The sequence below is a fragment of the Arachis ipaensis genome, chromosome B7 (genome assembly GCF_059453495.1).
Source record: "Arachis ipaensis isolate K30076 ecotype BB chromosome B7, ASM5945349v1, whole genome shotgun sequence".
NCBI lineage: Eukaryota > Viridiplantae > Streptophyta > Magnoliopsida > Fabales > Fabaceae > Arachis > Arachis ipaensis.
Genome location: NC_142442.1, coordinates 6,197,290 through 6,268,360, shown reverse-complemented (window position 1 = coordinate 6,268,360; position 71,071 = coordinate 6,197,290). Strand labels below are relative to the sequence as shown.

At 32.9% G+C, this 71,071-nt stretch overlaps 7 protein-coding genes across 19 annotated transcripts in view; 6 read left to right on the top strand and 1 right to left on the bottom strand.

Moving 5' to 3' along the window:
• LOC107608090 (uncharacterized) overlaps positions 1-1,089 on the top strand; it is a 4,274-nt gene extending 3,185 nt beyond the window's left edge. The window contains exons 2-3 of one of the 2 annotated variants that reach the window (XM_088492506.1): positions 1-359; positions 805-1,089. The exon at positions 1-359 is cut by the window's left edge and continues 129 nt beyond it. In XM_088492506.1, the coding sequence (XP_088348632.1) occupies positions 1-314 (314 nt within the window). In that variant the 3' untranslated portion in view covers positions 315-359; positions 805-1,089. Of the gene's footprint in view, positions 521-804 lie in introns of those variants that run through there. The other variant, XM_016309982.3, reaches the window with a different exon arrangement.
• An 11,526-nt stretch (positions 1,090-12,615) lies between these two features.
• On the top strand, positions 12,616-27,761 carry LOC107608087 (structural maintenance of chromosomes protein 3-like). Of its 6 annotated transcripts, none has more exons than XM_088492503.1 (29): positions 12,616-12,960; positions 13,156-13,231; positions 15,330-15,368; positions 15,511-15,578; positions 15,684-15,755; positions 16,513-16,592; positions 16,737-16,815; positions 16,956-17,073; positions 17,175-17,341; positions 17,505-17,750; positions 17,836-17,957; positions 18,369-18,513; positions 18,718-18,890; positions 19,305-19,404; positions 20,318-20,454; positions 20,700-20,901; positions 21,077-21,164; positions 21,257-21,407; positions 22,124-22,274; positions 22,392-22,583; positions 22,657-22,840; positions 22,924-22,994; positions 23,447-23,598; positions 23,817-23,985; positions 24,420-24,566; positions 24,795-24,890; positions 25,063-25,237; positions 26,056-26,168; positions 27,613-27,761. In XM_088492503.1, the coding sequence occupies exons 1-29, from the start codon at positions 12,892-12,894 to the stop codon at positions 27,634-27,636; spliced, it is 3,606 nt and encodes a 1,201-aa protein (XP_088348629.1). In that variant the 5' UTR covers positions 12,616-12,891; the 3' UTR covers positions 27,637-27,761. The 6 variants fall into 6 exon arrangements, 4 of the variants coding, with proteins under 4 accessions (XP_088348629.1, XP_088348630.1, XP_088348627.1 ...); XM_088492504.1 differs by lacking the exons at positions 26,056-26,168; positions 27,613-27,761 and adding exons at positions 25,413-25,434; positions 25,595-25,756; XR_015891978.1 differs by lacking the exons at positions 26,056-26,168; positions 27,613-27,761 and adding an exon at positions 25,595-25,709 and having other exon boundaries at positions 25,063-25,434.
• Positions 27,762-29,426: 1,665 nt separating this feature from the next.
• LOC107608088 (uncharacterized) lies at positions 29,427-34,315 on the top strand. The gene is made up of 2 exons (XM_016309980.3): positions 29,427-32,040; positions 33,149-34,315. The coding sequence occupies exons 1-2, from the start codon at positions 29,520-29,522 to the stop codon at positions 34,057-34,059; spliced, it is 3,432 nt and encodes a 1,143-aa protein (XP_016165466.1). The 5' UTR covers positions 29,427-29,519; the 3' UTR covers positions 34,060-34,315.
• A 411-nt stretch (positions 34,316-34,726) lies between these two features.
• Positions 34,727-38,546, top strand: LOC107608089 (uncharacterized). Its single transcript, XM_016309981.3, has 2 exons — positions 34,727-37,332; positions 37,498-38,546. The coding sequence occupies exons 1-2, from the start codon at positions 34,836-34,838 to the stop codon at positions 38,325-38,327; spliced, it is 3,327 nt and encodes a 1,108-aa protein (XP_016165467.1). The 5' UTR covers positions 34,727-34,835; the 3' UTR covers positions 38,328-38,546.
• A 72-nt stretch (positions 38,547-38,618) lies between these two features.
• On the top strand, positions 38,619-39,586 carry LOC148550236 (structural maintenance of chromosomes protein 3-like). Its single transcript, XM_088492500.1, has 3 exons — positions 38,619-38,951; positions 39,127-39,214; positions 39,307-39,586. Exons 1-3 carry the CDS (start codon positions 38,736-38,738, stop codon positions 39,465-39,467), a joined length of 465 nt encoding a protein of 154 aa, XP_088348626.1. The 5' UTR covers positions 38,619-38,735; the 3' UTR covers positions 39,468-39,586.
• Positions 39,587-40,681: 1,095 nt separating this feature from the next.
• On the top strand, positions 40,682-45,076 carry LOC107606739 (structural maintenance of chromosomes protein 3-like). 7 transcript variants are annotated; one of them, XM_021107148.2, is made up of 6 exons: positions 40,953-41,452; positions 41,537-41,607; positions 42,057-42,210; positions 42,439-42,648; positions 42,947-43,481; positions 44,558-45,076. In XM_021107148.2, the coding sequence occupies exons 1-3, from the start codon at positions 40,996-40,998 to the stop codon at positions 42,171-42,173; spliced, it is 645 nt and encodes a 214-aa protein (XP_020962807.2). In that variant the 5' UTR covers positions 40,953-40,995; the 3' UTR covers positions 42,174-42,210; positions 42,439-42,648; positions 42,947-43,481; positions 44,558-45,076. The 7 variants fall into 7 exon arrangements, 6 of the variants coding, with proteins under 6 accessions (XP_088348591.1, XP_020962807.2, XP_088348590.1 ...); XM_088492464.1 differs by adding an exon at positions 43,746-43,930 and having other exon boundaries at positions 42,439-43,481; positions 44,584-45,076; XM_088492465.1 differs by having other exon boundaries at positions 40,682-41,452; positions 42,439-43,481.
• A 5,956-nt stretch (positions 45,077-51,032) lies between these two features.
• Positions 51,033-52,893, bottom strand: LOC107609640 (heavy metal-associated isoprenylated plant protein 3). Its single transcript, XM_016311644.3, has 4 exons — positions 52,600-52,893; positions 52,160-52,495; positions 51,896-51,986; positions 51,033-51,796 (listed from the first exon to the last, which is right to left on the bottom strand). The coding sequence occupies exons 1-4, from the start codon at positions 52,609-52,611 to the stop codon at positions 51,357-51,359; spliced, it is 879 nt and encodes a 292-aa protein (XP_016167130.1). The 5' UTR covers positions 52,612-52,893; the 3' UTR covers positions 51,033-51,356.
• Positions 52,894-71,071: the final 18,178 nt, after the last annotated feature.

The window sequence follows — 71,071 nt, the reverse complement described above, 5'->3', positions numbered from 1 at the left end:
GGGTTAGCTCTATCTGGTTGGAAACAGGCAAAATTGAGGAGATTCTTGATCCAGACATTGCAAATGCATTTCCCAATTCCGGAGTATTAGCAAGGCAAGTCACTGAGGTGCTTTTATTGGCATTAAGATGCACCAAGAGGAAGCCGCGTGAGAGACCAACCATGAAAGACATTACTAGCTTCTATCAGAAAAACATATTCAAGTTGGGTTGCAATGATGTGGATATGGTTAATGAAGATGTTATTGATGTGGCACCACAACCATACAGTGTTCTAACTTTCAGTACTAATCCAGTTTCTGACACTCAAGAGTGACTCCTATCTGCATGGTGAAACTAGTGAGGATCAGAGGATGCAATGCTAAGACATAAAATTTATTTAGTTGTAGTGTGTATTGAGAAGGGCATGTTTGTTTAGTATTTGACTTGCTCAAAACCACTGGCAGACGAGTAAAATTAAATGGATGAATATATCTATGTGAAGTAGGTGCTAACCAAAGCTAATCAAATCTTTTGGGCAAATTATACTCGTCTCTTGAGTCTGCAAAATTCAGCTCCACTGATAAATTTAAAGTATAAATACGTACCTTCCATGATGTTTTGGTAATGATAAATTTGATATTTTTATTCACTGTACTATTAAACACTTTTTAAGCAAATAATATTTATGCTACATGAACAAACAAAGGGAATTATAATAAATTTCATCAAAATCATACGGTTTAAAGGTGATCAATATAGTTAAGGCGATTTTGCGGGAAAATAGATGGTTCTGAAGAGATACACAGAAAAAGTGAAGGAAGTGCTAAAATATTTTTGAACTCTCTTTCTCTTGTTCATAAACAAAGTTGATCGTATGAATCAGATTAGACATTATGGGGGTGGGGCTGTGATGAGTAATAGAGAAAGTCATGCACCACTCTGATGATTCAGTGTTGATAAATTAAGAGAAAGATATTATGGGGTGTTATCTATTTATTTCTTTATTTGGTAAATTGGGCCATTATGTTAAATCCCCAAGAATAATTATTTTAAAAATACCCACATTTGTTGTTAGTTTTATAAAATATGTCTGAGTGCTAATTGTTTTAGGAATGTTATATTCCCATGTTTTTTAAAAAGAATGATTCTAGCTAACTAACTTTTTTCAACCAACATCAACCAATTTTTTTAAAAATATTCCCATAGCATGACAATAAAACATTGAACAAAGCTTCTAAAACATCAATATTTCAATGATAAATAGTAACAATATAAAAAAATAACATACAACTAATGTATGTATGTACTTTGCCCTGCATTGCTAACAACGATCAAAATTTACTTCTCTCCACTCATCTTAAATTTGTTTATTTTAACATTTTATATGTTAAATAATTTAAGATATTTTATTTTTTTATAATTTATTTTTAATTATTATTAAATTTAAAATCTTAAAATAAAAATATAAAATTAATTTCTTAAATTTAATAGAAAAGCGGCCGCTAGTATATATTAACAATGGTAAGATTTTTTTATTTATTGTTAAAATAATATACATTGATATCGAAAAATTAATATTAAAATATAAAAAATTATTAACAAAAATTTTGGTAAAATCATAATTTAATAATTAAAAAATTATTGAAGGGTATTTTAGGAAAAAATAATTTAATTATTATATTTTTTTTGAAATATTTTGATAAAAATACAATTTAATTAATAAAAAATAATTTATTAAATAGTATTTTGGTAAGCAATATTTAGTGATAAAAAAATAAAATTTTTGCTAAAAAGAATTTTTGTAATAAATAATTTTTTTTTGAAAACTAGATAAAGTTAACATTAATTAACACAAAAAATTTAAAATAGATTAAGGAGGAGGTTTTTTAAAAGTTATAAGAGAAGGGAATGTATATTTTATAGGCAAAGGATTCGATCCCAAGACGTTTGGACCATTAAATGGTCCCATAACAAAACATATTTTTTAAATTTTTTAATAACTCCTAAATAATTCTTATCTAATTTTAATTACAAATTAATTCTGTAGATATTATTTAATTATAAAATCTATTTTTTATTTTATAAATCATTATTTTATCGTTCATCTATCATAATCAAAAATAAAAATAATAACGAATTAGATCTTCCATTAATGGTAATAATATTTTTGGCATGAAGCACTGACACTTTGCTGAGTTGCCGTGTCCGCATGTCGGACACATTTTGGACACGACACTCACCGGCACTCGTCCGACATGCGTGTCTGCTGTGTCCAACCGTGTTTTAATAAAAAAAAATAAAAAATTCTTCTCCGAACACGCTTATACAAACCTAAATACCATCATGTATGAGCGTATCCAATTTTATTCTTAACATATATTTTTGAAATAAATTTAGATATAGTATATATTATTATTTATTAAAATAAAAAATATTTTAAATACTTTATATAATTAAAATAAGATATTAAAAATAATTAAAAAAATTAATTTATATTTGAATATCAGTAAAATATCAAAATACCATTACGATTTATCTAAAAAAATATTTTATATTTTATATCTTATAAGATTTTAAAATTTGTATATTAACGTATTTCGTGTCGTATCGTGTTTCATGTCTGTGTCATGATAGCAGACGATTCAAATATAATTGACAACATTCATAGCTGCATCCTTATTTAAACTTATAGTGCTATACACATTAATTAAATTACGAATAATAAAAAGTATAGTCAGCAAAAATAAATAAAAAGTAATAATTCTTGATCATATTAGATCCACTAATGGATTAATAAGCACATTTCATATCTGTTAATTAGTCCATTTTTTATTATTTAATATTTATATTTATAATAATTATAAGAGTTTTTTTTTTTTGGTGACTGAAAATATCAAAAAACAAAGAAACAAAACACAATCAAGCCAACTAGCTAGAATCCGTTGCCTCTTGCACTAGGTATTGCTCCAAATCTGCACCAGGTTTGATCCAAGAAACATGAGCTGAATCACTTCTAGCTCCGGATTTAGCCAACCAATCAGCGACACTATTAGCTTCTCTTCGAATCAGATGGAACTGGACCTCCCAATCTTTGGACAAAAGATCTTGGAGTTTTAACACAATATCCTTCACCTCATGTGTTGTGTGGCTGGTGATGTTACTCAACACAAGATAAGCATCGAGCGAGTCCGTTTCACAAATAACCCTCTGGCAACCAGCTTCCCAGGCTAACAACAGCCCCTGCCAAGAGGCCAGCAGCTCACAACGATAAACAGACCAAAAAGGAAGAGTACCTGAACGGCCCAACACCCATCTCCCTCTATCATCCCTCAGAACACAACCAAAACCAGCTCGCTGGGCTCCTTGAAGAACACTCGCATCACAGTTGACCTTGTAGGTGCCGTTGGGTGGAGGCTCCCACTTAAATTTCCTTTCAATATCAGAATAGATAATCCGGTTGTAATGAAGGTTTCTAAGATCAAAGCTCATATTTCTAGCTAGGATCGCCACTTTCTTATCGGACCAAACTTCATCCTGGTTGAAAACTTCATGACATCGATGCCTCCATATCCACCAAATTCCGGATGCGAAAAGGCAGCCCATACTAGATATGCCCTGTTTAAGCCAAGGAGTTAAATCGGACAATCCTCTAGTTTCGCTGAACGAAGGATCAATGATATTCCAAACAGCTTTGGCCCTATCGCAATCTCTAAAACAATGCAGAATTGTTTCCGAATGGGCACCACACCTCTTACAAATATCACTAGGTGTTAACTTGCGCTTGAACCGGATCGCATCAGTAGGGACAGCATTGTGAAGAGAAAGCCAAAGCAAGAATTTGATCTTCTCCGGGATGAAAGGCTTCCATATCCAATTCCAATCTTCGCTTTCATCCCATTGGAATTTTCTTTTCGCCAACCAAATATATCCACTTCTAGAAGAATACTCTTTTGTTGCGGCAGCAGCCCAAATCTACCCTGGGCCATAGTGGTTGTTACCAGGAACAGGCAACTCAATTAGGGACGAACGGATATGATGAGGAAGAGGAGAATAGAGGTTGCTAAGATCCCATCGACCATTGCAAATAACGTTATCTAGAGAAAGGTGGAGGTCAGTTATATGAACATATGGAATTAAGTCTGCAAGCTTACCCAAAGGAGACCATTCATCAAACCACAAAGATTGATCCTAAGTACCACAGCACCATGCAAAGCCCTCTTTCAAGCTATTGAACGCTTTAATCACACTTTTCCAAACGTAAGAGGCCCCAATAACCTCCACAAAACCTTTCTCAGCAGCCAGATACTTCTTGGTTAGGAGTTGTACCCATAGTTTCTCTTTGCAGTGAAGAAGTTGCCAAACAAGCTTTCCCAGAAGGGCAATGTTTGCACACCTAGAGTCCCTCACCCCTAAGCCTCCATGTTTTCTCGGAGCGACAACCTTAGTCCAATTCACAAGGGGTAGTCCCCTCCCATTAGTCTGACCCTTCCAAAGGAATTGTCTCATCATCGAGTCAATTTTTTCACAAGCATACGAGGGAAAAAAGGCTACTTGCATATTATACACTGGGATGGAAGTCAATACCGACTTAACCAAACATAACCTTCCTGCCTTATTAAGAAGCCTACCTTTCCAGCTAGCTAGCCTCCTTTGGACCTTGTCAATAACCTCTTGCACCATCTTTTTCGCCGCTCTATCATGGCCTATGTTTACCCCCAAATATCTGCCTATGTTCTGAGTTAAGTGAATCTGAGAAACCCTTGACAAGACCTCCTTCCTCCGATGAGTGATATTCTTAGAGCATTGAGCCTTAGATTTAGCCAGATTAACTTTCAATCCAGATGCCTTTGTAAAGAGTTCAAGAACCTGCATAACCATTTCAACCTGCGACCTTGTTGCTTTGCAGAAAAGGAGAAGGTCGTCAGCAAACATAAGGTGTGAAATTCTAGCTCCCCCTTTGGAGATGGCAACAGGCACCCAAGATCCATTAGACACATAATGAGAGATAAGGCACGCCAATCGTTCCATACACAAAACGAAGAGATACGGAGATAGAGGGTCACCTTGTCTTAGCCCTCTTTTAGGATTAAAATTCTGTAATCTCTCGCCATTCCATAGGATTGAAAGAGAAGAAGAGCAAACACACCTCATGATTAGGCTAGTTATAGTCTGAGGGAAGCCAAAACTAGTAAGAGTATGTTGAAGGAATCTCCAATCTACCCTATCATATGCCTTCTCTAAATCAATTTTGAAAGCCATAGTACCTTTCCTGGACTTGGTCTTGCGCATAAAATTTAGGATCTCTTGCGCAATAATGATATTCTCGCTCGTTCCTCTCCCGGGGATAAATCCACCTTGAAGGGGACCAATGACCTCTTTTAGGAAAGGGCGGAAGCGATTAACAAGGACCTTAGTTAAAATTTTGTATATGACATTGCATAGGCTTATAGGCCTAAATTCTTTCATGACCGTCGGCTTGTCCACTTTCGGGATAAGAACAATAAGAGTCTCAAAAAAGGAAGCATCTAAAACTTCACCTGCGAAAGCTTTACACACAATCTTCCAAACATCCCTTCCCACTACATCCCAATACTCCTTAAAGAAAATAGCTTGGAAGCCATCTGGTCCAGGTGCCTTGAAGGAGTTCATCTCCATAACAGTCCTCCTCACCTCCTCAATAGAAACTGGTTCAGAGAGAAACTTGCAGGCCTCTTGACTAAGTTGCGGCAGGGGAACCCCGTTAAGAACACCAAAATCCACTTCCTCTCTAGAACAAAAGAGTCTTTGGAAAAAATTATTAGCTTCCTCTTTCAGGGAGTCCTCGTCATTCGACCAAGTTCCATCTTCTAACATAAGGCTATGGATTTTATTTCTTTTCCTTCTAACAATGGTTTGGAGATGAAAGAAACTGGTATTTCTGTCTCCGAACTTGACCCATTTTTCCCTAGATTTTTGATACCAGTAAATCTCCTCTCTTAAGAGGACAGAATTTAGCTCTTGTTGAAGTCGTTTTTCTTCTTCCCTCAAACTAGGGTCATTACTAGACTCCAAAGAAATCTGGACTCTATTAATATTTTTCTCAAGCTCTCTTTTTGTAATAAAGATGTTGCCAAAAACTTCTGAATTAAATTTTTGAGCATCTCTTTTCACAGCAGTCAGGCTTTTAGATACATTCGGAGACCCAGAGTCCCAGGCCTTGTGAACCACTTCACGGAAGAGGGGATGGGTGGTCCACGCCGCTTGGAATCTGAAAGGACAGTTTCTCTTCCTCTTGTTCATACCAGCAGGATTACACATGACCAAGATAGGTGAATGATCAGAGTGATACCTTCCCAGAATTTCGCAAAAAGCCTCAGGATATAGCAGACGCCAATCTTCATTAAGAAAGGCCCTATCCAATTTTTTTGCTACATCCAAGCCCCCCTTAACTCTCCTGTGCCAAGTAAACTTCCTTCCCTTCGTACCCATATCCATAAGTCCACAGCTATCCATGGCAGTTGCAAAAGCAAGAGATCTGTTAGCGTTGAAGGCACCCCCTTTCACATCTGTTGAGACGAGAACTTCATTGAAGTCTCCAAGCGCAATCCAAGGGCAAGAAATAGAAACAGAGAACTTTTCAAGATATTCCCAAAGGGTTCTTCTATATTGCACCTGAGGATGGGCATAAATAGCACTGCACACCCACACATTAGACCCTTTTACCACTTTGAAGGAGACACAATGCTCAGTGATATTAAGAATTCTACTTTCCTTCCAAGACTCCTGTACCAGTACCCAGATACCCCCACTCTGGCCCCTAACCTCAGAGATGCCAACACTACTATACCCGAGCTTCTCCCAAAAAGATTTAATCTTATCAAAGACTATATGAGTCTCAATAACAATAAAGAAGGTAGGATGATGAATTTTCACAATCTCCTTAAAGTGCACGCGGGCTAATTTACTAGATGCCCCTCTCACATTCCATGCTAAGATGCTTATGTTTTCACTATCCATAGCAATAAACAATAAAAATAGGAAAATTACGCTACCTGCTCTATTGCTCAAGCACTCTTTCCTCGGCAATCTCCTTTCCCTTTCCAACATTAGGCCCAAAGAGCTTCTGGTTCCTTTCATCCTGCTCCTTAGCTCCCGCATCTTGTGGTGAGTTCTGAAGGGAGTGTGGCCTTAGACGCTTTCTGTTATAATGCAAAAAGGGAGTATCTGATTTGCTTCCACTTGTTCCTGCCATTGTTTCCTCGTGTGGAGGAGAAAGATTTTTGGTGTTATTGCTCTTTGGCTGATTATTATTATTATTAGACTTGCTTGAAGAGGAATACCCATATTTCACTGGCCTTTTTGAGAGATTAGCTACCACCACATGTTTTTTTGTATTGGGCCTATTGTTTTTGGGCCCTTGAGATTTAGGATTCTTGTCCACATTTCTTAGAACATTTCCTTTTTTCTTAACCACCTTAATCCACGCCCCAATTGCCTCCTCCTGATTAGTTGCATGATCATCTCCTAACTCCTCATGCACCTTACCAGGCGCTGACTTTGGATATCCCTGATTTTCCTCAACAATTGAAGACTTTCCAAAAATGAAAGCATCTTGCCGCTGCTCCGTCTCTGCCGAGTCAACGTGATGGTTATCATTTTCCGGCAAAGAGAAATCTTCCTCCACCGCTTTAACGTCATTGACCTTCTTGCAATCAACTGCAACATGCCCATAACACCTGCACTTCTCACAAATCAATTCAAGATGTTCATAATCCATTTTGTAAATAACGTCATCCACTTCAATCTCATCAATCACCGGCACTCCTAAATCGATGAGGATACATGCACGGACAAATTTTCCCCTTTCTGCCTCTTTTGTCGCAACATCCACCTTAATCGGTTTGCCTACCGCCGACGCAATACGTTGCATGGCTTTTTCCTGATAATAAAGGATCTTCAGCCCATTGAAACGAACCCACACAAGAGTGGTACCAAAGGATTCTTCTGCCGGATGGAATTCAAAAGACCAGGGTTTAACTGCCAAATAAAAGCCATCGATCATCCATGGGCCTCCAAGGAGAACCTTCTCTCGATCTTCCAAAAGATCGCATTTCACCAAGAAGTAGTCATTACCAACATCCAGAATTTCATATCCTCCTTAAGCCTCCAGACGAAGCGTAGTCTATGACATAAAGCAGTGTAACTAACATGCTTGCCAAGAACCTTCACAACAATGGAGTCTTTGTAGGGTTCAGCAAGAACCTTCCTTCCTTCACTAGAAAAGGTCACTTTAGGTCTTCTCCCATTGCCTTCCTCAATCACAGCAAGACGATCCCCTTCCAGAGATTCATCAATCACCAAGGGTTTAGGTGTCGAAACCCCAACAACCTTGTCTCTAAAGGATACCTTGCTTCCGAAGGTCCCTTGCTTGGCTGGTCTCCCCCCACCCTTGCTTCCTCCTTCACCCGCCTCCTTCCCTGCACCTCCTACTTCTTGTGATTGACCTTCCAACGGTGCCTTAGCATCCTTGTGCATCCCACGTTGATCCCCTTGCACCGCCGTCCTCTCTCCCCTGCTCGCACCTTCTCTCATAGTGTAGATTAATGATTTGTTTCATAATTATAAGAGTTTAATTTTAATATATTAATATTTTAAAGAATTTTAATATTTAATTATTAGAGCAAATTAATAGAAAATTAAAATTATGTTAATATTCTAAAGTAAATTTGGTTACATGCGTATTTTGTTTGTCTTTCTATATAAATGGAATCAATAGGATTTGATTTAGTATGTATATATTATACCTAATAGTAAGTTTATTTGATTTACTATTAATAGTTGACATTTTTATATTGTATAACTATTTGTTATTTCTGGAAAAAATCTCAGGTTTTAACTTCTATACCACTTTGAAGAATTTATATTACGAATCTCGCTAGAAAGTCAATGGAGTATCTATACAATATGTACAATGGGCTATTTATTTTGTCTAATATGAGTTAAAAAATAAACATTCATGATAAAATACTACTAATTTCTCAAATACAATACACTCATACTATCCAAAAATCAGAATAATCATTTGAGTACCAAGATAATAAACATCTGTCTTTTTTTTTTCTTTCAATTTTCTGAAAAAATTTTGAAACCCTAAAAAGGTTCACGAGGTAAATATTACTCGGATTTCTATGGTTTGGTGCTTGAATATGAGAGCATCCGTGTAGTTTTTTTATTTTATTTTAGTGTTTTCGTTCCTGATTATTTTTTTCGAAAATTGGTTTAGTAAAGTAATTAAGCTTTAGCTTCACTTGGGTGTGTGAATGCTCAATATGAAGCAAGTGGATTTTGAATTCTCTTGTGATGGTAACTTTTTTCTCATTTTGTGTGTGCACTTCTGCTGTGACCAAAGAATGCATATAAATGTTTTTTTTTTCTAATTTGATGGATGCTTATGGATTGTTTGCTTAATTATCGTAGGTACGGTTACGTCAGTTTCAACATGTACATTAAGCAGGTAATGTCCCTTGGGATGTGAATTATTTATTATTTATTACTTATGGTGTAATCAAAATTGGTAGAATTGGTTAAATTATGTCTTCTTGTTACAAAGCCTGCAGTGCTCCTCTTCTGGACATACTACATAATTTCTTTGCTTGAAATTGGTTCCTTGCCAAATGGATGTTTGATGCATTTTTGGATTGTTTTCTAGGTTGTGATTGAAGGTTTTAAGAGTTACAAAGAGCAAATTGCAACAGAGCCTTTCAGTCCTAAAGTTAATTGTGTTGGTAATAATTTCTAAAATACCTCTTTAGATGCTTTCTACTATTTATTCTGAAAAATCCTTTAAAATGCACGATTACTCTTTACTCTTACTTTACTCTTTTCTAAGCTCTTAATCTTTCAGTCACAGTTGGTGATAAATGAGATTATCCAATTCTTTTGTACTTCCTTATAGAAACACTTTTATTTTATATTAATAAAATAATATTTATCTTAAAAAAAAAATATACCCACATTTGTTACTTGTTAGTTTTATAAAATATGTCTGAGTGCTAATTGTTTTAGGAATGTTATATTCCCATGTTTTTTAAAAAGAATGATTCTAGCTAACTAACTTTTTTCAACCAACATCAACCAATTTTTTTAAAAATATTCCCATAGCATGACAATAAAACATTGAACAAAGCTTCTAAAACATCAATATTTCAATGATAAATAGTAACAGTATAAAAAAAAATAACATACAACTAATGTATGTATGTACTTTGCCCTGCCATGCTAACAACGATCAAAATTTACTTCTCTCCACTCATCTTAAATTTGTTTATTTTAACATTTTATATGTTAAATAATTTAAGATATTTTATTTTTTTATAATTTATTTTTAATTATTATTAAATTTATAATTTTAAAATAAAAATATAAAATTAATTTCTTAAATTTAATAGAAAAGCGGTCGCTAGTACATATTAACAATGGTAAGATTTTTTTATTTAATGTTAAAATAATATACATTGATATCGAAAAATTAACATTAAAATATAAAAAATTATTAACAAAAATTTTGGTAAAATTATAATTTAATAATTAAAAAATTATTGAAGGATATCTTAGAAAAAATAATTTAATTATTATATATTTTTTAAAAATATTTTGGTAAAAATACAATTTAATCAATAAAAAATAATTTATTAGATGGTATTTTAATAAAAATACAATTTAATCAATAAAAAATAATTTATTAGATGGTATTTTGGTAAGCAATATTTAGTGATAAAAAAATAAAATTTTTGTAAAAAATAATTTTTTTTTAAAAAATAAATAAAGTTAACATTAGTTAACACAAAAAATTTAAAATAGATTAAAGAGGAGGTTTTTTAAAAGTTATAAGAGAAGAGAATGTATATTTTATAGGCAAAGGAATCGATGGTCCCAAGATGTTTGGACCATTAAATGATCCCATAACAAAACATGTTTTTTAAGTTTTTTAATAACTGCTAAATCGTCCTTATCTAATTTTAATTATAAATTAATTATTTAGATATTATTTAATTATAAAATCTATTTTTTATTTTATAAATCAATATTTTATCATTCATCTATCATAATAAAAAACAAAAATAATAACGAATTAGATATTCAATTAATCGCAATAATTTTTTGGCATGAAGCACGGACACTTCGCTGAGTTGCCGTGTCCGAGTGTCGGGCATATTTCGGACAAGATACTCACCGACACTCGTTTGACACGCGTGTCTGCTGTGTCCAACCGTATTTTAATAAAAAGTAAAAAAAATTCTTCTCCAAACATGCTTAGATATACCTAAATACCATCACGTATGAACGCGTCCAGTTTTATTCTTAACATATATTCTTGAAATAAATTTAGATATAGTATATATTATTATTTATTAAAATAAAAAATATTTTAAATATTTGATATAATTAAAATAAGACATTAAAAATAATTAAAAAATTAATTTATATTTGAATATCAGTAAAATATCAAAATATCATTACGATTTATCTAAAAAAATACTTTATATTTTATATATATGCGTGTTCTTGTGTCTTATAAAATTTTAAAAATTGTGTGTCAATGTATCTCGTGTCATATCGTGTCTCATGTCCGTGTACATGATAGCTGACAATTCAAATATAATTGATAACATTCATAGCTGCATCCTTATATAAACTTATAGTGCTATACACATTAATTCAATTATGAATAATAAAAAGTATAGTCAGCAAAAATAAATAAAAAGTAATAATTCTTGATCATATTAGATCCACTAATGGATTAATGAGCACATTTCATATCTGTTAATTAGTCCATTTTTTATTATTTAATATTTATAATAATTATAAGAGTTTAATTTTAATATAAATATTTTAAAGAATTTTAATATTTAATTATTAGAGTAAATTAATATAAAATTAAAATTATGTTAATATCCTAAACTAAATTTGATTACATACATATTTTGTTTGATTCTCTATGTAAATCGAATCAATTAGATTTGATTTAGTATGTATATGTTATATCTAATAGTAAGTTTATTCGATTTATTATTAATAATTGGCATTTTTATATTGTATAACTATCTGTTATTTTTAGAAAAATCTCAAATTTTAACTCCTATACCATATTGAGGGCTTTATATTAAATTTTTCAATATCAAAAGTCTCATAATGATTCTTTAGATATTAACGAGTCAAATGATATTTTTTAACGAATTTTTAGAAATCATTTATTATTCTGTTTTGAATTTATAAGTTTGTAAAAATATAGATTTTTTGGAATTTAAACTAAAATACAAAATTTGAATTTCTATTATTATTTATTTTGATTTGTTTGATATTTTAGTTGAATTCAAATAAGAGATATTTTTTTATTGACATTTATATTTTAAAGTCAATGAATAATAAATAAACGAATCGAAAGCTGATTCAATTTAGTATGTGTGTTGTACAGTAGTAAATCCAATCAAGTTGCATTTTCTGAAATGGAATATCCCTAAACTCTCCATTGTACACATTGTACAGATACTCCATTGACTCTCTATACTTCCTCTTTTCGCTCTGTCTTTTTTTTTTCTTTCAATTTTCTGAAAATTTTTGAAACCCTAAAAAGGTTCACGAGGTAAATTTTACTCGGATTTCTATGGTTTGGTGCTTGAATATGAGAGCATCCGTGTAGTTTTTTTTTAATTTTTTTTAGTGTTTTCGTTCCTGATTTTTTTTTTCGAAAATTGGTTTAGTAAAGTAATTAAGCTTTAGCTTCACTTGGGTGTGTGAATGCTCAATATGAAGCAAGTGGATTTTGAATTCTCTTGTGATGGTAACTTTTTTCTCATTTTGTGTGTGCACTTCTGCTGTGACCAAAGAATGCATATAAATGTTTTTTTTTTTTTTTTTTTCTAATTTGATGGATGCTTATGGATTGTTTGCGTAATTATCGTAGGTACGGTTACGTCAGTTTCAACATGTACATTAAGCAGGTAATGTCCCTTGGGATGTGAATTATTTATTATTTATTACTTATGGTGTAATCAAAATTGGTAGAATTGGTTAAATTATGTCTTCTTGTTACAAAGCCTGCAGTGCTCCTCTTCTGGACATAATACATAATTTCTTTGCTTGAAATTGGTTCCTTGCCAAATGGATGTTTGATGCATTTTTGGATTGTTTTCTAGGTTGTGATTGAAGGTTTTAAGAGTTACAAAGAGCAAATTGCAACAGAGCCTTTCAGTCCTAAAGTTAATTGTGTTGGTAATAATTTCTAAAATACCTTTTTAGATGCTTTCTACCATTTATTCTGGAAAATCCTTTAAAATGCACGATTACTTGGTTTGCACTTTGTTGTTTGGTAACCTTGTAAACCATGGCTTGGGTAAAGGCTTCTCTGTTGTAGCTTTTGTCCAAGCTATTCTTTGGGGTTTATAAATTTGAAACCAACAGGCAATTGGCTATGTCAGTCATGATATGTTGGAGTCGCAACTCAACAAATTACATTTTGAGGCAATATGTTGTAGTCATGATATGTTTTGGTGAATTTTCTTTCTTAGAAAATATTCTCATAGCTTGATAGACATTAGTTTCAGTAAAATCCTATTAGTGATATCATAATGGTTTTTTTAAAAGGGAAAACATTAAAACTACAAAAATCAAGGGCGAAGAATTACAAACGAAAGCTAGATGGGTAAAAAACCAAAACAAACTTGCGAATCCCTAAACATGTCCTTTAGAGAAACTTCCATAAGATTTGCTCTAGATATATCATATATGCAAGTGGCTGAATCTTACCCCAAATCAAGTGACGTGTCACATGATTCTCTTCAAGAAAGTACATTTAAATTTTAACTTTAGCCAACTTCTTTGTATTGTGGCATAGCAGATTGTGATAAAAGTTTAGCCTCTTCATCTCCCAAAACCATGGAAGCTAACCTTAATAGCTGCTCCAATGAGTGCCATAAGCAAGATGGGAAGTACTTTTGGTTTTTCTAATTGTGAACTTCTTTCCTTCTTCCATCTATTTTTGGATAGAAAAAAACTTAAATTGAAAGAGATCTATTGGGTTTGCTTGAGAATACTCCGATGTCTTCCATAGTTTTCGATGGAGGATGGAGGAGGATCATGGAAGGGTGGTAAAAGGCCGGCATAAAGTTTTAGTGGATAGTTGTGGCGGAAATGGTGGATACGTTAAAAAATATAAATTTTATATATATATATATATATATATAACTAATATTTTATAAATAATATGAAACTGTTTATTCAATATATAACAATAGATATGAAAAACTAAAATTAATAACAAAATGACATAAATAATGGGAAATGCTAGGGGACAATGACTTTGTTAAACAATATGAATAACCACCAATCAAATAAAAACACACTACACCTTTAAATTAATCTTCTAAATTTTAATATTAAAATAACCATCCACACTATTAAAATGAATATCCGATATATCTATTATTTATATTGTTTAATATTTTTATTGTTTACCTATACTTTTCTTTATTATAAACTAAGCAGCAGATGCCAATTGAGCTTTTAGAATAGAAAATAAAAAAATTGAGGGGTGAGAAATTAAGAGAAAAAATGGGGTTTAGAATGAAAAAAACAAAGAATTTAGGGTTCAAAATATTAAAAAATAGTTCAAATTGTAAAGAAAAAAAGGAAGCAGATTCGAGAATGAAGGAGGGCCAGCCAACCGGTGGTGGCACACGGGAAGAATGCTGTCGGCAGGTCCTTCAGCAGCAAAGACGGAGTGAGGGAGGGAGGGAGAGTAGAGAGGGAAGAGATTTTCTAGTTGAGTGGGTTTGTGACTTCGTGTAGAGTGGAAAAGGAAAGGGGGAGAACGTTAGCTTGGTAAATTAAACTTTTAGGGTATTTGAAAACACATAAACAACCCTCCAAATGCAAAAGATCACACCCGGATCCACCATGACGTTGCGGCCATTGTGGCTCCCGTGATATCCATGGTGTTGCGTCACTCGTATGACGGCAGGCCCAAAATTTGCCATGGGCATATTTTAAAAATCCTTGTATCATCCGCAGCTATAATGCCAAATAACTGAAAATGATCACACTTTCCATGGAGGATTGCCCTACTTCTTCAATTGAGATTTAGAATAAGATTAAAGACTTGTCAAATTATAGGTAAAATTGTTCAATCCTTTAGAATTCTTTTAGTTTTAAGATTTAGAATTAAGAATATAAAACAAAGAAACTGTTGATTGCTCTATTAGTCAGAACTTGTGTGTGTATTTGTGTGTATAGAATATAGATAGAGATAGAGAGAAATTAGTTGGTAACATTATTAATATCTTATTTATTTGTTTAATTATTTATTTTGTAGTTGGTGCTAATGGATCCGGGAAGTCAAACTTTTTCCATGGTATGGAAACAGCCATTCTTTTGCCTCTATTACATTAATTTGGTGACAGTGATCTATTCTTTGGAATGCAACTGAAATTTGTCTTCGACATTTGATTTGTGAATCTTTTATTTTTAATAAAAAGTTGTGTTTCCATATGTAGCCATTCGTTTTGTGTTGAGTGATCTCTATCAGAACCTACGCAATGAGGATCGACATTCATTACTCCATGTATGGCATTGTGCATATTTCTTCATTCCTACCGCTGGTTCTGATGTTTTATTATTCAATTTTAGAACCTGGGCAGCATGCTTTGTTGATTTATTCTCTGTACAGGAAGGGGCTGGGCACCAGGTTGTATCTGCGTTTGTGGAGATTGTGTTTGACAATTCAGACAACCGTATTCCGGTAATTTTTTTTTTTGATTATTCATCTTTTTGTATGCTATTTTCATCTTTTGTTGTCTAAAAAGTATATACAGTTCGTGTGAATGCCATGGTGATGGATTATGGAAAAGTAGCTTTCTTTGGGTACTTCTGTTTCTTATTAGAAAGATAATTATATAGAGCCTTTTTAATATTCTTGTTAGAAATATTCATATGGAATTCTGCTAACAAGTTGCCTTTTTAATATTTTTAACATGTCATTTCTTAATTGCTTTAAGTGCAACAATGTGTTGGATATTTGTGTGTTCTCATCTAATGAATGCATATTTTGGGTAATGCTGCTCAACCCATTTTTGGCAAATGAGTTATTGAGTAATAACATAAAGGTTTTGTTTTCACTAAATAAATTTGTGATTACAAGATGAGTGCTGTTTCTTTCTGTGCATTGCCTCTTTTAGTTATTTAATTTACATACTTAAAAATGATGTTAAATACTTTCTGCTTGCTCTAAGTCATTTGATTCACAGAGTACTCTGGGTATTCTCTCTTTCAATTTTTGAAAAACTACCTAAGTTTTGATGTGATTCTTATAATTGTATTTTTTTAAAGTCATATGGAAATCCTTTTTTTAAAAATGCTTCAGCCTCGATAGGGTGATGTAATTTCTCCATTGCTTCAGAATTGCTCAAGACTCTAGTGATTTTTGTTTTTATAGAATATGGATACGATTGGCAATAATTTTGTTTGAAATCTTGGCATCTATCTTTGATGCTGAATAGGTTGACAAGGAGGAAGTGCGTTTGCGCCGGACTATTGGTTTGAAGAAGGATGAGTATTTTTTAGATGGAAAACACATAACGTGAGTAGAATTTATTAACATATTAGTGCGTGTGTTTTGACGTTCACTTTTGACTTCAGTGGAAAATGAAATATTCTGGTTTATACTGCGTAGCCAAATGACTATTTCCCTCTGCTCCTAAAGAAAATGATAAATGATCTGCAGAAAAACTGAAGTGATGAATTTACTGGAAAGTGCTGGGTTCTCTCGCTCAAATCCTTACTATGTTGTGCAGCAAGGAAAGGTATTGGTGCATGGTGGGGGTGCCTAAATGTGTGTTTCATTTTGATAAGATTCTTCGTCAATGTTACATATAAATATAAATATATGGTAAACCGTGAGCCGGATAGAGTTCTTGATTGTTTGTTTCTTATTGTTGCATAGATATCGTCACTAACATTGATGAAAGACTCAGAACGACTGGATTTATTGAAAGAAATTGGTGGTACTAGAGTTTATGAGGAGAGACGTCGTGAAAGTCTGAAAATTATGCAGGAAACTGGCATGTTTTTCTGTTTAATTAGTTAATTTTAAGGCTTTTGGTTTATGTTATTCATTATTCTTGTCAGAGTTCTTATCAACCAGAACTTTTCTGTTTGATAGGTAACAAAAGAAAACAAATAATTCAAGTTGTACAGTATCTAGATGAGAGGTTGAAGGAATTGGATGAGGAGAAAGAGGAACTACGGAAATATCAGCAGCTTGACAAGCAGAGAAAATCTTTGGAATATAGCAAAGAAGTTCAAGATGCTCAACAAAAACTTATGGAGGTTGTCTATGTTAAATTTTACTGCATCTTTAAGTTTATTCTTGATTACTTATTGTGTTCTATTGATTAAATTTGCTTTTGAAGAAACCCTATTTGATTTCTCCTCTAGAATTTTGAAATATTGGATTTTGATGCATGTAGTTGAATGCTTCACTTTGTTTTAGATAGAAGAAGCCCGAGCCAAGGTTTCTGAAACATCTGCAAAAAAGTATAATGATGTGCTTGATGCCCATGAGAAAATCAAAGATTTAGAGAATACATTGAAAGATGTTGCAAAAGAACTTCAAAACTCTAACAAAGAGAAAGAAAGTATAGAAAAGAGACGTACAAAGGCTTTAAAGAAGCACACAGAGCTTGAGCTTGATGTCAAGGACCTACAAGAGAAGATTACTGAAAATATTCGAGCAAAGGTATCACTATGATGGTTGATTACTTGTTTGACTTGTTTTTGATGGATGGTTTGTCTAAGATCTGTTCTCATCTACCTGCTTTCAGGAAGACGCTGCAAGACAACTGAAGATACTTGAGAGAAACATTCAAGATTCGAATGATGAGCTGGAGAGAATCAGACCTATGTATGAGGAACAAGTTATGGAAGAAAAAGAAATCACCAAGCAGTAAGTTATGGTTGTGGGTGTCTAAAGTTGCAGTTGAATAATATAATTGGATGCAACGCTCTCTGAATGTACATATTAGTGTTTTTGACATGATATGTTTTTAATATCATTCTGTTGCCTATTTATAATTTCATTCTATATCTTTAAAGAACTAATTTTAGAGAAGATAATGAAATATTGTTTGTCCTCGTCATTCTTGCAGAACTTCTCTCTAGATCTAAAATGTAGATTTTTGTATTTGTTGCTTGTTTGTGCAAGCATGTATTTGACACTGATGTTTCTTTAGATAATTTCTATAGCCAGTCCCTCCTAGTAAAGCAAGGGTAAGTTGTTTTGTGTTTGTAGAAAAATGCAACAACCTCAACTGTGTTTTTTCCCAAATAAATAAAAAAATATTTTGTTATAAATCAGAATAATGGAGCGTGAGAAACAGCTCAGTATACTCTACCAAAAGCAAGGGCGTGCAACCCAGTTTTCGAGTAAAGCTGCTCGTGACAAGTGGCTTCGCAAGGAGATAGAAGATCTTGAACGAGTGCTTTCCTCAAACTCAGGGCAGGCAAGTGCTAATTTTTCTTTATGTGCTATAATGAGCCTTGACTTCCATTTTTCTTTTATTTTAAATACATTAAGGCCCCTACTTTTTATCAGGCTGCTAGATTTGTATTTATGAATTTCATTGAGCTATGCTGTCTATTTATCATCATATGTTGTTTCTCTTTCTTTGTTTATTTATTTATTTTTGGTGGTTGTTTCGGGACAGGAAAAAATGCTCTTGGAGGAAATTGGTCGTCTTAAAGGTGAAATGGATGGCTGTGATGAGACCATTGAGAAATGTAGATCTCAGATTACTACTTTGCAATCTCACATTGACCAGTCACGGCAAGGGTTTAATAATTATAAAGTTCAAAGAGATAAGTTGCAGGATAAGAGGAAGTATGTATATCTTTTGTTGCATTGTTTATATATTTTCTGGGATAAAAGGATTAGGTTTACGAATTCTGTTGGACTTTATAGTTTTATTGAATTTTTTGTTAGGTCTTTATAGATTAAAAGTTTGCAATTTACAAATGGTTATCTTTAAAAAAAAAACACAATACTCATGGAATATTCGCTTACAAAATATTCCACAATTCATCCTACATCAAATAAAAGAAATATTCCAAGAATAATTCATATTATTTTTTCTAAAACAAAAATGGCTTGCAAAGATCTAACTGAAAATTTGAGTAAACTATAAGGACTAAGTAGTGAAACCTACATACTATTTTAGATAGAATAAATGTTATTATTGGTTACTTTACAGAGTGACAAAGATATTACTTGTGATTTTAAATTTTTGTCTTGTAGGTCCTTGTGGGACAAAGAAAATACACTTACTGCTGAAATTGATAAGCTGAGAGCTGAAGTTGAGAAGGCTGAAAAGAGCTTTGATCACGCAATTCCCGGTGTGAGTGTTTTTTCTTTCTTGCTTATTTATCATCTCACTTCTGACTTCTGAGTACTTTTAGATTCTCAAGAAATGTTACGGTAAATCTGGGATTTTCCATCTTTCACTATGTGTGTGGTATGTATGTGCTAATTTAGTGTATAACTTTAGAATCACTTACACAGGTGTTGCTGCGTTGGTGCTAATTTGGGGTATAAATATAGAATCACTTACATATACTGCCTGACTTAGGCTAACTGTTACCACATATACAGATCTTTGTCCTTAAAATCTTATAAACTGCTTTCTGTTCAGGGGATCTTGCTATATATATTATATATACATTGCAGCTCAATATTACTTAGAGAATTTATATGTAACTTCAAGAAAGTATCAAGTCGTTTATATACCTTTATTTGATTAATGAGTTTACTGCTGTTTCATAATAATGGTCTATGTCATGAAGATTTGACAGTTTTTATATGGTCACAACCCTCCTCTTTTATCCGGGCTTAGGACCAGCTGTGTAACATGGGCAGAGTTTGCTCTTTTATAATAATATAAAAGTAAAGGACTTGAAAGAATAAGTACTTCCTGGTTTCTGTCCTTTAGGTTATGCAGTACTAAAACAAACCATCAATAATGGACTTTAAAAATGGAAAGGGGGTTATTAAGAATTATATATATATATATATTACTCCTTTCCATGTATGTCTATGGAGTTTTAATGTGTTGATAATAAAATCCTTTGCAATTATATATGATGTTCTGTGCTGATGTTTCAATCTAATTGGACATTTAACAATGGATAGTACTTAGCATCTGGGAATGCAGTGGAAGATGCTGTTATCTGTCCAGTTCAGGGATGTTCTGTCATGATTTTATGATGTTGCCATTTTTTCTATCACCATACTTGACACTCCTTTATGTTCAGGATGTCAGAAGGGGGATGAACTCAGTTAGGAAAATCTGCAGGGAGTATAACATTTCTGGCATTTATGGTCCAATCATTGAGTTGCTGAATTGTGAAGAGAAATTCTTCACAGCAGTTGAAGTTACTGCAGGAAACAGGTAATTTCTCCCTTATATTTCGTTTGATATATAGGCTATGCAAACTGTAGCATTCTAGTGTGTATTTTTCTCTATGTTCCATTGGTGTGATTGAAATGGATTTTGTGTTGGAACATGCAAAGCTTTCACTTGTTCAATCCTTTTGAAGTGCTGGTCATTCTTCTTAGGCCGTGATCTCCTTACAGGTTTCAATTCACTTGTACATGCAATTTAACATTTTCCTTTTAATATATTTGTTTAAACAGCTTATTCCATGTGGTTGTTGAAAATGATGACACGTCAACCCAGATAATTAGACATCTTAACGCACATAAAGGTGGACGAGTTACGTTTATCCCACTTAACAGAGTGAGGGCACCACGCATTACTTATCCCCAGAGTTCTGGTGTCATCCCTCTCTTAAAGAAATTGAATTTTAAACATGACTATAACCCTGCATTCAGTCAGGTTAGCTTCTACAACAGATGTTAACTTTTATTTATACAAGTTAATACATGTTCAGGAGTAATTTGCTAAAGGGTTATAAACTTCTAATTATAAATTTTTTGTCTGTGTCTGGTGATACTATCTTCTTGACTATATAGATGGATTGATTTCCCTCATCATTTCTGATATTTCTTAGGTATTTGGCCGAACGGTTGTGTGCAAGAATTTGGATGTGGCTTCAAGGGTTGCCAGGACTGATGGTCTTGACTGCATAACACTGGATGGTTGGTGTGGAAATGCTTTACATGGCTTGTCTACATGATATGGCCTGGCTGTGTGTTTTGCCTTTGACTATAAGCTGTGTGCTTCATTACAGGTGATCAAGTTAGCAAGAAAGGTAGTATGACGGGAGGATTTTATGATCACAGACGATCAAAATTGGAGTTTATGAATATCATTAAGCAAAATGAAGATGAAATTCACTCAAAAGAGGAGGAATTGATGAAAGTTAGATCTGACCTGCAAGATATCCTTTAATATTTATATATGTTTTAATAAATGAAATCCTTTATTTATTTATTTATTTTTTTGTGCTGATTCACTCATAGTTTTTACTTGGGTTTATTTTTGCACCAGTAAGGAGATCTCTTTTCATCCTATCTTTTTGTGTCATTCTTTTCTTATGATATTCTTTCTCCCAAAAGAGAAAAGTAGCTCCAAAGGCTAGGAGGAAGGAAGGCATTAACTTATTAATTTGGTTAACCTCAAACAGTAAATTCATCATTCTTTGTCATTTAGAATTCTGGTTTCTCTTGAATATTCATGTTGCTTTCTTAGAGTAATGATTTTGTGGATGAAGGTGGATTGGTGTATAAAATTGTAAAGACCTTTGTCAAGCAAGTTTTAGAAAATTAGATTGTATCTGGATTTTTTTCCCCTCTCCCCGTGAGTAGTTGGACAACTCGTGTGTGAGTGCACTTGGTTGGTTCCATAGCCCTTAAGTGGATTTTAATGATTTTTGAACTCTTATTACCTAAAGTCATCGATTTTATTTTTGTTTTATTATTATTGATTTTGTTGTTTGTTGACAATGATTGATTTTGCTTAGATAATCATTTTGCTCTATATTTTGTTGAAACTTTTATAGTGACACCTATGTTTTTTCGATGCACATGCTTTTCTTTGCTATGGTATATTTGTTTCCAACCTCCAATAGTTTTGTTTCCACTGAACTAACCTCACAGATAGACCAAAAGATCACAGAACTTGTTTCCGAGCAGCAGAAGATTGAGGCTGAGTGTGCTCATGGAAAATCAGAAATGGAACAATTTAAGCAGGACATTGCAAATGCTAACAAGCAGAAGCAATTGATTTCTAAGGCACTTTCAAAAAAGGTGTTATTATATTTCTATATTATACAAGAAGATCCCCTTGGAGTTTCTTTTCTGTTGGAGTTGTCCGTGGAATTTTTAGTGTTAATAATTTTTAAGTTTTTCCTTAATGGCTTGTAGGAAAAGTCACTTCTTGATGTCCAGAATCAGATTGAACAGCTTAAGGCTAGTATGGCAATGAAAACAGCCGAGATGGGCACGGAACTAATTGACCATTTAACACCAGAGGAAAAGAAGCTTTTGTCTGATTTGAATCCCGAAATCAAGGAACTTAAAGAGCAGCTTGTTGCATGCAAGACTGATCGTATCGAGGTTTGTGAATTGATAGTCTTTGAATTGGTACAGTTTATAGGGCTAGATACTTATTCTAACTTGAGATTTGCAGACGGAAGCACGGAAAGCGGAGCTGGAAACTAATCTAACAACAAACCTGAGGAGAAGAAAGCAAGAGTTGGAAGCTGTAATATCATCTGCTGATGATGACACTCTGGGTGTAGATGCTGGATTGAAGGCGCAGGAACTTAGCGATGCTAAATTGTTAGTTGATGATGCAACGGAGCAGCTTAGTAGTGAGACTTCCATTTAAACTTTTTTTTCTTGATGTTTTGAAGAAACATTATAATTCCAGGGTTGACAACACTATCTTTCTCAGGAGTCTCTAATAGTATAAGTGCACGATCAAAGGAAATTAAACAGATCAAAGAAGAAATCAATAAGTTGAAGGTATGTAGTCTTCTTAGGCTGCGTTTCTTTACAGGCACGGAACACTGAAACAGGGACACAAAGATACAAAATCATGTTTGGAAAATAAGATATGTCCAGAGACACTGAATTAGTGTCTTTTGTGTCCTTCCTGATACTAACAAGAGACACAATTTATTTTCTATTTTTTCTTTCATTATTTTTATCAAATTTTCATAATTATATTTTTTATTGTTATACTTTTCTTCCTAAACTTTTTGTATGGAAAAAATAAGAGTAAATTGGGCTTTTGTAATTTGTTCTAGTTTATCACCAAACAAAATATAAGAACATTAATTTTTGTGTCTCTGTCTTTAGTGTCTTGTTTTCCGTGTTTTGTTTTATCCTGTTCTCAGAACCAAACACAATTTTTTAGATTGATTGCTGGCTATAGTAGTTTTTGCTTCATCAATAATGATGACTATGGTCTGCAGTCTTTGGAGGATGAGTATGAAAGAAAACTTCAGGAAGAAACAAAAGAATTAGAGCAGTTGCTGAGTAAAAAAAATATATATTCTGCTAAAGAAGAGGAATATGCAAAGAAAATAAGGGAACTGGGCCCATTGACATCAGATGCATTTGAGACGTAAGGCTTTTCTTGATGATCATTTCTTTTTTATTTCAATTTTGGGACATAAATAAAGTTTTTACTTTATTTTTTTAATTTTCTTTTAAGTGATCAAGAAATCTGCCATATTTTAAATAATGCAGAAGATATGTGCTGTTACAGTTATAGGTTATTTCCTTGCAGTTTGTTGTTATCTCTATAGTTTGGTTTTAGCTAACTTTATTGCACCTTCTTAGGTACAAAAGGAGGAATATCAAAGAATTGCATAAAGCGTTGCACAGGTGCAATGATCAACTGCAGCAGTTCAGTCATGTAAACAAGAAAGCGCTTGACCAGTATATAAATTTGACAGAACAACGAGAGGAACTTCAGAAAAGGCAAGCTGAACTTGATGCAGGAGATGAGGTAATTGTCTGGCCTTTTTGTTGAAATGGTTCTTTATAATTCACATTAAGGTGGGTGATTACCTGACAGCTAAATGCTTGATATACATTGCTAGTTCCTGTTCTGCACTATAGCATCTGAAAGATTTGGTACAACTGATCTTTCATGGCATCTGATTGTTGATATTTTCATTTCTCCCTGAAAATGGTGGTGATATTTTGATTTGTCCCCGAAAAAGGTGTTGTTAACCACTTGCATATATATGAAATAACTTTTTCCCCTTTTTATATTTTTGACTGCTTTTATTTTCTTATGTGAGTTGTATTCCGGTACTAAGGTTCATTTTGAATGTGAAACATCCAAACCCAGCTTTTGCATTTTTTTTTTTTGACACTGGTCTATACAGCATCACTAAATTATTTGAGTTCTCTGTCACTGGCATTGAGTAATTGCAGAAAATTAGAGAGCTAATATCTGTACTTGATCAACGGAAGGATGAATCAATAGAGCGCACTTTCAAAGGTGTTGCTTGGCATTTTCAAAAAGTGTTTTCTGAACTCGTACCGGGGGGTCATGGTCTTCTGTTTATGATGAAGAAGAAGGTTTGTGATTGTTAAATCTTTATCTGGTTTGTGAAAGGATCTTGCTTTCTAGCATGTTATATAGGATCATGCTTTTATCTCAAAGTGATTTCTTACTTTCTCTTGTGCGGTGCTTGATTATCAATTTTTTTATGTGAAATTTGTGAGAAGTGAGCTATCTCAATTGAAGTTATTTTTTTCTTTTTTGGTTATTGTAATTGATATTTTGTATCCATTCCTTTCCCTTAGGAGGGTGGTCACGATGATGATGAGGATGATGAGGTTGGTCCTCGTGAAGCAAACCCAGAGGGTAGAGTAGAAAAGTACATTGGAGTGGAAGTGAAGGCAAGTGCATTTCTGCTGTGCCCTTTTTACTTATGATTTAAATGTTTTTGCCAGTTCATTTATTGGTCTAGCATTGGTCCAAACCAAAGCTGCTGTTTTGCTTTCATACTACACACAATTTAGGTATATAATTATAATTATTCAACATTCCTGGCACGTTTATTCCTTGCAGGTTTCTTTTACTGGACAAGGAAAGACACAGTCCATGAAGCAGTTGTCTGGGGGTCAAAAGACTGTAGTTGCTCTTACACTTATCTTTGCCATACAACGATGTGATCCTGCTCCGTTTTATCTATTTGATGAGATTGATGCGGCTCTGGATCCACGATACAGAACTGCTGTTGGAAGTATCCATTTTATTACTCTTGCTATCTTATTTTCATGGCAATTAACTGGTTGTGATTCCTCAGTCACTTGTATTGCATCTGTGGTTCAATAAAATTTTATAGTGCTTATATAATAGTCATCTTGTGACCATCTCCTCTAAATACTAAAGCTGTTACTTGCATGGTTCTTTGACAGCTAAAAAGGCTTATCCTACTAGGTGAGATTCATCAATCAAATGACACAATACGTTTTTCTTGATATCCAAAATAGTTCAAACAATTTTTATTATTCCAACATATTTATCATGTTCCCTTCTTTCATTTAAGGTTCATCTCAAAAGGCCAGGGAAATACCTTCATGTTTGTTTTCTCTCTCAGGTATTGCTGTTAAACGTACCTAAGCACCAAGATACAGGTTAAGTTCTTGCATTAAGTGCTTCTAGTAGAAGGAAATGCAGGTACATAACTACATACACATTAAAATTTACAGTTTTACATGAGAAATACAATTTCAAGTGAATTTCAAAGGGCAGTGCTTCATCTTTCATTTGGAGAAATCTATTTTAGCCTTGGTCTTGTTGCATTGGTGAGGCTTTATTACTTCGTAAATTACATTTTTGTTTCAAAATATAATTTTTTTTTATTGAATATATATAATATAAAGTTCAAATTTATCCATGCTTGCAATAAATGTGCTTTGGAGGAGGCAGTTGGGAAATGTTTAGATTCAGATATGGGCTTTTGGTGATATTTAAATTTAACAATTATTGTGCTTGCCTTATTGACTGATATCAAGATTCCATTTTATATTGTTGTCTTGGGATCCTTAACTTCCGTAGATATGATCCGCTGTCTGGCAGACTTTTCAACCACACAATTTATCACAACAACATTCCGCCCAGAGCTTGTGACAGTTGCTGACAAGATCTATGAAGTAACGCATAAAAGCCGGGTTAGCCGTGTTAATGTTGTATCCAAGGACGATGCTAGATTGTTTCAAAAATTAAAAACCAATGAGCGGTTTATACTATAGTTGAAAGACGTCAAGCTACTCTTATATAGAGAAAAAAAAATATCATTGCTAATTCATAGTTTTAGATTATCACAATTAAATTTTTTTTTTTGGTGACTAGATTATCACAATTAACTTTATGCCTAATAATCCATTACTTTTATGCATTTACTTTAATAGTAGGGTAAATTATATTTTTTATTTCTGAATTTTGTCAAAGATTTTAAAAATACTCTTAAGTTTTATGTTGCTTCAATTTTGTCTTTGAAGTTTTCGATTTACATTAAATATAAATTTTCAGAAAGTTTAGGATTAATCCAGAATGACAACGGTCCAATTTCCTTGTGTTGAAAGTTGATTTCGTGAAATTGTTGTTAAATTGGTTCTAAATTTTTTGAAAATTTAGTTGTCAGGGATATATTTTATGCAAATCGAGAATTTTTGGAACAAAATTAAAACAAAATAAAACTTAGGAATATTTTTAAAATTTTTAACAAACTTTAAGGACATAAAATATACTTTATATGTCATAGTATTATAAAACACACCAATAAATATAACAAATTAAGGTAGTTATAAAATTATAATTTGTATTCGGTCTATACAACGTTTACTTTTGAATTGATTCAAATTAAGGTAGTCATTCAATGTTATTTTATTTTAATAATTATGTTTTAGTCCTATACAATGAAAAAATACAATTTATTTGTACTTAATAAAATAGTTGTCAATATAGATATATGCAGTTTTAATTTTTGAAAATAAATTAGTAATGATAACTTTAGAGATTATACAAATAATTACTTTACATAAAATCTTAAAGTGTTTACCACCTATATTTTTATGTAATTAAACTACTATAACTCAAAATATATACTTTTCAAAAAATAATTTATTATTCGTATTCATGTTTATGTTTAAAATTATTTTTATAATATTTATTAGTCACTTTTGATATTTATTTGAATCTATGCAACGCGATGTCTCATTCTAGTTGATGAAAAATCTGATTACTCAAATTTATTCCTTGCATTCGTAAAACTACCATTCTCACTTGAACCTCTCTTTGTGGTGAACCCCCGGTTTAGCTGTTGTATTGCATTAAGAAACTACAAATTTTAGAAGCTTTGTATGTTTACTTACAGCTATTTTCTTTTCCAGTGTCCGCCATTTTCTTTTCTTGATATCAAATTAATAACTTTCTAATGAAAGATAAGAGTTGCTGTTCATTGATGGAAAAAACTTTCCCCCTTTTTTTTTTCCATATAATATCCTAATTTTGTAACTTGTTTGACTGTCATGATTTGCACACTAATTGTGCAACGTCCTAGTCTGTAGTCTCATTGTGCCTATTGTATGTTTTAATATAATATTCGTATTTTAGGTGCATCTGACATCCATGATCTGATAAAATTGGTTGGCTGCGAGCATTGTTTGATGTCGACCATGTAAAGTAAAGTAAATTGCAGACTTTATTCATGTAACTTGGATCTTCACTTTGTACAATCTCTTATTACATTGACGCCAACGTAGGTCTAAGTAATCTAGAATCCCTGCTCATCCTCTATTTCTGTAAATTCATTAGAGGTTTGCTTATATGTTAATATCTTTTGCTAACTGTAGTATCCATATCTATGGGGAGAATTCTTCCAATGCTGTTTGATAATGTAAGTTTTTACTTTTAGGTTGCGTTCTATATACGATTATATCTTATCGAGTTATACTTGCACTAATATATGCTCGATTTCTTGATTGCGCCTCGCTCATAATGCATTTGAATTCAGCATAATCAGGCAATTCAGATCTGTATACCAGTTTGCAGTTAGCTACGATGGTAGTGCGTGCATGACTGCATGTGGTAAAATACAAACTAAACGTATAATAAATTGTTTCTTTATTAATGCCTTATTCGATATTCAAATTAGTTTAATTTCAAGATATAATCTTTTTAGTTTATATATATATTTTTTAAAATTATAAAAAAAAGGTAGTATAGTATATTAGTATCAATGGGGAGAATAGAAATCAAATAAGGGATTCCAAATTCAAATGAAACATCTAGAAAATAATTATTAAACCGTAGGATCAATTGTTTTTTAGAATCAAATTTTATACATAAACTAAAAGATTTATAATTATTAAACCGTTGAAGTTTGTTAATATTGAATGCTCAATCTGAAACCATTGACTGCTACCATGTAAGTCCATGATTATATTCGTATTGTTGTTCCACACACTTAAAAGATGAGAGGATTCGTAAACATAGGCAACCGTACGTGTTCTCTTTCTTACAGTTTTCAAAATTCTCTAATGAGTTGAAGAAAATACAGAAGGGGAAAACGACAAATCGATTAGATATACCTACCTGGATCCCGCTAGGGAGACAATGGACTATTTGTACAATGTGTACCATGGACTATTGAGTTACAAAATGAACATTCCCCATACTATCTAGAATAACCATCCGAGTACTAGGGATAATAAACATCTCCCCAAAAACTTAAACTGATTTTGGGACCTTTCGGATCTAAAACTCTAATACTATGTCATAATACCACTCATCCCAAAAGCTTCAGTTGATGGAAAAAAATAACACTAATAATTATATCTCTAATACTCCTTAAACCTCCATTGTACACATTGTACAAATATTCCATTGGCTCCACATACTTTTTCTACCTAATAATAATAATTTTACAAAAGACTTTGCGCGTTCATTTTAATTATTACAAAAATAATTGCTTACGTACGAAGGCCAATATATGATAACAATAAAGTATTATGGTTCGTTGGTGACTGCTTCTTCTTATTATATTATATTATGAAGAAAAATAGTATCATAATGAAGTGTCAAAATTATTACTAGCTAATTTAGCAGTTACTTTATTAGTAATTGATTGATTTGTGCATGGATTGCTTTGTCTCTTTCAAATCCAAATGCGCGTTCATCCGTAGCCCACTTGGGTTACATGTAAAATATCTCTATACATAAACTTCAATGGTAGTAAAATATCATTTTTGATCATTTATACATAAACCAAAAGATTTAAATAACAAACTGCAATAAATGTCAAATGATAAAACGACATTTAAATGAATAGAGCACCTCCCCCGCACTTTCGAAGAAATTCTTCCACAATTGCACACCTTACCTAAACCGTGTATCCCCCAACCACGTTCACTCAAGTGAAACTCAGACTCGTCAACTCCAAGCACAAAAAATTCTCATTCATTCCAAACACTTAATACTTTGCCCTACCATTTTTGTTAACTGCTACTTACTTACCTTGTATGCCTTTTGTCACTATGCGTATGAGTAGTGTCACACTCTTCTTGATTCTTTGCTTCTCTACCTCCTTGTATGATGCTTCTGCTCTTGCCTCTGATGGTGTCACTCTCCTTTCACTCTTGACTCATTGGACCTTTGTTCCACCCATCATAAACTCCACGTGGAAGGGCTCTGATTCGGTTCCGTGCTCGTGGATTGGAGTCCAATGCAACCATGCCTATAATGTGATCTCCCTTAATCTCAGTGATCTTGGGATTCAAGGTCAACTTGGACCAGAAATAGGACAATTATATCGCTTGCAGACCCTTGTGTTGTCGAATAATGGTTTCTTAGGAGAGGTACCTTCAGAGCTAAGTAACTGTACTTTGCTTCAGGTCTTAGACCTTTCTAATAACAGCTTTAGCGGACTGATACCAAATAGCTTCAAGAAGTTGCAAAGCTTACGCAGCATGAATTTGTCGTCTAATCTATTGGGTGGTACGATTCCCGATTCCTTGTTTCAAATTCGTCAGCTTGAAGAAATGAACCTTCACAATAACCATCTCAGTGGTCCTATACCATCCAGTATTGGGAACTTGACTGAGCTGTTAAGGTTACACTTACATGGTAATCAGTTGTCAGGTACGATTCCTTCATCCATTGGTAATTGCAGTAAACTAGAGGAATTGTTTCTGAATGAGAACAGATTGAATGGGGAACTATCTTTGGAGATGGCAAAGCTCAAGAATCTAAAGACTATGTCTTTGTTTGACAACCAGTTCTTAGGAGTCATTCCTCAAGACTTGGGAATCAATAGCAGCATAGTGAAACTGGACTTTACAAATAATAAGTTCACTGGTAATCTTCCACCAAGTCTTTGCTTTCGAAAGAAGTTACAAGTGCTGAACATGGGATCTAATCGACTTCAAGGTAACATACCTTCTGATGTAGGAAGGTGTACAAGTCTGAGTATGGTGATTCTCAGTGAAAATAATTTCATTGTTTTTGAGAGTAATATGAACCTCAAATACTTACACATAAGCAAGAACAACATCAGTGGACCAATTCCACCAAGTCTAGAAAATTGTACAAATCTTGCTGCAATTAACATGTCACTGAACAAGTTTAATGGGCTCATACCATCTGCACTTGGAAAGCTTGTGAATCTTACGATTTTGGATCTTTCACACAACAATTTGGAAGGACCTTTGCCACCACAGCTGTCAAATTGTACTAAAATGGATCATTTTGATGTTGGATTCAATTCCCTAAACGGTTCCTTCCCATCAAGTCTGAGGAACTGGACAGGGATAACCACATTAATTTTAAGAGAGAATCATTTTACAGGTGGTATCCCGAGCTTTTTCTCAGAACTTAGCAAGCTTCGTGAACTACAACTTGGTGGAAATTTGATTGGAGGAACAATTCCTCCATCATTGGGAAAACTGCAGAATCTGTTCTATGGGTTGAATTTGAGTAGCAATGGATTGACAGGTGTGATTCCTTTAGAACTTGGGCATCTACAAGAACTGCAAAGTCTGGACTTATCACTGAACAATTTGACAGGAAACATAGATGTTCTTGATAAACTACTTTCATTGACTGAGATCAATATTTCAAACAATTTCTTGCATGGTCCTGTTCCGAAATCTCTCTTTAAGTTTCTGAATTCCTCGTCATCTTCTTTCTTGGGTAATCCCCATTTATGTGTCAGTTGTTCTCCTTCTAGTGGCCTGAATTGCACCAACACTAGTAATTTGAAGCCATGTCCCTATCAATCAACTGATCACAAAGGCATCAGTGCATTGGTAATTTTAATGATAGAACTTGCATCCTCACTGTTTGTTTCAGCTATGCTGGTAGCTCTACTTTTGATGTATCTCCGCAAGAAAGAAATGAAGAATGATGTCTATGGTGAAAAATGGTTGTCTGTTATTAAGTTCTTCACTGAAAACCAGTCAGCTCCCCTTCACGACATAGTGATGCAGGCTACAGATAACCTAAATGATCAGTACATTATTGGCAGAGGAGCTCATGGGATTGTTTATAGAGCTCAACTGGGTTATACGACTTTTGCGGTAAAGAAGATTGCATTTGAAAGGAACAAGAGGAAGTATTTACATATTATGCGGAAAGAAATTGAAGTGCTGGGAGGGATCAAGCATAGAAACTTGGTCTCTTGTGCAGACTACTGGATAGGAGAGAACTATGGTTTAGTCTTATATAAATACATGAAGAATGGAAGCCTCCATGACATTTTGCATGGGAAACATCCCCCACTACCCTTATGTTGGAATATACGGCTTAACATCGCTGTTGGAATTGCACATGGGCTAAAATATCTGCATCATGACCACACCACACCCATAGTGCATCGAGACATAAAGCCACAGAATATACTTCTTAATGATGACATGGAGCCTCTTATATCTGATTTTGGTACTGCCCTCTACAGGAACCTAGCTATACATTCTTATAGTCAATCTCAGTCTTGGAAAAAGCTTTCAACGTATGTTGTAGGTACTGCTGGTTATATTGCACCAGGTACATAGATCTTTCTCCTAAGCTAGATTAACTTCTTAGTGTTAAGTTTCAGTTTTAGTTTTGGATGTTGATAAATGTTTTTAGTGTTGAGACTGGAAGACGGATCTTGATGCACCCTTTACTTTTCAAAGTAATTTGCATTTTGCACACCAATTTCATAGCTAATCGCATTTTCTGCTTCTCTAATGTGACGATACTTGCATAGTGTGAGAAAGCAAAATCAAATTTGATGATTAAGTAACTTGGTTTAGAAGAAATATGAAACTTCAAGAAAGGATCAATTTCATTGTGATGTATCTCCGCAAGATTGTGGAAATGAAAAGATTGTGGCTTTGGAAATTATGAGTTTTGAAACAAAAAGCAAAGTTCTCTTTTGATACATGTTAACCTAAAAAAGCATGTAGACGAAATCACGTTGTAAAGTTTGAAAAAGTTAAAGATGAGGTGTTGCCAACAAATATGTATCAACTAGATCTTGTAAGTTGATAAGTTTAACAAGTGAGATTTTCTTTGTTTACCATCATAGGATTAGTATAAATCGGTGGTTTAGTTAGTTTGGTTTGGTATGATAATGGGTGTAACAATGTAGTGAGTGTTAGAGAGAAAATTGTTAGGTTTTTCTGTGTGTTGTGTCTTCACATTTGTTTTGTGCACCAAGTCATTATTCGCTCTTTTGGTGAGAGAAGATTGGTTTTGTACTTTTGGTATCTTCTCTTTGTATTTGGATTGAGTATTTATACCATTTGATTTGGTATTTTGAGTGGAATTGAGACTTGGTTTTGGGTGATGTATCACAAATTACCACTTTGTATCTGGGTTTCAGGGATTTGGTTTGGGTAGAGCGGCTACCCATTTAGGATCTCTTTGAAAGAGATTTGGTCTAGGTAGAGTAGCATCACCAATTACCACTTTGTATCTTGTTAGATATTTGGTTAGGGTAGAATGGTTACCCAATTTTATAACTTTGTGTCATCATATTTTTTTAGTAAAATATTTGGTATTTCTTTGTGTCAATTGTGTAATTTTGCGCTTCTGCTTGCACGCTCCGTTTTTTCTAACACAGTATCTCTCTAACATGGTTGTGTACTTGTGTTGTCCCCTGAAACAGAGAATGCATATGTAATAGTGCAGAGCAGAAAGTCAGATGTGTACAGCTACGGGGTAGTCCTGCTTGAGTTACTAACCAGAAAGAGAGTGGTTGTTGAGGAGGAAAGAAAGGTAACCGGTTTAGTGAGTTGGGTTAGATCTATCTGGTTGGAAACAGGAAAAATTGAGGAGATTGTTGATCCAGATCTTGCAAATGCATTTCCCAGTTCAGGACGACTAGCATGGCAAGTCACTAAGGTGCTTTTATTGGCATTAAGATGCACCGAGAGGAAGCCGCGTAAGAGACCAACCATGAAAGACATTGTTGGCTACTATCAGCAAGAGATATTCAAGTTGAGTTGCGATGATGTGGATATGGTTAATGAAGATGTTGTTGATGTGGCACCACAACCATACAGTGTTCCATTTTTCAGTACTAATCCATTTTCTGACACTCAGTGTGACTCTTATATGCATGGTGAAACTAGTGAGGCTGCAATGCTGAGACATAACAAGTTTGCATTATATGTGGACAATGAACCTCAAGATTCTAATGGTTTCAGCTGGTGGCAAGATTTTAGTCAATCTCAAAATTCTTTGGTTGATTGGAATGTGATGGCTACAACTAAAACTTCTGTTGATGGATTCACAGTTAAATTAATAGGCAATGGTAAGACATATACTGAACAAGTAGTAGTAACTGCACTATTTGTTCATAAAGTAACCTATACTTGGCCTTATTTGTTCTTCCTTCCAACTGTGAATGGACCAGTAGTTACTCAACCCTTCAACTGGTTTTTCCTCTCTTGTTTGACTCAGTATATGTATCAGCAGAAATCATTGAAATCACAGCTCAAGTCCTGCTTTATAGCACCTATCAATGACTCTTCATCTTGTGTTATTGTGTGTAACAATGGAGTAAATGGTCGATGAGTCATGGGAAGAAAATTCTAACGCATGTAAACATTTAGTCTTAATATGAAATATAAATACTAATATTTTTTTTTCTTACAGATTATTAGATTAATTTACCATTTTAATCTCTCACTAGTTACAGGTACTATCTTGGCAAAGCTAAATATAAAATAAAAGTATCCTTTCTTGCTGAGATCTGACATGTAATTACTATGATAATTAATTTGTCATCTTTTTAATTATTATATCTACATTCTTGATTAAGCTTGAGCAAGTAGAGTGTAACTATATTTTGGATTTAGTGAATAAGTTCTCTGGAAAACTACAAATTTTAATTTTTTTTAAAGCATTTATTATATAAGAACTATAACATGTTTTCAAAATAAATAATTTTAACTAGAACCCCTAGGACATTTGCAAGCAAAACTCATATTTTTTATGAATACATTCAATGCACTTATTAAATGTGGTTCGGAAATATATATAAAGTTAGAATAGAATGGTTTTTTTTTTTTTAATTTTAAATACAACTTTACTGCATAAAATCTTGATTCAGCTGGAACTTACTACCAATGGTATCTCACTATTCCCCACCATGATGATGTCAGATGAGATAATATTCTCATTCACTTTACTAATTGCTTTAACTCATCCAAGTCAATCTTAAACTACACCACTCTAGGGAGATAACATTCTCACTAATTGCTTGGTTTTCCTTTCTAGCAAGAACAAGGCAGCTTATTATGTTCTTCTTGTAAGTTAACTAGTTGTGTTGACCTTGTTACCTTGTCTCTATGAGTGTCATCACACTCCTCTTGTTGATTCTTTGCTTCTTTGCCTTATTATTACCTTCTGCTTCTGCTCTTGTCTCTGATGGGATAACTCTGCTGTCATTGTTGTCACACTGGACCTTTGTTCCTCCCATTATCAACTCCACCTGGAATCCATCTGATTCCATTCCATGCTCATGGGTTGGAGTCCAGTGTAACCATGAGCACAATGTGCTCTCCCTTAACCTCACTAACCATGGGATTCTTGGTCAACTTGGACCCAAGATAAGACAATTGCAACACTTGCAGGCTCTTGTGTTGGCCAATAATGGTTTCTCAGGAAAGGTACCTTCAGAGCTAAGTAATTGTAGTTTGCTTCAGCTCTTAGACCTTTCTAATAACAGCTTTAGCGGACAGATACCATATAGCTTCAAGAAGTTGCAAAATCTGCAGTATATGAGCTTGTCATTCAATCTGTTGAGTGGTGAGATTCCAGATTCCTTGTTTCAGATTCCTCAACTGCAAGAAGTGAACCTTCACTCTAACCATCTCAGTGGTCCTATCCCAACCAGCATAGGCAACTTGACTGAGCTGTTGAGGTTGGATCTACATGGTAATAAGTTAACAGGTACTATTCCTTCATCCATTGGTAATTGCATGAAATTAGAGGATTTGGTTTTGAATGAGAACAAACTCGAAGGAGAACTACCATTGGTGATGGTTAATCTCAAGCATCTGAAAAATATCTCACTGTTTGACAATCAGTTATCTGGATTCATACCTCAAAGCTTGGGAATCAATAGCAGCCTAGTGAAGCTGGACCTTACAATGAATGATTTCACTGGTAATATCCCCCCCAATCTCTGCCTTGGAAAACAATTACGTGTGCTGAACATGGGATCTAATAAACTTCAAGGTAGCATACCTTCTGAGGTAGGAAGATGTGAAACTCTAAGCATGTTAATTCTCAGTGACAACCATTTAACCGGCTCTCTTCCGGAGTTCGCGAGTAACCTGAACCTCAAGATTATGGACATGAGCAGGAACAGAATTGGTGGAACTATACCATCAAGTTTGGAGAAGTGCACTAATCTTATAGAAATAAATTTGTCAATGAACAAATTTACTGGCCTCATACCATCACAGCTTGGAAAGCTTCTGAATATTGAGGTTTTGAATCTTGCACATAACAGCTTGGAAGGTGCTTTGCCAAATCAGCTGTCAAATTGTACTAAAATGGATAGTTTTGATGTTGGATTCAATTCCCTCAATGGATCATTCCCATCAAGTTTGCGGAGTTGGACGGGTTTAACAACATTGATTTTAAGAGAGAATCGTTTTACAGGGGGTATCCCAACTTTTCTTTCAGAATTTAACAAGCTCCATGATTTACAGCTTGGTGGAAATTTGTTTGGAGGAAAAATTCCTCCATCATTAGGAAAGTTGAAGAATCTGATCGATGGATTGAATCTGAGTGCTAATGGATTGACAGGTGAAATTCCCTTTGAAATTGGGAAGCTAAATGTACTGTCTAGTCTGGATTTATCCTCAAACAATTTGACAGGAAGCATGGATGTTCTTGGTGAACTTTCGTTGAACAACTTGAATGTTTCATACAATTTCTTGCATGGTCCTGTACCAGAAACTCTGATGAATTTCTTAAATTCCTCGCCGTCTTCATTCTTGGGCAATCCCTATCTCTGTGTCAGTTTTTCAGCTTCTCATAGCTCAAATCGCACCAAAGCTAGTTACTTGAAGCCATGTGTCTACAAATCAAATTATCATTTAGGTATCAGTATAAGTGCAATAGTGATGATAGAACTTGGTTCCACAATATTGGTTTCTGGCATACTGATAGCACTAGTTGTTCGCCGGCTAAATGCCTCTGATTCAATGCTTTCACATGTTGAAAATAAAAAGGAAGATATTAACTTGGGTTTACCCTTTTATGGTGGCATGGTGAAGGATGATATTATCAAAGTAGATGATGGTTGTATTGTTGGCAGAGGAGCCCATGCAATAGTTTATAAAGTCCAGCATAATGGTCTAGCTCTTGCTGTAAAGAAAATTGTATTTAGAGGACAGGACAACAAGCGCTTAGAAATCATGAAAAGAGAAGTCGAAACCCTCTATATGATTAAGCACATAAATTTGGTAAGTATCCTGGGGTACAGCGTGGCTAAGGACTATGGTTTAATATTTACTCGCTACATGGAAAAGGGAAGCCTTCATGATATTTTGCATAGGAACATTCCATCACCAGCCTGGAATGTTCGGCTTAAGATAGCTCATGGAATTGCACAGGGACTAAAATACCTGCATTATGATTGCGATCCGCCGATAGTGCACCGAGACATCAAACCACAGAATATACTCCTTGATGCTGAGATGGAGCCTCATATTTCAGATTTTGGTACTGCCAACATCAGGAACCTAGCTGAGGATTCTTATACTCATTCTGATTTCCCTTGGCAAAAGCTTTCAGCACGTATAGCTGGTACTGCTGGCTATATGGCACCAGGTAACTAAACCTTTTTCTACACCTACTATCTATTTGTATGCCATGCTGCCAACACTGCCTAATGCTTGCTATAATGTAGGGATACTTTTAGTTTGTGACAGCTTGAAAGAATAGTTAATGTAAAATAATATCTTCCTAACATGGTTGCATCATCCATTCTTACAGAGTGTGCATATGCAACAGAGCCAAGCAGAACTTTTGACGTATATAGCTATGGAGTAGTGTTGCTTGAGCTAATAACCAGAAAAAGAGTGTTAGTTGATGGCAATGAACATATAGTGAGTTGGGTTAGATCTGTCTGGGATGATGAAACAAACAAAATTGACAAGATTGTTGATTCATACCTTGCAGCTTCATTTCCCAATTCAGCAGTGTTGGAAAAGCAAGTAACCGCGTTGCTTTCGTTGGCATTGAGATGCACAGAGAGAGATCAACGCAATCGACCAATGATGATAGAAGTGGTCAACTTCTACAGAAAAAGCATATTCAAGTTGAGGTGTGATCATATGGCTAATGATAATAATGATGGTGCTGAAGTTGCTGTAGGTGTAGCACCACAACCACCATTCAATAATGAACCAGATATCAGTACTAATCCAGTTTCCAACACTCAGGGTCAGGGAGACTCCTATGTGCATGAAGAAAGTAATGAACCACAAGATGTCTATGCTTTAGATGATTTGAGGCTTGTGTCTACACCTAAAATTGGTGTTGATGGACTCATAATTAAAGTAATAGGCAATGGTAAGTTACGTGTTGAACAAGTTGCAGTGAAAACTGGACCGGTTGTTCCTAAAGTGACCTACACTTGGCCTTATTTGAAGTTCCTTCCAACTGTGACTGGACCAGTAGTTACAATACCTTTCAACTGGTTTTTCCTCTCTTCTTGGGCTCAATATATGTACCAAAAGAGTTCCTTGAAATTACACCTCAATTTCTTCTTTATAGCACCTATCAAGGACTCTTCTACTTGTTGTGTAAACCCTGAAGAATAAATATTAGGTGGATACTCCCACGATGACATCTTCACATGAGATAGCATTGCAGACTATTAGATAAATTGATATGTTTGACTAATCATCTAAGGGTTCACAATGTCATCTTCATATAAAGATGTCATCATGTGAGTATTTCCCTAAATATTATGTAGCTTTTTATTGTTGGAACATGTAAAAATATACAGCTTTTAAAATTACACCTCAATTTCTCCCTTATATTTTGCTTGACATATAGGCTATGCCAACTAGAGCATTCTAGTGTGTATTTTTCTCTATGTTCACTTGGTGTGATTGTCATGGATTTTGTGTTGGAACATGCAAAGCTTTCACTTGTTCCAACCTTTTGAAAGTGCTGGTCATTCTTCTTAGGCTGTGATCTCTTTACTGGTTTCAATTCACTTGCACATGCAATTTAAACAGCTTATTCCTTGTGATGTTGAAAATGATGACACGTCAACCCAGATAATTAGACATCTTAACGCACATAAAGGTGGACGAGTTACATTTATCCCACTTAACAGAGTGAGGGCACCACGCATTACTTATCCCCAGAGTTCTGATGTCATCCCTCTCTTAAAGAAATTGAATTTTAAACATGACTATAACCCTGCATTCAGTCAGGTTAGCTTCTACAACAGATGTTAACTTTTATTTACACAAGTTAATACATGTTCAGAAGCAATTTGCTAAAGGGATGTAAACTTCTAATTATAAGTTTTTTGTCTGTGTCTGGTGATACTATCTTCTTGACTATATTGATGGATTGATTTCCCTCATCACTTCTGATATTTCTTAGGTATTTGCCCGAACGGTTGTGTGCAAGAATTTGGATGTGGCATCAAGGGTTGCCAGGACTGATGGTCTTGACTGCATAACACTGGATGGTTGGTGTGGAAATGCTTTACATGGCTTGTCTACATGATATGGCCTGGCTGTGTGTTTTGCCTTTGACTATAAGCTGTGTGCTTCATTACAGGTGATCAAGTTAGCAAGAAAGGTAGTATGACGGGAGGATTTTATGATCACAGACGATCAAAATTGAAGTTTATGAATATCATTAAGCAAAATGAAGATGAAATTCACTCAAAAGAGGAGGAATTGATGAAAGTTAGATCTGCCCTGCAAGATATTCTTTAATAAGGACAAATAGGTCTTTGACTTTTTAAATTTTTGACAAATACATCTCTAACAAAATTTAAATACAAAAAAGTCCTGACTTTAACAAACGGAGAACAATTTAGTCCTTCCGTCTATTTGCCTCTCATACACCAAATGGAACTGGCTGACGTGGCTGAAACAGTATCCAGGTGTCCGTTACGGTGCCACGCTGGAAGGGGAATAAAGTTCGAAGGACAAATAAGTCATTGACGTCATTTTGCAAATAAAGTTCGAAGGACAAATAGGTCCTTGAGAATTTAGTTCATTATACTTCTATTATGTTTCTATTATGAGAATTTAGTTTATAAAATTATGCTTGTATTTTGAAACCTAGTTAACTTGTTGTATTCTACAATTTAAATTATTTGTATTAAAATTGCAGAAATTGGGCTTGTTCTGTTTCTACTTTTTTTTTTTCTTAAATTGCATTAGTTCAGTTTGTGTATTATATTAGAATTTGTTAAATTGCATTAGTTCAGTTTTCATCATACAAGTGGCATTAGTTAGCATGAGTTCATTTATGCATCAAGTTAGCATTAGTTCATTTGTGCATTATTCATGTATTAAGTTAGCATTAGTGCATTTGTGTATTATATTAGAACTAGTATTTTTATCCATAATAACATTATGAGAATAATTTTTTTTTTAAATTATAGTTCACTTTGTTCTAACAGTATAAACTATGCATGGCACAAAAGATTTATAAAATCAAACTACTTTTACAAAAAAGTCGTAAGTTGACAAAAATCTTTGGTTAAGAAGATCAAGATATCTGCAGATAAAAAATTAAATAATAAGATTTTTAGTTATTATTTTTATATGAAAAAGTCTAATTTTTTATTAATAATTAATTTAAACATTCGTTATCTAAAATTTAAAATAATTTAATGTGTATAGTTTTACATTTAAAATAATTTAATTGTAAAAAAATATTGGATGACATATTTTGATTTGTCAAATTACTAATATAAAATATAATTATATATAGAGTAAAAATAGTAGAGAGAAATAGAAAAATAGAAAGAGATAGATGAGAGAATTTAGGAAAGGAGTTTATTAATTTTGAAAAAAAATATTTTCTCTCAATTTTAATAAGAGTGTCATGTGACACGTTTGATTATTAAATTAAATAGCAATATATGATACCTAATAAGAGTGTCATGTTGCTTTCTTAGAGTAATGATTTAGTGGATGAAGGTGGATAGGTGTACAAAATTGTAAAGACCTTTGTCAAGCAAGTTTTAGAAAATAAGATTATATCTGGATCCCCCCCCCCCCCCCCCCGGGTGAGTAGTTGGACAACTCGTGTGTGACTGCACTTAGTTTGTTCCATAGCCCTTAAGTGGATTTTAATGATTTTTGAACTCTTATTACCTAAATTCATCGATTTTTTTTTTGTATTATTATTATTAATTTTGTTGTTTGTTGACAATGATTGATTTTGCTTAGATAATTATTTTGCTCTATATTTTGTTGAAACTTTTATAGTGACACCTATGTATTTTCAATGCACATGCTTTTCTTTGTCATGGTATATTTGTTTCCAACCTCCAATAGTTTTCTTTCCACTGAACTAACCTCACAGATAGACCAAAAGATCACTGAACTTGTTTCCGAGCAGCAGAAGATTGAGGCTGAGTGTGCTCATGGAAAATCAGAATTGGAACAATTTAAGCAGGACATTGCAAATGCTAACAAGCAGAAGCAATTGATTTCTAAGGCACTTTCAAAAAAGGTGTTATTATATTTTCTATATTATATTTCTATATTATACAAGCAGACGGAAGCACGGAAAGCGGAGCTGGAAACTAATCTAACAACAAACCTGAGGAGAAGAAAGCGAGAGTTGGAAGCTGTAATATCATCTGCTGATGATGACACTCTGGGTGTAGATGCTGGATTGAAGGCGCAGGAACTTAGCGATGCTAAATTGTTAGTTGATGATGCAACGGAGCAGCTTAGAAGTGAGACTTCCATTTAATCTTTTGTTTTCTTGATGTTTTGAAGAAACATTATAATTCCATGGTTGACAACACTATCTTTCTCAGGAGTCTCTGATAGTATAAGTGCACGATCAAAGGAAATTAAACAGATCAAAGAAGAAATCAATAAGTTGAAGGTATGTAGTCTTCTTAGGCTGCGTTTGTTTACAGGCACGGAACACTGAAACAGGGACACAAAGACACAAAATCATGATTGGCAAATAAGATTTGTCCAGAGACACTGAATTAGTGTATTTTGTGTCCTTCCTGATCCTAACAAGAGACACAATTTATTTTCTATTTTTTCTTTCCTTATTTTTATCAAATTTTCATAATTATATTTTTTATTGTTATATTTTTCTTCCTAAACTTTTTATATGGAAAAAATGAGAGTAAATTGGACTTTTGTAATTTGTTCTAATCTATCACTAAACAAAATATAAGAACAATTTTTGTGTCTCTGTCTTTAGTGTCTTGTTTTCCGTGTTTTGTTTTGTCCTGTTCTCAGAACTAAACACAATTTTATAGATTGATTGCTGGCTAGAGTAGTTTTTGCTTCATCAATAATGATGACTATGGTCTGCAGTCTTTGGAGGATGAATATGAAAGAAAACTTCAGGAAGAAACAAAAGAATTAGAGCAGTCGCTGAGTAAAAAAAATATATATATTCTGCTAAAGAAGAGGAATATACAAAGAAAATAAGGGAACTGGGCCCATTGACATCAGATGCATTTGAGACGTAAGGCTTTTCTTGATGATCATTTCTTTTTTATTTCAATTTTGGGACATAAATAAAGTTTTTATTTTTATTTTTTTAATTTTCTTTTAAATGATTAAGAAATCTGCCATATTTTAAATAATGCAGAAGATATGTGCTGTTACAGTTATAGGTTATTTCCTTGCAGTTTGTTGTTATCTCTATAGTTTGGTTTTAGCTAACTTTATTGCACCTTCTTACTTACAAAAGGAGGAAAATCAAAGAATTGCATAAAGCGTTGCACTGGTGCAATGATCAACTGCAGCAGTTCAGTCATGTAAACAAGAAAGCGCTTGACCAGTATATAAATTTTACAGAACAACGAGAGGAACTTCAGAAAAGGCAAGCTGAACTTGATGCAGGAGATGGGGTAATTGTCTGGCCTTTTGGTTGAAATGGTTCTTTATAATTCACATTAAGGTGGGTGATTACCTGACAGCTAAATGCTTGATATACATTGCTAGTTCCTGTTCTGCACTATAGCATCTGAAAGATTTGGTACAACTGATCTTTCATGGCATCTGATTGTTGATATTTTCATTTCTCCCTGAAAATGGTGGTGATATTTTGATTTGTCGCTGAAAATGGTGTTGTTAACCACTTGCATATATATGAAATAACTTTTTCCCCTTATTATATTTTTGACTGCTTTTATTTTCTTATGTGAGTTGTATTCCAGTATTAAGGTTCATTTTGAATGTGAAACATCCAAACCCAGCTTTTGCATTTTTTTTTTCGGATGTAAACCGTTGAACCGGCTAAAAACGGGCCGATCGAACCAGAACCGACCGATTTGGATTAAACGGCGCAGTTTCGCGCTTAAGGGGAGAAACAAAACGCGCTTCTCCATCTCCTTCCTTATTCCATCGAGCAGAACACGCCCAGCCTCAACCAGGGAAAAACCCTAGCCGCCAACACCGCCGCAGGGAGGAGCCGTGTTTGCCGCCGTCCGTCGCAGTCAGGGGCTTGTCTCCTCGAGTTTTCGTGCGTCACAGTCAGGGGAGTTCTCCAAGTCTTCGATCTGTTCGCAGTCACCAGTCGCAGGCGCACTGCTTCTTCCTTGAGCTCGGCGGCCGTCGCGATGTCGCCATCTGAAATGTTTGTTTTACAGTTTTAAATGGCAAAGTGATGCGAAAAGTGGGTGTGGAGGTTGTGGGGTTGGGAGCCCTAAGCTCACTGGATTCCTTAGAGAACAAATGCAACAGAATAACATGAGTTTTGAATCCATGTACACTGTTCGAACACTGAAAGAGGTACTAAACTATTAATACCATTCTTTTTTGTTTTTGCTTGCATTTTAGAAGAAAGAGTAATGTAATGTATTCCTATATATGATTCCATAAGACCAAGGTTAAATTAACAATTCAGGTGGAGTTGAGTTTTGTTTATGAGTAATTAAATGCACGAAATAGGAATATGATTATTAATTTCTTTTGTGACTTTCATTGTTCTTTTCCCCTTATGATTTTTCTCTGCAGTGTGGGTTGTCTTATATTTTGTTGGTTGCATGGTAACAGAAGCATGATATTGTCTGATATTTTACGGAGCCTTTTCTTCTTGGGCTTCATAGAAACTTGGGCTTAAGCCCCAGAACAGAACAAGCCCAATTTTGGTCCATTATTAAACTCCAGTTTTTGAGTTTCGAGCCATTGGACTCTTGAGAATTCGTTGTTCAGTTTTAGTAGTTTTTGAAGGGCTACGGGTAAGAGTTTTATTTTATTTACTTGCTCATGATGTGTTTGATGAAATGCCTGAACTAAATGTGCTTTGCAAATTAGTTTATTGTGTGGAGTATTATTTTAGTGAGCTCATGGTTGCTGCTTAAACTAATGGTTCCTTACTCTTATCATTCCTTGATCTCTTGATTTCTAGTTTTGTTGTTTGAATATGTTCATGAGTTTTTTCAATGTAATTGAATAAGTGGATTGAAGGTTGATTCCTTGTTTACCTATTTGGGCAATGTTTATAAGTTAGGTGACATGTTATATTCATATTTGAGATTTCTATAGTTTGATACATTTTCTTTGCTATGTCACGCTCATTGTACTACTCTTCATGGTTTTAAATTTTAGTGTGTCAATGTTGTTATGCACTTGAGACATTTCATTTCGTTATGCATAAATGTTGCTTTTATGTATAATTTCAGACTTAGTGGTGTATCCTTCATGTTTATTACTCCTAATAATTAATTTGCAATTAAGAATGTTAATGACCTGTTTGCAATCAAGACATTGGTTTCTCCTTTCATTGTGTGTAGCATTTGCTTTTAGTCATCCCTTTCAATTTTGTTTAAACTAATTTGTGTGCTTAATTTTCTATCTGCCATTAGATAACTGAAGAATGACTGTTTTGAAGCGGTATGTGCTGAGAATCTTCATATCATTGAAACACATTACGGCAAACGTGGTGGATAGAAACCATGGTCATATTGTAGCAACATCCTCCACGGCGGAGCACTCCATTAAACAGTCGCTTGAGTGCGGTCGGTCCTGCAATGCGAAAGCAGCTGCTGTTGTTGGGGAGGTATTGGCCATGCGGCTCAAAGTTGAGGGACTTAAGGATGGACAAGGAAGAGGAATTCATGTCAATGTAACTAAGGAAATAGAGAAGAAGGGATTTAAGAGCCAAACCAAGGTTTGGGCTATTGTTAATGCCCTTAAAAACAATGGTGTTAAACTCATAGATGAAGATGATGGTAACGATTCTTCTCCTAGTCATTCATAGTGTCTTTTGTATATCTATAAATATATTAGAATGTTTTTGTATTCCAATGATAATATAGGAATGCAGTGATTCTTGTACTAAGAATATCTTTGCAATATACAAATACACCTATCTTCTGTTGTTATATTGATAGTAAATGTAAATCAGAATAACGTGTACTAGATGCTGTCATTTTTGTTACTTAGTTCTGTATTTTGGGCTGCCACTTTCATTTGGCATGCATATACTGTAGTAGCTGCATCACTCACAGAAAGTTTATGTTCAAACAAAAATAGGTAATGATACCTACAAAGGAAAAAAAAAATATTTATCATAACAGGTCCATCATACAAACTACAAAGTTTCAGTGTTTACACTTTACAGTGCTTATCCTGCATGCACAACTCTATAGTTTTATTGAGTCTTTCATGAAAATATGTTAGAGACAAAAATCATAGAGTTGACCAGACTTATCAAGAATTAAAAAGTGAGAGAAAAAATGATGTATTTGTAAGGTTGTTAATTGATATATATTCAAAGAGCCAGCCAAGACTGACCATGACAGTGTCTCTTGGACTTTTCTAAAGGAAAATCAAGAGAGCTTGAAATTAGTGATGACAGGTAGGTATACTTAGCATAGAAATTTTTAACTTCCAAATTAAAGGATAAGCATTGTATTTTATCCCTTCCTGCCTCTGAATATTTTTTTTTAAAATGGCAATTTATATTGATTTCCTCTGAAATTTGACAAAAATCATTGTACAATTTGACAAAAATCATTGTACATCTTTTTTATTTATTTAAGTGACATTAACTTTTCTTTCAATTATTATACCTCTTTTTTATTTATTTAAGTGACATTAACTTCTCTTTATGAAAGATAGTGGTATTTTAAAAGATTTTATTTTCTAATTTATATAATAATTAAGGAAGTGTAAGTAGATACTTTTGAAATTGGACCATCTTCATAAATATTTTTTTATTTTTATCTTTTAATTTGGTTTAAAAAGTCATTGGCTCCCTTTCAAAGTGTTTTTGACTTAAAATTAATATATAATAGTAGACTCCAATGATGTTATGCAAAAGAAAAGTGATATTAAACTTTGAATGTTACACGATTTCAACATAATAGATTGAACAAATATTTTTTTTACACATTAATTGAATCCACAACCTGTGTTGCAAGTTGCTTAATTCCATAGTTATCTTATGTTTCAATTATTCATGTTAATTGTAGCTATTATATCGACCATTTAGATTCTTTTATTGTTAAAGAAGATAAGGAAAATTAAGCAATGATTCTTTTCGACAATTGTCATATTCAGCCATCAATTGTGTTTCTTCATCAATCACTATTCACTATGAAATTTTGAATAAAATAAATAGAAGAAACAATTTAGGCTATAGATAAGGATAGAAACAATTCAGTTTGAATCACATTAAAAACTTATTTAGATATCTAAATCTGACTTGTTTAAAATTTTGGCAAACTTATATTCCTAAAACATGTTAATAAATAAAAAGTTAAATTGAACTAAACTTTTTTGATAAGGCCAGCTCTATTGCAGACTAAGTTCAAGATTTTTATTAGAACGTAGTTTTATTTTTAGTTATCAAAAATATTATTTACACACTAAAATTAATTATTATATATTTTTGTATAAATGTATATGTAATTTAATTAATTTTTAATATATATTTTATACTTCAATATATATTCTATATTGATAACTAATTTTAGTATACACTTAACATAATTGTCTTCCTACCATTATTGATTTGCTTGCTGCCACCACATTTATAAAAAGGCTTCAACTTCAGTTAATATTGTCTGTGAGTGTGATGAATTACTATTGTTACTGGCGAAGCAGTTAAAAGCAAAAGCAAAAGGTTTCGGATTTTTTGGCTTTTTTTGTTTCTGCACAAAAGAAAGGACAAGAGATAAAAGTTTACAAGCTCCTCTCAATAAGAAAAACTAACTTCATCATATGTGTGTTAAGTGCAAATAAATAAGGTCAAGTAGATAAATTTTCTAATAATAATAATTAAAAAAAAAGCAATTTCTGTTTCATATGCTAACACAATGAACATTGGTTTGCAAACACGGCATCAGATATCTGAACAAATCCTTGTAAACCCGCAACCATTTTTTCTAAAAATTTTAGAGAAAATGATAAATAAGTCTCTGATTTTATAATTTAAGGATACATAAATTTTTTACTAATTAAAAATATAAAAATATTTTTTATTTTTTAAAGTATAAAATATTTAATTTTTTTCGTCCAAAATATATAAAAACAAATAACTCTTTTGAATAAACTTAAATATTTCATATTTTAACAACTGAAAATTTTTTTATATTTTTAAATAATAAAAAATGTATGTATCTTTGAATTATAAAATTAGGTTCTATTGATCTTTTTCTCAAAATTTTATAAATTACACGTTTACAAGTGAAGAGGAATATTTAGTAGTTTCAGTTTCAGACCCTTTAAAGTGTGTGGCCCCCTTAGGGAGAAATTCAACCATGAATAAAGTTCACTTCATTGTCAAAAATAAAAAGAAAAAACAGTGCATTTTACTTATTTATTTTCTTGATGTTAGTACTATTTAATGCTCCACCACCATGTTTTCTGTGATTCTGTGACGTTTCTTACCTTCAAGGTAGCCATCATTGTGATCAATGTCTAACATTATTTGTCCGCATTGTTAAGCAACCAAACTAATTATTTGTTGAATTAATTAATATTGTTTAATTATGTATACATTGATAAAATGTGGTACTACTTCTACCAAATAAAACTCCCTAATAATTGCGAATAAATTGTTTTGACTATAGTTATTTGCTACTACCAAATAATAATTTCAACATGTGATGGCTTAATTGCTCTCAAGTTTAATTAGATAATTATTTGATTTCATTGCTTCTAAAAAATTTTGGTATCAAGGAAGTGGAGAAAGGACTGGCCACAAAAGAAGAGAGACTGAAAAAAAAAACCTTTGGTATATTCTAGAACCTATGATAAAAATATAATGACTTGTATCTTTAAGGGAAAAAAAAAGGGGTATCTCAATAATTCCTTTTTAAAAGTTTATTTGTTTGACCTTTTTCTTTTCATCACTTTTAACTTAATTATTGTGAATTTCTGAGATATCATATATATATGTGATGGTTGTTTATCCTCACATGGCTGCATGCTCGTCACGTCTTAGAGCTTAGGGTTAAATAAAAGTCTATAAATGATGCACTTTAACCACATGGACATGGAATCTCAAAGAAAGGAGAAGAAAAAAATGAACACTCTTTTTATTTTATTTATTTTTTAATATACAAAGAAATTAAAGCATAGCATGCATGCTTGTGAAGACACTTTTAACAAATTAAAGGCCAAAAGCATTTTATTGTTTGATTTTGCGGTTGACCTCTCTCAAAGTTTCATTTAGCAAGTAATGATCAGAATATTCTAGTTTTGTTCCAAAGAGTTGTCTTTATTAATCCTCACTCACAAAGTTAGAACTGCAATATTCATGATGATAAAATATTAAAGAGAAAAGTAGTTATTCTTTTTTTTTTTTCCTTTTTCTAATCTGTTGATTATTAACATATATAAGTATGGATAAATAGATTTCGATTATGTTAAGTATACACTAAAATCAGCTATCAAAGTCAGCTACTAATATAAAATATATGTTAAAATATAAATACACATTGAAAATAAATTAAACTACACATATATTTATACACAAATATATTAGTGATTGATTTTGACGTACAAATAACATTTTTAAATAGACTTTTGAAAAGTGTAATATAATTATTGTGTTGCTCTTGTTGATGAAATTTTTTCCCCAATATCTATGAATGAAGGTTCTTGTTTCTTTCCACACAAAGGTAGACAAAAATCAAAGAGAGGGGGATATGATGGTCAAGCTAAGCTTATTAGCATCATCATATCATATAGCACAAAGACATATATATTCCATGCATAAAACCAATATGCTTCATCATGAACCCTCATGTTGGTACTAATTAGGTTTATGTATATGTGTAGCACATGCAACCAATTTAGCTATTACAAGGTGAATAGCTCATGTAACTCAAAACAAAATTGTATACTTAAAATTTTGACTATTTATATTAAGACATTTTTATGTGAAAATATGATCATTAAGAATTATAAATATATTTATATATTTGACTAATCGGTTTAATATACTAATTATTTTTACATGAATATATTTTATTAAGTAGTTATTTTTTAGCCAAAAAATTATAGTTTAAATGGTATGATTTTTTTATGTTCATCTAAGAGGTTGTGGGTTCGAATCTTTCTATTTTTAGTAAAAAAAGTAGTCATCTTTTAAAAAATTGATGTAACTCAACTTTCACTTGTTTCAAAATAAACCAAAAGGTAGGTTAAATGGTGGAGAGAATTCACGAGTCATTCATAAACATTACACTCAATTACTTGATTATATACTTTTATTAGTGATAATACATGGTTGCTATTATATGGAGCGTGTTTGGCCATACTTAGAAGTTAAAAGTTTGGTACATTTACTGATTTACATCTTTACTAAAATAATTCAGAAAAAAATATAATGATACCACCCCTACAATAGTGGCTAAGAATAAAATCATATCATTATTCATTTTAAAAGGAAGAAAAAAGGGGGAAAATTTTGTTCATCTCATTCATAAAATCAAGGAATCATAATCATCATGTCTATGAATCAATTTTTTGAATGCCACCCGTGTCTTTCTTCTTGTCCTACCCTGCTTTATTTATGTGCGCTATGCGCTGTAAATATTTTACACATTGGAAATGTTACCTTGCTAGAGAATTTTATGAACAAACTTCACATGTCTTCAAATTCATTGCTTGAGTGATGGGGTCATGTATAAATAGATTAATTAACTAAGGACGGAATATCTTCTTCTTCTTTTTTTATTAAAGTAGAAACTTTTTACTTTAATTAAAACATGCAAGTTAATGATTTACTAGGTATAGTATATTGACTAAAAAATATAAAATTTTACTCCTTCTCACTCTTTGAAAGTGTTCATTTCTTAAATTTTTTATTTATATTAAGAAAATAATTAGAATGTGTTCGATTTACAAGAATTAAAAATAAATTTACAAATAAAATTGCTCTTTAGACTAGAAAAATAGAATTCTCAACCAAAGTTTCTTTTGCTCGAATAATTTAAAATCTTGAATTTGTATCCTTTAAACGGAGAAAATTAATAAAGTGGTAATATGAAGAATTATTCATTATTAATTTTATAATTTTTATAAAATGTATGTCCCATTATCTTAATTTAAGAATTATTAACTTTTAATTTTATCACTTTACTATCTTCCTCACTTTAAAGATGTTGATCCTTAAGATCTTAGTAGTGGTCTGTGAGTCAAAATCTATGGAAGTCATTTTATACTAGCAAATAATTAATTAATGGAAATAATTGTGTTAGCAGCATAGTCCAAGGCACATGAATGAATGAAAATCAAAGTAGCGTGTTGGTGGGGGCATTTAGAAAGCAATAGGAAAAGATCCAAATTGGAAGAAAATATAGGTAGAAAAGCAGTGAAAAGAAAAGATAGAATAGGGACAAATATGATTGATATGTAAAATAGAGAGATAGGCGTAAGGGAAGGGAGTAAAGGACAGTTTTGAAATCCACTAACGAACCTGGCTTCAGGGTAGTGGCCCCTGGCCCCAAAGGATGATGGTATAGGACAAATTGTGAAAGCTAAATAGCAAGGACAACCAAGAAACTTGTAGGAATGACCCTATAAATGTGCCTCACCTGTATTCACCTCTGCATACCAACACCACCACCACCAACAACAACAAACGTATTGCTTGGTGCAAGGACACCTAACAAGGACATGCACCATTGCCACATGCCATGCCCAAATTATTAAGTTTGAACTCTATTTTACTGTCTACAGCTAATTCCCATCCAGCACAAACATAAAAGTTCACTACTAATAGTTTTTCTATCTATAACCCTTTTTTGTCTATACATATTTTGAATATTATTGTTGTTTGTCTTAATTTATCGGAACATGATGAACACTGGTAGAACCTTCGTTTTGCAACTTGCAAGACATACATTGATTTGATTCCATATATAATATATTTTTTTTAACCAATTTACATTGTCTTAACAAATTAAACAGCTGTGAAAGTGGGGAGAGAGGAAGAGAGAGATTCCAATTTTTTTTGTCATTTACAATGGCATTATAGCTAATAACAAATCCTGATTTGGAGTATTAGTTACTTTTAATCACAAGTCATAAGCATTAAAAAAAAAAAAAAAAAAAAAAAAAAAAAGCTTCCGTGGAAAAGTAAAATAGAGTGTCTCTATTGGGTATCCCTAAAGAGCATGATGATAACCATGATGACGATGAGGATGATCACATGAGAGAGCAAGCATGTGGGTTCTCATCACTGAAGATCTGAGGTGGTGGTGGTGGTGCATGCAAGTGAAACTGCTCCGGGTACGTATACACAGGCATATAGCTGTAACCGCTGTAACCGCCAGGATGATGTGGATACATAACAGGAGCATATCCAGATGGAAATAGAACATGTGGAGCTGCCATATACTCCATTCTATTCTGCTCCATCATCACCATTTCTTCATTATTATTATTACCACCACCACCGCCTCCCTTGTTCTTCTTGCCATCACCACCACCACCATTGTTCTCCTTGTTGTCTGGTTTCTTAGGTGGGACCACCTCCACCTTCCTCTTGAGCTTCTCCGTTAGATTCGCAGCCAGAGCCTTCACGTCCATGGTCCCCTGCACTGTCACCGTCTCTTTCTCTTTGTTTATCTCCATTTCATTCACTCCTACGATTTCAAATTACATCATCATTCATCAACCCTAATTACTCCATTAATTAATTAATTAAGTAGTAATAGTGTGTACATATATAGATATAGATATACCTTTGGTTTTGGAGACAGTTTTCCGGATTTTGTCGACGCATCCCTGGCAGTGAAGTGCCACCTTCAGAACCGCCGTCGTCATTACCGGAGTCTGTTACAATATAATAATCAATTTCAATTGAATTGAATTAAGAAAATGAAAAAGAAAAATGACAGGCTGGCAAAAACGGGAAGGGAAGGTTGAGAAATAATGGTAGACATGTGGTAGCAGGGGGACCATTACTGTTACTGACTGTGAATGAAAAATTCAAAACGGAAACCAACCTCTTTCTCTTTCTCTTTGGATTTCTTCTCCTTATTATCGCCGTCGCTTTTGTTCTCCTTATTATTATGGTCGCCATTTTTGTTATTTTTGTCCTTCTTGATCTGAGGAGAGATAAGAAGCACCTTCTTGCTGAGCTTCTCCTCAAGCTTCTCCTTCATTTTGGCGGGATCTGAAACTTTTCCGGTGACGGTTATCTTGCCAGTGTCGCTCTCCGCCTTGACGTTCTCGACGCCGGGGTAAGAGCGGAGGCAGCGTCTGATCTTGGAAGCGCAGCCATCGCAGCTGCAATCCACCTTCAACACCACATTGTTTTCTCCTCCCTCGCTTTTCTTCTTCTGCAACAAAACGTAACATGGATCAAAATTACAACACAACAAAATCAATTATTCATTATTTCACAGAATTTAAAAAAGAAAAAAAAGAGTGTGTAGTTGTGTACCTCCTCGCCCATTGTGGTGGTTACTCTGTCTGGGAAAACGAAGGGACAGGTGTTAATTTTTGGTTTTTGGAAAATGAGTTTAGTGAGTGAAAGAGTGCTGTGGTAGCTATGAATTCAGCTAAAAGCCTAAAACGCTATATATACCGGTTTAGTGTGTAGTACAGTTAAGTCATCTCAGTAACGCTGGCGCGTGTATGCTACTACCCCACGCGGCCACGCTGGACTCTTGGCGTAACATTCTTCATCTCTTATTCTCTTTCAACTTTCCTTCTTCCCTCTTTCGTTTTGCTTTTCATTGACTTGACCCAAGTAGGCAGCACCATATAGTAGAAATTTCTTTGCTCTTGCGCTTCCACCGGCCACCGCTTCCATGGGAGTCCAATTTTTTTAATTTGGGCCCAAGCTTTTAGGCCCAATATGTAAAACAGTTCTCTGACCCAAAAACATATTAAAGAGGGCTATCCTTAAACCAACAAAGTTTTATGGGTTGGGTCAAAACTCTTTCTTATAGGGGTGGTTTGTGGTAAGGTGTAGTGGTGTACTTGGAGCAATTCATTCTCATCCCAAAAATCTAGTTGCTTGCTAGCTAATTCACCAAAAACACTCTCTTCTAACCAAGTTGAATTGATAATTAAGTCACTAGTCTGCTTGAGTAAGTGTCAAATGTTCGAATTCTCCTTTGTGTATCAAATCTTAAATAAAGCTCCGATCTGTGACTGTTTAGTCCTTAACTTGTCGAATTAGAAAATACCGTTAAAAAAAAAAATTTCACGCATTCTTGATTTGTATCATTGCAATAAATATCATGACATAACAAATACTAGAACTTGTCTATCAAAACATTAACCAAAAATTAAAATAATAAAAATAAAAATTGTTAGATAAATGGAGAACAATTTCACCATCTACAGTAGCACTAAGGCAAATTCAATAATGAGAATTTTTGGGTTCAACTCCCAGCTGCGGAACCATTTTTAGTTTTGCAGCAAAATCCAACTTTGTATTAAGCACACACGATTTATTCATTGTTAATAATAATGGTTAGTTATTCCCATTACAATATTAATTTTGATCTTACCCTAATAAATTATTATCAAATAAAGTTTATTATCGCTGATAATCTTTAATATATTTTTACATTTAATTTTATATAAACATAAAACTGAAAAAAAATATTTTACTTCAATAAAAAACTCACTTTTAGAATTGAAGAAAAAAAATTATGATATAATAAATACTAGAACTTGTCTATCAAAATATCAACCAAAAATTAAGATAATAAAAATAAAAATTGTTAGATAAATTGACAACAATTCCAGTATCCGTAGTAGCACTCAGGCAAATTCAATGATGAGAATTTCTGGGTTCAACTCCCGGTTGCGAAACAATTTTTAGTTTTGCAGCAAAAGCCGACTTTGTATGAAGCACGGACGAATTTATTCATTGTTAATAATAATGGTTTGTTATTCCCATTACAATATTAATTTTGACCTTATTCTAATAAATTATTATCAAATAAAGTTTATTATCACTGATAATCTTTAATATATTTTTACATTTAATTTTATATAAACATAAAACTGAAGAAAAATATTCTACTTCAATAAAAAACTCACTTTTAGATTTGAAGAAAAATATCATAATATAATAAATACGAGAATTTGTCTATCAAAATATCAACAAAAAATTAAGATAATAAAAATAAAAATTATTAGATAAATGGACAACAATTCCATCATTCGCAGTAGCACTCAGGCAAATTCAATTATGAGAATTTTTGGGTTGAACTCCCTGACTGCGAAAAAATGTTTAGTTTTGCAGCAAAATCTGATTTTGTATGAAGCACGGATGAATTTACTCATTGTTAATAATAATGGTTTGTTATTCCCATTACAATATTAATTTTGACCTTATTCTAATAAATTATTATCAAATAAAGTTTATTATCACTGATAATCTTTAATATATTTATACATTTAATTTTACATAAACATAAAACTGAAGAAAAATATTTTACTTCAATAAAAAATTCACTTTTAGAATTGAAGAAAAATATCATAATATAACAAATACGAGAACTTGTCTATCAAAATATCAACCAAAAATTAGAAAAATAAAAATAAAAATTGTTAAATAAATGGACAACAATTTCATCATCCGCAGTAGCACTCAGGAAAATTCAATGATAAAAATTTCCAGGTTCAACTTCTGACTGCGGAATAATTTTTAGTTTTGCAATAATAATGGTTAGTTATTCCATTATAATATTAATTTTGACCTTACTCTAATAAATTATTGTCAAATAAAGTTTATTATCACTGATAAACTTTAATATATTTTTATATTTTATTTTATATAAACATAAAACTGAAGAAAAATATTTTACTTCAATAAAAAACTCACTTTTAGAATTGAAGAAAATATCATAATATAACAAATAAGAGAAATTGTCTATCAAAATATCAACCAAAAATTAAGATAATAAAAATAAAAATTGTTAGACAAAAGGACAATAATTCCAGCATCCGTAGTAGCACTTAGGCAAATTTAATGATGAGAATTTCTGGGTTCAACTCTCTGTTGCGGAACAATTTTTAGTTTTGCAGCAAAATCCGACTTTGTATGAAGCACGGACGAATTTATTCATTGTTAATAATAATGGTTTGTTATTCCCATTACAATATTAATTTTGACCTTATTCTAATAAATTATTATCAAATAAAGTTTATTATCACTGATAATCTTCAATATATTTTTACATTTAATTTTATATAAACATAAACAGAAGAAAAATATTCTACTTCAATAAAAAACTCACTTTTAGATTTGAAGAAAAATATAATAATATAAGAAATACGAGAACTTGTCTATCAAAATATCAACCAAAAATTAAGATAATAAAAATAAAAATTGTTACATAAATGGACAACAATTCCATCATCCGCAGTAGCACTCAGCCAAATTCAATTATGCGAATTTTTGGGTTGAACTCCCGACTGCGGAACAATTTTTAGTTTTGCAGTAAGCACGGACGAATTTATTCATTATTAATAATAATGGTTTGTTATTCCCATTACAATATTAATTTTGACCTTATTCTAATAAATTATTATTAAATAAAGTTTATTATTACTGATAATCTTTAATATATTTATACATTTAATTTTACATAAACATAAAATAAAAAAAAATATTTTACTTCAATAAAAAACTCACTTTTAGAATTGAAGAAAAAATCATGATATAACAAATACTAGAACTTGTCTATCAAAATATCAACCAAAAATTAAGATAATAAAAATAAAAATTGTTAGATAAATGGACAACAATTCCAGTATTCGTAGTAGCACTCAGGCAAATTCAATGATGAGAATTTTCAAGTTCAACTCCCGATTGCGGAACAATTTTTAGTTTTGACTTTGTATGAAGCACGGACGAATTTATTCATTGTTAATAATAATGGTTTGTTATTCCCATTACAATATTAATTTTGACCTTATTCTAATAAATTATTATCAAATAAAGTTTATTATCACTGATAATCTTTAATATATTTTTACATTTAATTTTATATAAATATAAAACTGAAGAAAAATATTCTACTTCAATAAAAAACTCACTTTTAGATTTGAAAAAAAATATCATAATATATTTAATACGAGAACTTGTCTATCAAAATATCAACCAAAAATTAAGATAATAAAAATAAAAATTATTAGATAAATGGACAACAATTCCATCATCCGCAGTAGCACTCAGGCAAATTTAATTATGAGAATTTTTTGGTTGAACTCCCGTCTGCGGAACAATTTTTAGTTTTGCAGCAAAATCCGATTTTGTATGAAGCACAGATGAATTTATTCATTGTTAATAATAATGATTTGTTATTCCCATTACAATATTAATTTTGACCTTATTCTAATAAATTATTATCAAATAAATTATTATCACTGATAATTTTTAATATATTTATGCATTTAATTTTACATAAACATAAAATTGAAGAAAAATATTTTACTTCAATAAAAAACTCACTTTTAGAATAGAAGAAAAATATCATAATATAACAAATACGAGAACTTGTCTATCAAAATATTAACCAAAAATTAGGAAAATAAAAATAAAAATTGTTAAATAAATGGACAACAATTTCATCATCCGCAGTAGCACTCAGAAAAATTCAATGATGAGAATTTCCAGGTTCAACCTTTGGCTGCGGAACAATTTTTAATTTTGCAATAATAATGGTTAGTTATTCCATTACAATATTAATTTTGACCTTACTCTAATAAATTATTGTCAAATAAAGTTTATTATCACTGATAAACTTTAATATATTTTTATATATAATTTTACATAATCATAAAACTGAAGAAAAATATTTTACTTCAATAAAAAATTCACTTTTAGAATTGAAGAAAATATCATAATATAACAAATACGAGAACTTATCTATCAAAATATCAACCAAAAATTAAGATAATAAAAATAAAAATTGTTAGACAAATGGACAATAATTCCAGCATTCGTAGTAGCTCTTTGACAAATTTAATGATGAGAATTTCCGGGTTCAACTCCCTGTTGTGGAACAATTTTTATTTTTGCAGCAAAATTCAACTTTGTAAGAAGGACGGACGAATTTATTCATTGTTAATAATAATGGTTAGTTATTCCCATTACAATATTAATTTTGACCTTACTCTAGTAAATTATTATCAAACAAAGTTTATTGTCATTGATAATCTTTAATATATTTTTACATTTAATTTTATATAAACATAAAAATGAAGAAAAATATTTTACTTCAATAAAAAACTCACTTTTAGAATTGAAGAAAAATATCATAATATGACAAATACGAGAACTTGTCTATCAAAATATCAACCAAAAATTAAGATAATAAAAATAAAAATTGTTAGATAAATGGACAACAATTCCATCGTCAGCAGTAGCACCCAGGCAAATTCATTGATGAGAATTTTCGAGTTCAACTCCCAGCTACGGAACAATTTTTAGTTTTGCATCAAAATCCAACTTTGTATGAAGTACGGACGAATTTATTCATTATTAATAATAATGGTTAGTTATTTCTATTACAATATTAATTTTGACCTTACTCTAATAAATTATTATCAAATAAAGTTTGTTATCACTGATAATCTTTAATATATTTTTACATTTAATTTTACATAAACATAAAACTGAAGAAAAATATTTTACTTCAATAAAAAACTCACTTTTAGAATTGAAGAAAAATATCATAATATAACAAATACTAGAACTTGTCTATGAAAATATTAACCAAAAATTAAGTTAATAAAAATAAAAATTGTTAGATAAATGGACAACAATTCCATCATCCATAGTAGCACTTAGGCAAATTCAATGATGAGAATTTCCGGGTTCAACTCAATCTTTAATATATTTTTATATTTAATTTTATATAAACATAAAACTGAAGAAAAAATATTTTACTTCAATAAAAAACTCACTTTTAGAATTGAAGAAATATCATAATATAACAAATACGAGAACTTGTCTATTAAAATATCAAGAAAAAATTAAGATAATAAAAATAAAAATTGTTAGACAAATGGACAATAATTCCAGCATCCGTAGTAACACTTAGGCAAATTTAATGATGAGAATTTTCGAGTTCAACTCCCTGTTGTGGAACAATTTTTAGTTTTGCTGTAAGATCCAAGTTTTCGAAAATTAAATAATTAGTTATTTATGAGTTATTATATTTGTTGAATTTTGTTTTTCAAAAAATTATTTCTAACAAAAATAATTAAATAGAATTTTATTAGTATTAAAATTTAATTTGATTATAATTTATTCTATTAGTTTGAATTATTTATTAAAATTATTTTAATAGACAAAATAAAAATTGATTATTATTATTATTATTATTATTATTATTATTATTATTATTATTATTATTATTCGCCGAAACCATTAAGGAAACAAAAAGTAAGAAAAACCTAGGGTAGCTTGTATTAATACATATATGTATATATATGTTAATATCATGACACATGTTCCATTCTTTATTAACTAACGACACCTAAGCTTCCTAATCTTCATTAATCATCATCTTCAACATCTCATTTCTCCCTTTTAGCGTTAAGAAAGAAAAGAAAGCACGGAGATAGAAAGAAAACCGTGAGAAGAGAATGAGAGAAACCATGGCACCGTAAAATTTATGGTTTCGATTTTTTGAGATTAGTAACTTCAATTAAAAATTCAGTCCGGTAAAAATATTTGTATTTTTTTTTTTGTATATTGGCGTTATTTTTGTCCAGTAGAAGTTGACGGTGATGTAACTTCTTTTCTCTTTGAGTTCGGCCAATTGTAGTATTAGGAGGCACAGATGATTTCTGACGCTTTCTTTTTTAGCAACTTGGTCAGAAAGCTTCTCTAAAATTTTCGTTGATTTTGATTTCGTACGAAGGTATGGAATTTGTTTCTAAAGATAAACGTTTTTAATTTAAAATGCCAACAAAGTTAATTGGATAATTGCAAATATATATATATATATATATATATATATATATATATATATTAATAATAGTAATGTTATTGAGTATGGATTATTGCTGTGAATGTGACTGCTTTCTAATTATTAAGAATTTCGCTGATTTGAGAATTGTTAAGGAAAAAGTTGGTGAATTGTTGAGGAATAGGAAACCCGTAAGGGTAGTTTAGTCCGAATTTTAGAGGAAATGCTGCCGAAGTTTTATAAAATCTGAGGTTTTATTTGAAAAGTTATTTTAAAAGATTTGATTTTAGAAAATTAAATTATTTAAGATTTATTTAGTTGAGAAAAGGTGTACTTTATTTTTTTTAAAACTCGATTTATTAAGAAAAACATAATGTTTTTAAATCTAATTTTGTAAGGAGAGATTTTGTTTAAAAGTATTGTTTTGAGCTCGTTTTTTTTAAGAAAAGGAATCTCTGCCACAGGAGAGCAGAGAACAAAGATTAAAGGAATATATGAATTAATAAAATAACTGCCACAGGAGAGTAGATGTGATATTGTTTGGGCCTTAGTGCCAAATGTAAAGTGGGGGACGCTCACACACTGAGAACTGTTTTCCAGATGTACGCTTATTGATTTGGAAAGTCACACTGATGCGGCCTAGCCGTACGACTTATAAGCACACTGTATGCATTTGGAAAGCCATATCTGGGACTTGTGCCCGGGTAATGTCGGGAGTGGGTAGGCAACCGACACATGAGCTCATGGCCTGCATTAGGAATAGACATGCATCATGTTGTTTGCACATTTGTATTTGGTTGTGTTTGCTTGTATTACTTCTCTGTGATTGTGCTGTTTGACTTGGTTGTATGTTGGTTTGAATCCCTTACTTGTGCTGTTAGTTCACGGATATATTGAGGTGAGATGTTGTGGTTGAAAAATGATTATGTGGCTGAGAGATGGTTAATATGACTAATTTCATTATTAAAACCTGCTTTAAGTTTAGATATTTAGCAAAAAGTAATTATTTATCTAAAGTAGAAATAAAAATATTTTCAAATGTTTAACAAAATAGTTTTACTAAGTAAATTAAATTATTTGCATTAAATTCATTACTTTTACGGCATTCCCATTCCCTACTGAGAACGTGTGGTTTGTTCTCACCCAAAAATTTTCCACCCTTTCAGTGACACAGGTTCGAAGGCTCAGCTTACAGTTGCGGACGGTTATTAGTTTTATTTGAGTTAAGTTATGAATTGAGTTGCTTTCGTAGAATTCCCTCGCCCTTGTTATTTAAGATTTTATTTTATCCAGAGGGATAGGAATTGTATCTGAATTCTTTTTTTATTTCTTTTGTACAATATTTATTATTATTAATAGTTATGTGATTAGTATTGTTTGGAGATCTTTGATATTTGATATTTGATTTTAGTTAAAAAAAGTAAACTTTTCAGGCATTTTCTTAAAAATTGAGACGCGATATCGAATTAAAGGCTCAATATTAAACAGATAAATAGTAAATAAGAAAAATAGGTTAGTAACTCCTTACTTTTAGTACGATCATGACGTGCTAAAAGTTAGGGTGCTACATTTGCAGCAAAATCCGACTTTGTATGAAGCACGGACGAATTTATTCATTGTTAATAATAATGGTTTGTTATTCCCATTACAATATTAATTTTGACCTTATTCTAATAAATTATTATCAAATAAAGTTTATTACCACTGATAATGTTCAATATATTTTTACATTTAATTTTATATAAACATAAAATTGAAGAAAAATATTCTACTTCAATAAAAAACTCACTTTTAGATTTGAAGAAAAATATCATAATATAATAAATACGAGAACTTGTCTATCAAAATATCAATCAAAAATTAAGATAATAAAAATAAAAATTGTTAGATAAATGGACAACAATTTTATCATCCGCAGTAACACTCAGGCAAATTTAATTATGAGAATTTTTGGGTTGAACTCCCGACTGCAGAACAATTTTTAGTTTTGCAGCAAAATCCGATTTTGTATGAAGCACGGACGAATTTATTTATTGTTAATAATAATGGTTTATTATTCCCATTACAATATTAATTTTGACCTTATTCTAATAAATTATTATCAAATAAAGTTTATTATCACTGATAATCTTTAATATATTTATACATTTAATTTTACATAAACATAAAATTGAAAAAATATTTTACTTCAATAAAAAATTCACTTTTAGAATTAAAGAAAAAAAATCATGATATAACAAATACTAGAACTTGTCTATCAAAATATCAACCAAAAATTAAGATAATAAAAATAAAAATTGTTAGATAAATGGACAACAATTTCAGCATCCGTAGTAGCACTCAGGCAAATTCAATTATGAGAATTTTTGGGTTCAACTCCCGATTGCGGGACAATTTTTAGTTTTGACTTTGTATGAAGTACGGACGAATTTATTCATTGTTAATAATAATGGTTTGTTATTCCCATTACAATATTAATTTTGACCTTATTCTAATAAATTATTATCAAATAAAATTTATTATCACTGACAATCTTTAATATATTTTTACATTTAATTTTATATAAACATAAAACTGAAGAAAAATATTCTACTTCAATAAAAAACTCACTTTTAGATTTGAAGAAAAATATCATAATATAATAAATACGAGAACTTGTCTATCAAAATATCAACTAAAAATTAAGATAATAAAAATAAAAATTATTAGATAAATGGACAACAATTTCATCATCCGCAGTAGCACTCAAGCAAATTCAATTATGAGAATTTTTGGGTTGAACTCCCGACTGCGGAACAATTTTTAGTTTTGCAGCAAAATCCGATTTTGTATGAAGATTGAAGCACTGACGAATTTATTCATTGTTAATAATAATGGTTTGTTATTCCCATTACAATTTTAATTTTGACCTTATTCTAATAAATTATTATCAAATAAAGTTTCTTATCACTGATAATCTTTAATATATTTATACATTTAATTTTACATAAACATAAAATTGAAGAAAAATATTTTACTTCAATAAAAAATTCACTTTTAGAATTGAAGAAAAATATCATAATATAACAAATGTAAGACTCCGGATTTTCAAATAAATCTTATTATAAATTAATTTCAATTTATTTATTTATTAAAAATTTTATTTCCAAAAATTATTTTATTAAAGCTAATTAAATCAAGTTCTGACAATTAAATTAAAAATTTTACTTAATTTTATACTTATTGAATAATTTTCTATATTTAAAATTATATAGCTTAACAGTTGCAAAAGAATAAGAATTTTATACGATCTAATTAAATAATAGAGATTCTAGAATTTAATATTTTAATTTTTATAAACAGAAAATAAATTATATTATTTCTAATTTTAAATTAGAATATATGATTAAAAGTTGAGTCGTAAATTGATAATTAAGTAGTATTTTTAAAGTAATTTTAAGAGATCAAATTAGATTTCAAATTTTTATAATATACTTTAATTTTATTAAAATTGACCAAACTCCAATTTACCCAGAATTTGTTAATTTCACTTTTGTCCCAAATTAAACCCTAATTCCCAAATTAAACCCCAAAACCCTAACCCCTTCTAACGTAACCCTAACCACAGCTAATGTTCCCCTTGACCATACCCAGCATCAGTTAAAAAAAAAAGAAAGAAAGAAGAAAGAAAGGGAAGAGAGGGGAAGGGAGACGCAGGAAAGGGGAAAGGGGAAGGAGAGGAAGGCGGCGCGGTGGGTGTCACTGCCACCGCCGTCGCCGCTGTTGGCAAGAGAGAGAGAGAGAGATCCGCGAGAAGAGGGGGAAGAAGACGCACCACCACACCCAACCACGTTCAGCCCGCCGTCGCGCCGCCACCGCACAGCGTCGCCGCCATGCCTTCATTGCCACCAAACGCTGTCAAGCACGAAGGGAGTCAGACACCGCGAGGAAGAAGCTGCTCGTCGTGTCGGTCACCGTCGCTGGGGCTGTGAATCGCCGCTGAGCCAGTGGAGGACGGAGCCTCTGCTGCGTCCCCGCCATGCTTTCATCAGCGCCGAACCGCCATGCCGTCGCTGCTGCTGGGTTGACACCGCCGCTACTGCCCAAGCCGTCATCATCGCATAACACACACACATAGAAGAGGAAGAAAGGATCTCCGCCGCTGCCAGGGTCGTTGGTGAGTTCTGTGCCACCATTAGGATCACTGTTCTGCCCCTGCTTCTGGTTTCGCAATTGCCAAAGTCTCTGCCGCCATGGGTATTGCCGTTGGGGTTGTTGGAAACCAACGATGGAGCTGCCCGGAAACCCTATTGTAAGCTATCTCTATTTTCAATTCCATTAAATTCATTTCTATTTCCGATTCCATTGAATTTGAACTCTCTATTTTGTTGCAACCTTGGTTACTGCTATGAGAATTATTGATGTCGCTGTTAATGGAGTATCATTGGAATTGACGTCGCTATTACCCCGGTTAATGCTGCCCCTAGGATGTATGCCCTGGTCTTTGGTCTGTGTTCTTCTGAGTACCAGAGCTGCTGCTCCATTCCAGTATTTCTTTTGGGTAAGATTGGTTTTGTTCTACAACCAATATTCTGATTATTGCTCCTTTGATGATCTGTTCTATTCTGCCCTTGCATTTGTTTCAGTTACTATTAAATTTCCTTCCAAAGTTGCTGTTGCTGTTCCCGTGGGGGTTATTGTTATCACTGTCGCCATGAATTGAAAGAAAAGGAAATTATCACGATTAGTTACGAGGACTCAGCTAACTGAGGTAGGAGTTTTCTTAAAATTTATTTTATAATTCAGAGTTGTGATAAATAGATATTGATGCAAAAAGATATATTTCTGTGATTATATTTGTCTTGTGGATGTGATGGTTAGTTGGACTGGATTATTGGATGCTTGATTGCGTGAGTGGTGTATGGTTGTTGATAAAAACCGGTTTGAAATGTTATTTGCTTGATTAGTATGAAAAGTGGATTTTTCTTGGTTTTGGAGTTTACTTAGTAATATAAATGAATCGATTCTGAGGGCTGGTCTGATTTTATAAGTGAACTACTATTTGAGCTGATTTGATTTTAAAAAGAGTTTTACTATTGGAATTGGTTTGATTTAAAAATAATTTGGTATTGGAACTGGCTCAACTCTGGAAAATGTTTGAGATTTGGATATGGTTGAAAAAGATTTGAGAAATGTTTGGATGGGATCCGAAAAGGGTGGCAGTGTCCGAGTTTTAGAGGAGATGCTGCCGAAATTTTATAAAATTGGAAGTTCCACTTTAAGTATTATCTGAAAAGATTTGGTTTAAAACATTACATGTCTTAAGGTTGATTTATTTATCAAAGAAAGAAATATGTTTTGAATTGGGGTTGTTAGTGAACGGAATGGAAAGAAGGATGATTGAGAATTTTTTCTGAAATATGGTTTTTGATTGAATTTGGAAATGAGATTTGGATTGATGAATGATTATGATGTTGAGAATGTTGAGAATGTTGAGATATGATCTTTGAATTATTTATATGGCTTATGAATTTGAAATATCTGAGATATGAGGTTCCCTGGATTAAGTGCCGTGGCTTGCCACCACGTGTACCAGGTTGAAAACTCGATATTCTGTTGATCCTACGACGTAAGTGTGACCGGGTGATGACAAGTCATCTTAGCCTAGTTTCACTAGCCTTTTTCTTTTGTTTTCAATTGAATTATGCACTTTCTTGAGCCATAAGCAAGCCAATTGGGTAGATTTTCATGCTTCCTTTGATTTAATCAACCATGTATAAATTAATGCAATTTCATGAGGTTTTATGCTATAATTGTCACTTATTATGAAAGAATGAATATCTCATGATTTTGAGCATAGCTTTGATGTGTTTGGTTGATTAATGATAGGTGAAGAAAGCTTGGAGAAAGGTTGATGCAAGAAGGAAGGGCTAGGAGGAAGAGAGAACAAAAAGTTTGAGCAAAAGTTTGCCTCAAACTTTAGCTCAAACTTTTGGATTAATTGAAAATGAACCAGGAAGCCAAAAGCTGGACCAAAATTTAGCCCCCTAACTTTTTGGCTAACTTTTGGGCAAAAGCTGGAGCAAAAGTTAGCCCCCTAACTTTTTGGCTAACTTTTGGCATGAAAAACACTCCCTGGATGCACAAAAAGTTTGCGCCAACGTTAGCCCCCTAACTTTTTGGCTAACGTTGGCGCATGAAAAACACTCCCTGGACTACAAAAAGTTTGCGCCAACGTTAGCCCCCTAACTTTTTGGCTAACGTTGGCGCCATGAATAAGCAAGGGGAGGCCAACGTTGGAGCAAAAGTTAGACCCCTAACTTTTGCCCCAACGTTGGTATCAGCAAAACAAGGGTGCTGATGTGAAAAGTTGGAGCAAAAGTTAGCCCCCTAACTTTTACTCCAACTTTTACTCAAGCTTTCATGATTCCAACCCGGTTCAATTTGGTTCTTCTCCAAACTCCAAGAGCAATCAACCAAGGCCTCTCTCAACCCAATTCCACCAAGAGCAAAGGCCCAATTGAAGGCTTGAAGACCATTTGAAGAAAGTGTATAAATAGATTAGAATTTAAGTTTTGAGGGAGCTTCCCTTTTTAGTTTTCATAGAGCTTTCTTTTCGGTTTGGATTGGGAGCTCACTTTTACATTCTAGCATTGTTGTTTTAATTCAAGAGAATTGGGGAGGAGAATTGATCTCTCTTCTTCCTTGTTCTTGCCCAGCACTCTTTACTTTTCTTGTCTTGGATCTTGGGTGGAGAATTGAAGAAATTCTGTTTCAATCTCACCTTGGGATCTTGTTTAATTCTCTGCTTTATTGAATTTCAGTTTTGGTTAATTGCTTCTTCATCTACTTTCTTTGCAATTTACATTTCCTTTGCAATTGTTCTTGTTGGATCTAGGAAGGCATTGAGATCTAGACTTGGTTTTCTAGTCTCTTGGGTCCTGAGATCTGAATTCCAATTTTACATCCCCTGTTTACTGCTTTTCATGCTCATTTACTTTTCTGTTGAAGATCCGGTTTGATTCAAGACATCTTCCACTCTTCTGCTTGTTGCAATTTTACTTTTCCTTGTTTAATTTCTGCAAATCCAACTCCCAACTCCCTTTACAATTCAAGCCATTTACATTTCTTGCACTTTAAGATTTTGCAATTTACATTTCTTGCGTTCTAAGTTTCTGCCATTTAATTTCTTGTTCTTTAAGATTCAGCACTTTAATTCCTGTTCTCTTTAATTTCATGCCAATTACCCATTCCCTTTACTTTCTATGCAATTTAAATTCTGCAAATCACAAATCTCTCAACCAAATCTTGATTCGCTTGACTAAATCAACCACTAAACTAAAATTGCTCAATCCTTCAATCCCTGTGGGATCGACCTCACTCCCGTGAGTTATTATTACTTGATGCGACCCGGTGCACTTGCCGGTTAGTTTTGGGTGTTTTGGAGAAATTCGTTTTTCCACACGAAATATCCCATCAAGTTTTTGGTGCCGTTGCCGGGGATTGAATAGATTGACAATGATTAAGTGAGGTGGTGATCTAGATCAAGCACTTTTTCTTTTTTGTTTCTTTATTTTCGTTGCTAACCCGCTTACTGTTTGAATTTTTGCTTAAGCTAACTAATATTTCACTTCAGCCATGGATTGAAGTGTTATTGCCTTTCTGGTGTTGTGTGATTCTTATGTTTTGCTTGTATGTCAGATACAAGAAGAGAGATCCCTACCTTTCATGAAACTGACGAAAGAATCCTCCGAAGGCTAAGAAGAGAAGCAATAGAAAAAAATGTTGCTGGAGAGGAAGAATCAGATGAAGAATATCATGAATTGGAGGAACACTCAACAAATCCAACAAATCCACCAGTGAGAATGGCCAACAACAATGGTCAACCCCAGAGGAGAGTCTTGGCTTCATATACACTCGCTAATCCAAGGCATTGTGGGAGTAGCATTCTTACCCCAAATGTCGATGCAAATAACTTTGAATTGAAGCCCCAACTCATCACCTTGGTGCAGAACAATTGTTCCTATGGAGGAGGCCCCTTGGAAGATCCAAACCAGCACCTATCCACCTTCCTGAGGATATGTAACACAGTGAAGACCAATGGTGTGCATCCTGACAGTTACAAATTGCTGCTATTTCCATTTTCCCTCAAAGACAAAGCCACTCAATGGTTGGAGTCATTTCCAAGAGATAGCATCAACAACTGGGATGATCTAGTAACCAAGTTTCTTGCCAAGTTTTACCCACCTCAAAGAGTTATTAGATTGAAGACTGAAGTACAAACATTCACACAAATGGATGCTGAACCCTTGTATGAGGCATGGGAACGATACAAAGCTCTAATCAGGAAGTGCCCTCCTGAGATGTTTAATGAATGGGATAAACTCCAAAATTTCTATGAAGGACTGACAATGAAAGCTCAAGAGGCACTTGACTATTCAGCAGGAGGCTCAATGCAACTCATGAAGACAGCTGAAGAAGCTCAGAACCTCATTGACATGGTGGCTAACAACCAATATTTCTTTGGCCATCAGAGACAACACCAACCATCACTAAGGAAAGGAGTGTTAGAAATGGAAGGGGTTGACACCCTCCTAGCTCAAAACAAGATAATGCAGCAGCAGATTCAAGAACAATTTGAGCAGATGGCTAAAAAGATTGATAGTTTACAAGTTGCAGCAGTGAATACAAGCCAACCATCAACCACATGGGGACAAAATGAAGAAAACCAAGAAAATCAGCAGCAGGAACAACCTCAATATGTGCACAACCAAGGCTCATGCCAAAATGAGGTTTATGGTGACACCTACAATCCATCCTGGAAGAACCATCCAAATCTCAGATGGGGAGATAACCACACCCACAGCCAGCAACCGTGGCAGAAAAACTCAAACCAAAACAACTCAAGAAACACAACTTACTCAAACCACGACTGACGATTGGATTTTTGACGGTTTAGAATTTCACAAATGAAATCTCGTTGAAGTATAGTCTCTAAACCAACAATAATCCTTTCATGCAAAAATTTGTTTGTCACAAGTACAAACCCCTAAAATCTATAAACCGAAGTATTTAAACCTCGGGTCGTTCTCCCTAGGAATTACAATAAAGTGTCTTGTTATTGGTTATGAGTTATTTTGGGGTTTTGGATGAGGGGCATGAAAAGTAAATGGCAATGGAAATAAACTAACTACTATAAAAGCTCTTGGCAAGATATGAGAACTAGAAGTCCTATCCTAGTTATCCTTCTCAATTGTGATGAGAATTGTTCATTGCTACCACTTAGTTAACCCTTACTAAAGAAAGGAAAGTCAAGTGGATGAATTGACTTGAGCCACAAGTCCTAGCCAACTCCCAAGGAAAGACTAGCTTTAGTGCACTCCAAACCAATTAGCAATCTCTCCAATTATCAATCAACAAAGGAATTAGATAACTCAAGTGTCACTAATTACTCTACCTAGGCCAAGAGGAACAAAATCTACACTAAAACTAAAAGAGACATTTCAACAAACACATAAAGTGCAAGAGGAGTAAACATTATTAAATGCAAGAATTAAAGGAATCTACAACTACAAAAATAAGAGATCAACAATAGAAAAGCAAAGAAGAACAATTGTTATGAATTACCTCTTATTGAATTGAAAGAAAATGGAAGGAACAATAGTAGATCTACAACAAAATATAAGAACAACATAAAGGAAATTACAACTAAAGAATGGAAGAAGAATGAATGTAACAACAAAGAATTGAGAGGTAGAAGGAGATGAAAGCATGAATTAAAATCTAGATCTAAGATTATTGAACTAAACCCTAATCCTAATTCTAGAGAGAAGTGAGAGCTTCTCTCTCTAGAAACTAACTCTCACTACTAAACTAAGCTAAAACTAAACTAATGATAACTAACATCTAAAGTGTGAAAAGTATGTTGATTCCCCTTCAATCCTTGGCTTAAATAGCATCAGAAATGAGTTGGATTGGACCCACAAGGCTTTAGAATTCGTTGGCCACGTTTTGCTTTAAGTGAACTAGGTGGCAGCAACGGCGCGTGCGCGTACTTTGCGCGTGCGCGCCACCATACGTGTAGCAACTATGGCAAATCTTATATCGTTTCGAAGCCCCGGATGTTAGCTTTCCAACCCAACTGGAACCGCATCATTTGGACCTCTGTAGCTCAAGTTATGGTCGTTTAAGTGCGAAGAGGTCGGCTTGACAGCTTTCCGGTTCTTTCATTTCTTCATGAGTTCTCCACCTTTTCATGCTTCTTTCTTCATTCCCTTGATCCAATCTTTGCCTTCTAAATCTGAAATCACTTAGCAAACATGTCAAGGCATCTAATGGAATCAAGGAGAATTAAATTTAGCTATTTTAAGACCTAAAAAGTATGTTTTCACTCTTAAGCACAATTAAAGGAGAATATACAAAACCATGCTATTTCATTGAATAAATGTGGGTAAAAGGTGATAAAATCCCCTAAATTCAACACAAGATAAACCGTCAAATTGGGGTTTGTCAACCTCCCCACACTTAAACCAAGCATGTCCTCATGCTTAAGCCAAGAGAAAGCAAAGGGCATCAACATTTATTCAATGTAAACTAACTAAATGCAATCTACCTATATGCAACTATCTAAATGAATGCAAGTGCTTGGTCAAAATAAATCAATTCCCAAGAAACATATATGCACAAGGGCTAAGGACTAGCAAGTCTAATCCACAATTGAATTGAGTTATTAAATATTTTTACAAACTTGCATGAAGAATGATGATCATAGGTGAAAACATGTAATTGAGCATCAAACCCTCACCGGATGTGTTTGCACTCTATTCGCTCAAGTGTTTAGGGTTGATTCACTCAATTCTCCTCTATTTCATGCTTTCCAAGATTTGTTTTTCTTCTAACAATCAACATTTATTTCATGCATGCATACAAGTATCATGAGGTCTTTTCATAGGTTGTAATGGGGCTAGGGTCAAGGTAGGATGCACATTTGGTTAAGTGAGCTTGGAATTTGAATCTTTGATAAGCTTAAACTTCCCACTTAACCTATGACATCCTATACAATTAAGTTCTAATCTAGCTACCCATTTTTCACTTTTTCACATACTCATGCATTTTCTTTTCATTTCACAACTCATATGCATTGATCTTATTTACTTTGGGGCATTTTGTCCCCTTTTTATTTCTTTCTCTTTTTTTTTCTTCTTTTTTCTTTCTTTTTCTATTTTTTTTCTTTTCTTTTTCTTTTGTTTTTCTCATTTTTTTTTCTTTCTATATACAAGAGCATCAATGCATAAGGTTTTACATTTGATCATTACATGAGTATGTACCCAATTCCCAATATTTACAATAATAATACAAAACTACCCTTTTATTCACCTAATGTCCCAAGGTTCCCACACTTGAATGATACTCACACACACTAGCCTAAGCTAATCAAAGATCCAAATTAAGGGACAATTATTGTTTTTCGCTTTAAGGCTTGTAATGTGCTAAAATAAGAATAAGTGGGTTAAGCATAGGCTCAAATTTGGTTAACAATGGAAGATAAAAGGTAGGCTATTTGGGTAAGTGAGCTAAATGAAATGATGGCCTCAATCACATAAATGCATGAATACACAAAATAATGGACATAAAGAATCAAACAAATCAAAGATTACAATCATAGAAAGAGAATAATGCACACAAGAAGGAAAAATAAGTGGTTATAAGATGTAACCACACCGTTAGGCTCAAGTCTCACAAGCTTGTGTTCTTAGCTCAAAACATGTTCCACAATATATATAATTCAAGCAAGTTCTATGAAAAGTTTTCACTCAAATCAATTGACATGCCCTATAGATAGAAATCTTGAAAAATTCCCATTATCTTGACTAAGCTTATTGTGTATACATATGCAAAAATAAGAAAATGCAAGTAAAAATCCTAAAATCCTAAAATGAAATGCAAAAGTGTTGGGATTAGAAATTTGTCACCCAAGATTGCCGATCGGTC

Coding starts and splice junctions, on each gene's coding strand:
- LOC107608087 (XM_088492501.1), top strand. CDS start 12,892: ATGCTTATGGATTGTTTGCGTAATTATCGTAGGTACGGTTACGTCAGT. Junction 15,579..15,683: donor ATCGACATTCATTACTCCAT/GTATGGCATTGT, acceptor TTCTCTGTACAG/GAAGGGGCTGGGCACCAGGT. Junction 16,593..16,736: donor TTAGATGGAAAACACATAAC/GTGAGTAGAATT, acceptor AATGATCTGCAG/AAAAACTGAAGTGATGAATT.
- LOC107608088 (XM_016309980.3), top strand. CDS start 29,520: ATGCCTTTTGTCACTATGCGTATGAGTAGTGTCACACTCTTCTTGATT. Junction 32,041..33,148: donor TGCTGGTTATATTGCACCAG/GTACATAGATCT, acceptor CCCCTGAAACAG/AGAATGCATATGTAATAGTG.
- LOC107608089 (XM_016309981.3), top strand. CDS start 34,836: ATGAGTGTCATCACACTCCTCTTGTTGATTCTTTGCTTCTTTGCCTTA. Junction 37,333..37,497: donor TGCTGGCTATATGGCACCAG/GTAACTAAACCT, acceptor CCATTCTTACAG/AGTGTGCATATGCAACAGAG.
- LOC148550236 (XM_088492500.1), top strand. CDS start 38,736: ATGCAATTTAAACAGCTTATTCCTTGTGATGTTGAAAATGATGACACG. Junction 38,952..39,126: donor ATAACCCTGCATTCAGTCAG/GTTAGCTTCTAC, acceptor GATATTTCTTAG/GTATTTGCCCGAACGGTTGT. Junction 39,215..39,306: donor TGACTGCATAACACTGGATG/GTTGGTGTGGAA, acceptor GCTTCATTACAG/GTGATCAAGTTAGCAAGAAA.
- LOC107606739 (XM_088492465.1), top strand. CDS start 40,996: ATGCACATGCTTTTCTTTGTCATGGTATATTTGTTTCCAACCTCCAAT. Junction 41,453..41,536: donor TGCAACGGAGCAGCTTAGAA/GTGAGACTTCCA, acceptor TATCTTTCTCAG/GAGTCTCTGATAGTATAAGT. Junction 41,608..42,056: donor AAGAAATCAATAAGTTGAAG/GTATGTAGTCTT, acceptor TATGGTCTGCAG/TCTTTGGAGGATGAATATGA.
- LOC107609640 (XM_016311644.3), bottom strand. Junction 51,987..52,159: donor CCAAAGAGAAAGAGAAAGAG/GTTGGTTTCCGT, acceptor ATATTGTAACAG/ACTCCGGTAATGACGACGGC. Junction 51,797..51,895: donor AACTGTCTCCAAAACCAAAG/GTATATCTATAT, acceptor TTGAAATCGTAG/GAGTGAATGAAATGGAGATA.